The sequence below is a fragment of the Sardina pilchardus genome, chromosome 8 (genome assembly GCF_963854185.1).
Source record: "Sardina pilchardus chromosome 8, fSarPil1.1, whole genome shotgun sequence".
Classification (NCBI taxonomy): Eukaryota; Metazoa; Chordata; class Actinopteri; order Clupeiformes; family Clupeidae; genus Sardina; species Sardina pilchardus.
In genome coordinates, this window is record NC_085001.1 from 25,326,410 (window position 1) to 25,398,032 (window position 71,623).

The window sequence follows — 71,623 nt, forward strand, 5'->3', positions numbered from 1 at the left end:
GCATACTTGTGTACTTGTGAACATTTTGAATCTTGGAGACCTTGGACCGATTCATTTGGCGCATACTTGAGTGTCATTGTTACTTTTTGACCTACAGTAAACAAACCGCAAGGAGTCAACCACACTGCAGTTCAAAATCAGGGTGCTTGCTCTTTTGTCAACTAAAAATTCCAGACTTTTTCCAACCTTTTTCCAAACGTATAATTTTTTCTTCAAGACCTCGACATTTTGTAGTTTTGAGAGTCAGGCTGCCAACACGCAATCATTTTTACTCTCTAATAGTATAATGAGATGTAATGCAGATTGCAACCATACCGAGACCCCCATGGCAGGACCATCTCCCTCCCAAAGACCCTCTCAGATGCCCATGGCAGGATCGACCTACCCCACCCCTTGATTCAACACTAACTCTGGACTAGACTTGCTCGATTATGGTAACAATCATTATCACGATTATTTTGTTCAATATTGACATCACGATTATTAAACGTGATTACTCAGGGATTTTGGAACCATCACCCATATTCAAAATATTACATTTTTGAAAATTTTAAATTGTTTGTTAAATGTAATCCAACAGGAAAAAAAACATGGAAACTCAAGAAAAAAGGATCTTTTTACATCATGTTGTATATCATATTGGATATTGCCTCTGCAAAATCTATGGACATCCTGTAGCCTACTCTAGCTACTGATTTACTGCATGGCCCCAGGCAGTTGGGTCAGCCCCTTGAGTTGTGGCCCTCTCTCCATCTCTCTCTTCCCCTCTCTCTCTCTCTTTCTGTCTCTCTCTCCCCCTCTCTTTCCCTATCTCCATATCTCTTCCTCTCTCTCTCCCTCTGCTGTTCTGTGCTCTGTCTGCTGTTCTAATAGGCCTCCTCTCCTTTCCTTTCCCCTTGAGTTGTGGAACTGCTCAAGGTTTCTTCCTATTACTGAATTGAATTGAGTTGAATTAATGAAGACAATCTTTCTTGAATCTTGAACAGACTTGAGAGACTGATATCTAGAGATCATCTTAGATGAGGTTTAAAATGAAAAACATTGCAAAAATCCTTGTAATGTTTTAGAAAACACTGCCATGAAATTATGGATTTTGATTGCAAATGAAAAAAAAAAAAAGAAATCGCAAAATTCGCAAAATTGTGGAGGGTGTGTTCAGTCTGAGTACTTGCATCAGTTCTTCATGAGCTACACTTCAAGACTTTTCCAAGAATTTTCTACAAAATTCCAAACTTTTCAAGGTCTGGAAAAAGGCACTCTAAAATTCGATACTTTTTAAGACTTGAAAGACTTGAGCAAGCACCCTGCCATTTTGAAAGCCTTTTTCAGAAATGTGAAGTGGGTGGAGGTATGGGGTGCAGTTACACTTTAATAGGATAGAGGGCAGCCATCACCACATATTCATGGGTTTCATCAGGTCCCTTTCCACAGGTGTATAAAATCACACGGACAAGATTTGGGAAAGATTCTTGAAAGAAATACACAGCAATAAGCTAAATAGTAATACAGTATTACTCCATTCACTCACAGCAACGTTTTCGAACTTTCTACAACCTCAACCTCATTATTGCTTCAGAACGTTATAGTGTGACAAGGGCGAATAGCTTAATAGCAAGGAGATGGACCGTACAGAGCAAGGCTGCCAGCCCATTTGGAAAGCATGACTGATATGTGTGGCTGTGTCTGTTCATTTCCTTATATCTAAGGATTTTTTCAGTAGCCTACTTGCCTTTTATCAGAGAGGGTTAAAGCGGAGTAATGAAGGATCTTTGCTTTTATTCAAAACCAAAAATAATATTAAGCTCAACAAATCTATACAAAGACAAAGGCCTCAACTAATATTTACACAGTTGAATATTCAGAGCAGTTAAAAAAAACATAGAAAACGTATCACACATACAGTAAGATTTCACAGGTTGTAACCCTATTTAAAATGGTTGCCATTACGATCAGGAGCTGAAATATGTTGAGCGTTTGTCTTTCGCTTGCAAGCAGGGCCAAAAACAAAAATAATATTTAAGCTCAATAGATCTATAGCCTACAATATGCGAGCCAGTTTCCAGTTACCACTACAAAAAAGCAAATATATATTTTTACAATGCGAGAGTAGTGACAGACACTGGCTTAATACATACATAAGACATGGGCCTTAATTGACTAATATTTACACCACTGATTATCAGGGCATATTGTTAAATGTACCACATAATTTGCAAGTTCACAACAGCACCTTCATGGAACATGTTTTTAAAAATTATCATCTCATATGAAATCCTTTCCATGCTTTTTCTAAGAGCATCACTTCAAAACATAATAATCAAAACAGCCACAATGTGATCAACGGACCACGGTCCAGTCCAGAATTCTTACAAAAGGTTTTTGATATGAGCTCAACAGCTGATGAAGTCACACGCCTCAGAACTGACAACATGACCATGAGGAACAGTTTACTGAACTTGACAAAAGGTGTATTTATTGAGTCGCGGACGTCACCTTTGATTGCAAATTGCAAGTAGATATAACTACTCTACTTTCCTTCACGTTTTCCTGCAATGGTTAGCCGAACTGCAACGACTCTTGAGAGGTCATGTCAGTCCTGCTCACCAGCTAAGGCTACAAATGTACTGTAAGGTTGAAGTTCAGACTCAGGTGATTGACCCCTGACCCCTGTGCCGGTTTTCAAATGACACTGGGACTGCTGGCCTTTCTCTGATATGCCTTCAGTAACAGATATCCCAGCACGAGGAGGAGGAGGAAGACGAAGAGGACCAGCAGAGCAGCCCATACTTCAGGGCGCAAAGCCCTCCTCAGCCCCACACTCTCCCCGGGCAGCAAGCTGCTCAGGCTGAGCATATAGCCCAGTGCCCAGCCAACTGAAGTGCCCTCCACCTGCAATGAAATATCAACATGGGATCTCTTAAGAAAATGCAATTGTAAAGGAATTGAAAAGGAATGTAGTCATTAAATCACACTCAAATTACACATTTCTGTAATTAATATCAGTCTAATCAGGTGATAGTCATATGTGATCCATATTACAGTATGCCCTCAATATCTAATTACCACCTGTGTTTAGATGTGGATGTCACTGTGCATGTTCCTGGGAACTCACCGTTCTCTGAAATGTGATCGTTGAGAAGGACTTATCATCAAAGCCATAGGCTTGCAGCACGAGGACCTGAAGGAACACTGAAGCGGCGCAGTAATCCTGGAGACGTTTTTTTTGGTCAGGAGCTTTCACCAGCATCTGTGTGAGAGGAGACTTTTCTTTATATACAGGTGATTATTTACATCACCGTGGGCATATAGCTGGATTACTGCCATGGTGATATCCCTTTCCAACACCACTCTCCTTTGTGTCATGGTGTTTAAGTAACGGATGGAAGCTGTGACATAGTAATACATCCACCTTCCATCATCACTTGCAAAGAGGCTACCCAGCCACTGTACTGAAACACCTCATTGTCACCCTTTTGCTGATATCTGGATTAAAAATCACATTTCTCACACACAGACCTTTTTTAATCTGGAGAAAATTGAGGTGGAAATTGGGGGAAGTGGGAAATTGAGGTGTCACATTTTAGTAGTGTTTTCATACATTATCAGCGTCATCAGTGCAAAGTACAAAAGCAGACCAATGCACTTTACACCTACATTATCTATAAGGGAGGAGTTTGGTAATGATTTACACAAGTGACCTTTATTATCTATGACGATTCATTTCTTTCTATGCTGATCGGAGAGGGATCTGAAAATACAGCAGCGTACACACTAAGGAGAGCAGGCTAAATAGAGGAGGTTACAGGGGGCTCAGTACCTCATCCATGCTCATATTGCAAACAGCTTGGACTGCTTCCTTCAATAGGCTGGGAGAAGTTGCGGTAATGCCAGTGGTTCGTTGCAGGAAAGAGTAGACATAGTAAAAGGCAGAAAAGGCCTGTGGTCAAGAAAAAGAGAGAACTTCACGGTAAAATATTTGCATGGAGCCTCTATAATCACATTTTAGCAATAACTGCAAAAACAACAGTCATAAGTATTGCTCTACGAAATATGAATTACGACGTTCACACAGCTGATAATGACATTAGGAATAACATGTTGTAATATTGAATAAATATGTAATATTGTTGTTGGCCATTTTTGATGTGATTATAAGAACGATAAAAAGTTGACAGCCAATTAGGATCCATTGATTAGACATTAGACAAATTCATCAACATGCTGTATGTGTGGATGCCCAAATCTTTGGGTATGGTTGTCTTTATCGATCTAGCTCTTTAGATAGTACCGTATTTTCCGCACTATAAGGCGCACTGGATTATAAGGCGCACTGTCAATGAATGGTCTATTTTCAAACTTTTTTCATATATAAAGCGCACCGGACTATAAGGCGCATTAAGCGAAACAAAACCGATAAGTCAGTCAGTCAAACTCTATCAAACACTTTCACAATAACATTTTGACAGAGCGCCGTGTATGACACAAAATCAATTTGAGGTCCTGAATTATTCCATATATAAGGCGCACTGGATTATAAGGCGCACTGTCTTTTTTTGAGAAAATGAAAGGCTTTTAAGTGCGCCTTATAGTCCGGAAAATACGGTACCTTTATTCCTAATCCAACTAACCACTTGATATTTAAACACTCATCAACCACAATAAATAATGAGAAATAGACAACTTAGTCCTGCATTAGCATATCTCCACAAACAAGCCCCGCAGAGCCGATGCGGTCTCCATCAACACCTACTGTACGAGAACAGACCTAAGGCCCATTTTAATTAGTGCTGCTTCTTATTTCACCGATTTATAAACACACATAGGGGCAGACAGGGATTCTCACCATAAAGTTTCCAGTAACATTGGGCTGGAAAACACCATTGAAAGAGCACTTGGAAAAAGAACAGGTGTCAAAAGAGAAGATTCTGGACATGTTCTGAAGGCAGTGTTGATAATTCCCCGATCCAGTCACCGTTACAGTGTCCTGAGCATTGTACCCATTACTCTTTGTGCATGGAGAATCAAAGATTTTGTTCAGCTTCATAGAGACATTATATCCTAGTGGGTAGCAAGGGTGTGTTATACTACCAGACGATCCCTGAGCCTGGAAAAAAAGGAAGGAAACAAAAAAATCTAATAAGCTAATGGGCAAGAATTGGCTAATTAAGATGAACCACCAATAGAATATGATTGCCAATGAGTGTTTAAACCCGGAAATGAAATATGTTACAATTGCCATGCATGCTATTGACTGTGCTGCGTCATCATTGACATCTGGAGAAAGTCAATTACCTGGTGCAGATGAGCCAAGAGCTGTCTTAACATCTGGTCTCTGCCATAGCACAGAAAGCTGTGTGTGTACAGAGTATAATTTCGTCCATATAGTCTCAATGTCATTGCATTTTTAGGATCCTCCACGGTATCTGTCGTCTGAAATGTTATCTGGGTCGAGGCTCCTCCAAAGTCCAGAGCTCCTACGGTCTTCCTTGTTGGAATAAACCACTCACCGACAAAACCATACTGTGGAGACATTCATATACACATAAGGGCTGTCCAGTCATTCTGTCTCATCTTACTTCCCCTCCTATGATCTCCACTGTTAGTGCTGCTAGTCTTTCCACTTGCAGAAACCTTTTTACGTCTTCTTAATTTCATCACACTATCATCCACGATCTACTCTGCTATGGCACATTCATATTGTGTGGCAGCCTATTGACCTGCAAAATCTGATGAAGGCCTTTCAGACCTTGTCTATTAAAAAAAAAACCTCTCATCTAGAGCCAGAGTGAGTGTGTGCCACTTTTCCACCCCTTTAACTTTTTTACCAGTAGCCAGGACCGACCTCACAAAAGAACATTTGGTGTGCATAACACATACTTTCGCAGCCTATTGACCTGTAACATAAAGGAATGCCATTACTGACATTATTTTCTGCTTCATGTCTCTGTACAATCTTAGGAGCACACTGTATATCCATTAAGTCATTCTACAACCAATAATTGAATTGAATTTGAATTGAGCCAAAACTGCAAAGACAGATTTTTGTTTCTGAAAAGATGCACAGACATTATAAACAAAGCATAATATGAAGTATAACATTGAGCAGTTATACTTCAACAGTTAAATTTGAATGACCTACCTTGATGAAATTTTCCAACAGGTAATTCACTGTGACCCAGCCATAGGCCCCCTCCTCTTGACCACTCAAAATAGCGGCCCCAAGAAAGTTGAACGGATACGCTTTCAGTTTGGCACTGACTTCTTTCAGAATCCGATCTGACTCGATGGTATCGGACATGCTTGGGAACACAGACACAGGAGATTACACACATTACACACATACACACTGGAATTGGATAATTATAGCAAATCGGACTACAGTACATTTCTATACAGCCATATCAGTGTGTCATATGATCAGCAGTCCTTCTGATTCAGTGCCACTCACTTCAGAAGTCTCATGCCAGCTGTTGCCCCTAGGTACAAAGGACTCAGGTGGTGTCTGGATTTGGGAATGACCTTCTTTGCGTGGTCGAGGCATGCCACCAGACTCTGCCCTGCCTTCCCACGCATCCCGGCATAGCTGGATATTCCGTCTCCTGAGGATTGTCAAAAGGAACAAACTGAGTTTCACAGTGGGTGTTGGTACATCGGGTCATTTGGTCTTTGTCCGGAAATATTACTGGTCTGTCACTAAGGCATCCATAGAGACAAACTCAAAAGGATGACAAAACTTTGGTGAATGAGGAACAGCAACAGAGGGCATGAAGGGTACATCAGCAAAAAAAGGAAATGGGGCATTAGGAAGCTGTGTTTCGCAAAAGCTAAACTTTGAATTACCTCTCTATGAACTTTAAACAACGAACCTACACAGATAGCAGCACTTTTTACTTCCCTACCACTATTACCATCTGAACCACCATTTAGTGTTCCCTAAAACAACATTACAAAACATCAAATATTTCTTAATTTCCCTATTCTAAATGCATGTTACACACACAATATCTTGTATTTTAACCATCTTGTAAAATATCCATGACAGTGGAAAAAACAGGACAGAGGTGATGTCTGACCTGTGACATGACAATCCTCATACTGGGTCACAATACCGGTCCCATTCTGCTTATTGGCCGGCCATTTGTAGATATACATGGTTGTATGGGAGGAGCCTGCATCCAGGACAACACCATACTAAACAACAACAACAACAACAACATGTTACATTTATATAGCACTTTTATCAACACTCAAAGCACTTCACCGTGAGGAGGGAACCATAACCACTACCAACAGGACAAGAGAAACTGGTTGAGCCTTCTGGACAACGACATAATCAAATCACTTAAAGCTCAAGTGAAATTGTACGCATTTGCAAATGTTGGTGCACGTGTGCAACAGCATCTCATGTCAGAGTGCACCTGTGTGCTGCCCAGTACAAAAGGTCTGTACACTGTGGCTAAATGTATTCAAGGTTGCTCATGAAATAATAAGAATGCAACAAATGTCTGTGAGATCAAAGAATAACACAGCATACAATGCATTCAAAGGGTGAGAGATAGTGGGAGAGTAGCAATGTTTTGAATTTGTATTGCCATCTTTCATCTGTCCTCTTGGTTCTTTTTTTTCTGTGTTTGACTTTGGGGCAAGTACGGAAAAGAAGCGCTTGTGGCTGCCCACAAATGATGTTAATAAAGGTTCGCGTGTTTGAGCAGTTGTCACTGTTATGACTTTCCAGCACAAAATGTCAAGACAAAATGCCATCATAGTACAACCTCAAAGCACTATAAATCTCTTCATGTAAAGGCGGGTCTCATCTGTTGATATTTGTATTGTGGCACATTTACTTCCAGTCGGTACTGCCCATTCAGACTCTCCCTTTTCTGTGCACTTAGTTACTGTAGATGTTTCAGATTCTTAAGTATACTGTACCCATGATGTTGTGTGTCTTTTGCTGGTGATAGCATGTAAATATATGCCAGATTCATTCCTATTACACCTTATTTCGAAGTATGTTTCATCATGTGATATAGGGAGAGGCCAAGCTTTGCATGGCCATTTGCATAGAGATTTGGCTTAAACTCACCTCGTTCTAGAATCAAGACCACATAGTCTACACGGAGTAAAACAAAATAAATACAGGGAACTGAAGCATGGGGATGCATGAGGATGCTTGACATAGAGATACCACTTCTCTCACTTAATGCTACCTCCAGTGGCAATTGGCTTGTGTCTAGATTGAGGTGTTTATCCACTTATTCCCCATGTTTGAGTTCCAGTAGTACCATGGTCAGGAGCATAGTAATCGTAATCATCATGATTTACCATAGTAAAACCATGGTTATATATATAAAAAAACATATTACCATACTTGCTAAGTCATTGGACCAATCATTTCATTGCATTTGTATTTAACCAAAACTTTAAAGACACAATTTTATTTCTCAACAGATACCCAGACATTGTCAGAGCAATTCATGATCACTTAGAAGAAGAGTCGGTGCAAAATTCAGTCCTACACATTTTCATTAAGTTTAAGATTAATTTTGTCCATGCAAATTATGACTGTTTTAGGTGAATGAAAAAAAAAAACACTTTTGTCAACATATTGTCATCAATAGGCCTATAACTAAGATGACCTACAGTAAGCTGATATAACTAAGATGATAAAAAGAGACAGCTGATGGTATCAAAAATGTGTGAAAACATGTTTCTATATCGCAGAGGATGATGTTTAGCACAGGATTACGCGCCAAGGTAGGCTAGTGCCATAACGCCATCACCCATAACCACATCATTACTTATTACGGGCAGAAAATCGCCTAAACATGCTCACTGTCTGACATAGGCTACTGTCAAATCTCTTCATTTTTTAAAATATCGTTCAGAAAATTGTTGTTCAACACGTAGCTTACAGGCTATAATCTAGTTTACTTTCATTTTTGAGATAGCACTGCAATGCACAAGTTAGGCTGTAAATAAATAAATACAAACAGAACTTACCATATATTCCGATGGTTCTTGTACTTCGTCCGTTGAGAGGGCAAGCAGCAGAATACCTAGAAGGGCAAATACCAGAACGACAATCGGGGCAATAATGTGGCACCGCTCGTTAGTCATGTTGCGCTCTGGTGTGGCTCAAAAGTGTCATGTGGAGGGAGGCGAGTGGAAGCGTGGAAGATAAGGATACAGCTAAGGGAGGGCAGATCATAAAGTGGGCTTGGCCGTATCTGGAAGAGTGTGGGCTACTTCATCGTTGCCCTTCGTTTTCTTCTTCTTCTTCTTCTTCCAGCTGCTCTGCTTGATGACGTTTGCACATGTTAGTCATTGCCGTTTACACATCAGTAGTCATCTGTAAAATGTAGAAATTAAAATCGAAGGTTCACTAGTTGGCCCATTGGATTGCTTTAGACTTAGTGCCTATTGCAAGTTTGGCTCAGTAGCTGGCCATGGTCCTGGGATGACAATAGTAGAGATCGTAAGCAAGTGATGTCGACTGACACACCCATATGGATGAAGGGATAAGAGTTTAGAGATAACAGTGAAATGGAGCAGGAGGCGGGGGCTTTGCAGCTCCGGCATGATAGGCAGTAAGGATCTCCTACAAAATGATGAGTGATGGCTGTCAATCAACCCTATATGGGCTCCTCTTGAACTCTGTTTAGAAAACACCCTTAAGTGAGAAGCTTACAAGTGTCAAGGGAAGACCTTTACATTGATTAGATTAAGGGCCCCAGATACTCCCAGTAAATCCATCCACCAGTGCAATGAATTCGCCTTATTCACATGCCAAAACGAGGCTAAGTAACCAAAACCCATAGGATTGTTGTGTTCTATACATTTGCCAGTAGGTGGCAACAATGCAATAGTCAGAGTAACCAGCCTTGTTTTGTTTACACAATGGCTGCCATGGGAATGAAGCAAAGTACACTCTGATTAGTTAGGTGTCTGTCATTTACATAAAGAGCAGAAACCAAGTTGTGATTGACCTTGGCTAGTGTCCAAAACCCATCTCAAGGGAATAAAACCTGGACCCTGGTTGGATATTCTATACTGCAGAGGACATCCACTTATTTACATTGCCTACTGGTTGTGATTAGCTAAGGCCTATAGCCAGAGCTGCACACTGAGGATTGTGAATAAAGCCTGATCAACGTAGGCGATTTGGATTTCGCCCTACAGCTCAGGCTGGAAACCTGCACATCTATCTCCTCTGCTTCCTGTCCACGTTTGCTGGGACCAGTCACAAACTAACTGGCTTATCCACCAGGCACACCCGGATCGTTGGTCTGATTGGTTGACGGACTATCCAAGCGCACAGTCATTTGAGCTGTGCCCATTGATCACGCCTCTTGTGCAGTAGAAATAAATAGACTCCCCAGGCCCAGACAAATGTTCAATCTTAAAAGATTGAGTTTGGTATGGTGATAGCCAGACTATTATTAACTTTAATTCTAACGTCTTACCATTATTTATTGTTACTATTGTTTAAAGAGACCCTATGCAACTTTTTCATAGTCATAAAATCGCTCAGAAATCGTTGATTTGCTTGACTGACCAGTTTCATCGAAAACAGTAATATTTCCTCCCGCCCCCAGTGTCCCTATCCGCTATTGCAACCTTGCAGTTTCTGCAGGAGACGTATCGTCTCCTGTTTACATCTGGAAGTCTGAGACGCGTAAAGAACAAGAAGAACCACGCTTGCAATTTATATATTTATATATAGCCTATATATGTATAAATATACGCGCTAAAGCTGTCGGGGAAGCTCTGCAGAGAAATATGCAAGCATAAAACGAGCGAAAACGAAAAACGAAACCGAAACCAGAGATGAAATCGCCAATCCTGCATAGTTCCTCTTTAAGACTAAACAGGGTATTCCCGATGGGCTTACATACAATGAAAGTAAAATAGAACTGAAAAATGAATTATAAGAAAGCTGTTATTACTCCAGACTCCCGAAAACAGTTGACCTCAGGGGTCATGGATAAGAGAATCACTCCAGACTCCCAACGGAGGTTGACCTTGGAGGTCACATAAGAGAAAGTCAAATAACAGATCATCCTTGTAATGTCTACATTTCATTTCAAGTGTAGCCAATTGGATAACAACAACCCGAGAAGACATTTAAGAGCAACAATGTTGTCTAGTTACTGGACATTTCCCCATGGTAGCCTCTAGCCTGCATGCCATTTTTCTTCAATATCTCCCCCTCATCTCCACTCCACTTTAGTCAGCACTACTACCATTATAGACTACGCACAGGAACTTCAACATGACATATATTCCAAATCCATACGTGTTAATGTGGAATCTGCCCCCCTTTTGCAGCTTCCAGTCCAGAGTTTAGGAGTCTTTGGGAATTTATGTCCAGATGGCCTGGCTCACAGTCACAACGTCAGTCACAAATCAAATTTTGCCATTTTTAGCTCCATTGCAGGATGGAGTCAAGCCTGTTGCAAAGCATCGTGGCTTGGTTCGATGGCAATCTAATGGCACATTTTTAAACACCATATTTCAAAGCTTGTGCAATCTTGTGGTTTACTAAAAAGAAAGGTTTGACAACTCGCTTGGTTTTTCTGCTCGCCGCCATCTTGTCAGTCAAGGAGTGAGTTGTCTAAAACCTTCTTTTTAGTAAACTGTTTGTACACAATGCTCTCAATGCTCGAGTGCATGTGTAGAGACACTGATGATACTTCAAAGTTTCATGTTGTGTTGAGCCTTTTTATTCTTTTAAACTAGCGATTTTGATGCAATCTTGTATCAAAATAGTAGGCCAAGTGCACGCGTACGATTCCCATTCCATTCATAGGACAAGTAGACTTTAACGCACAGACATGGTAACGGTCTTCATTATGTATAATTGATATTATGAATAAATTGACGTTTACTTTTATTCATAACAGCTTACAGCAATAGAATAAAATTTAAGATGCAGTGTAGAGGAAACCTAGATTGGAATTGCCACTGTGTTTGTCAATACTAATCAGCACTTTGGTCAACTGTTGTTATATTTTAAATGTGCTATACAAATACTGTAAATTGATATTGACATTGTCATTTGCATTGCCATAGGATTCATATTTTCATATCTTGGGTAGACAGATGATTCCTCTGGTTGGCCAAGGCTTATCTCTGGTGCAGCTCGCAGGGCAGAGGGAGCTGATTGGTTGATTCATGAAGAGAATCAGGAGTTAGGAAATGCGGATTGTGAAGCGGAATGAAACTTTTTTTATCTTTCCTTCTTATTTTTAAAATCTGCTATTTACGCGCCATATAATTCTAAAGGTAAGTTTGTTAGAAAGTAAGTTACTCAGTTAATTTATTCATCTGTTAACAAACCCAAGGCTTATAACTCTGTGAGAGAAAAACAACCGCTGGAGTTTCAAGTTAGTGTTGCTGAAAAGCCTATGATCACTTTTAACTCAGATTCAGCACACATATTTTAGATGTTTTTTATTTATTTTATTGATCAGGATTGCTAAAACACACATCAAGGGAGAAACCTGACATATTTAGACTTAAAGAGGAACTATGCAGGATTGGCGATTTCATCTCTGGTTTCGGTTTCGTTGTTCGTTTTCGCTCGTTTTATGCTTACATTTTCTCTGCAGAGCTTCCCCGACAGCTTTAGCGTGTATATTTATACATGTATAGGCTATATTTAAATATATAAATTGCAAGCGTAGGTCTTCTTCTCAGACTTCCAGATACAAACAAAGAGCGATCGTCTCCTGCAGAAAGTTGCATAGGGTCTCTTTAAAGCTCGAGTTAACATTAGTTTTTTCATGTCAAATCTTGCCAATCAAAATAGCATTATTAATATCGTTCTTGTTGTTGTTGTTTCACTATCTCATAAAGACAATCAATAATGCCTGGTTAAACTAGTGTTCTGGTAGTTCAGCTGTAACACAGCTGTAATAGGCTACAAAATGCTATTAGTTAGTTAGCTTGTAAGCACTGAATATTCTAGCACATCATTACTGTGAGGATAAATAATTATGCAGATACATATTGATGATTGATGCCTCATGTACAGTGGCAAACCTATTCTTATTTTAGGATCAATGAAAACGTAGGGACAAGCACACAATGTGGCTACAGCCCAACTATATATACACACACACACACACACACACATACATATGACTGTAAGATTGTCAAGGCGCAGCTTAAATAACCGTAAAAAAAGGGTGTTAAATATTCCACAACCACTAGAAAGCAGCATGACACAGCATATAAAGTGCGGTGCCAAATGAAGGACGGCGTACTTCAATAATCAGACACTTCTCCTGCACTTTGGGCCTAATAGCGGATGTATTGTATGACCACCAGATGACGCCATTTCACCGCACCTCGGCCCTCATAGCTGCAGTAATCATAGACATATCTATGGCAGTAATACTGCAGGTGCCGAGCAGCCGAAGCTGAGAGAGAGAGTGGTTGTGCACCACAGAGGTCTGGTTGCTGTATGTGCCATGTGTGCTGGATTATGACTGCTCAGCTGTACATCACTCATGGTGTTGTTTCTCATCCCAGAGAGACTCTCAGAAGTAAAGATGTGGCGATGTTCATCACTCTGTGTGTAAACTTGTCTGGGCAAATGATGGAACGACATGAGAATAATGTTTTTTTATCATGAAATGTGTGAAAGTTTTGAAGAATTGAGTCCAGGTGCTAAAATGGCTTGTCTGCATCATGGAATGAAAAACATCATTAAGAAGTCCCCAGGCTGTTGACCAGCTGAAATCCTATATCGGGAAAGAATGGGACCACATTTCACTCTCAAAACTCTAGCCACTGGTCTCCTCAGTTAAACATTTACAGAGTACAAAAACAAAGAAATTACTGAGTGCTCTTGTCCGTTGTTGGTAAACTCCAGTTGTGTAAGGTGCTCTTGAAGTAAAAAAAAAAAAAAAAAAAAAAAAACAGTGTTTAGTAAAAAAATGTGGTGGCCACACCAAAAATGGCTCAGTGTAAGAGTTGCCTGGTGCCCAGTGGCCACCACATTTTTTATTTGCAGAAAGCTGTTAAATTAAGAGATGACGTGACACAGTGGTAAAAATGACATGTTGCTGTCATTACATTCAATCAGCTTATATTTGATTACACATATTTTACCACATTAATGTTGTATATTTGTACTATTCTCAATTTAAATGCACACTGACTTATCTGATGCTCAACCTAACTCACAGACTCACACGTAAGATCACACATGACACTGAAGCAAGAATCTCAATCAGCTTAACTCTAAAAAAGATTTCGAGAAACCGTTAGAATGCAAGAGAATAGAGATCAACATTGCCCAGCTTGGATGTACAGTAGACGAGTTGGCATTGAGTGGAATGGTAGTTAGCTGGTACATAATTGTGTAATACTTAAAAAAGCTTTACATTGATGATAATATGATATTGATATTGATATTGATATTATATGATATTAATATTGATGATCAGCTTTATAATTGATGCTACTACATGTTTTAAGCACACTGTGTACTTTGAAACCTTCTGTAAATTGAACCTCATTGTTGTCAAGCTCTGAAACACATCTGAACACCCATCTCAACATGCTGTTTGTGTTTATGTCCATTTTGATCCAATTTGACTACAGATAAGACACTGAGGGAGAACATTAGGGAATGAATGACCATAACCTTTGACATGAGGATTTATGTAAGGGATAACATCAACCAAGGTGTCTTGATCTCCAGAAATGATGGAGGACACAGAGGCAAAAATCTCCCAGAAGTGAAAGAGTGGAGTTTTCACCACCCAGTTAAATAATTCTGTAGGGCCTATTGAGACACTTTACAGTATGTTACTTTGTTTGTCCCCCATGGCACACAAATGGAAATGCTGTTCAATTTAAAAAGGCTAACCTGTTCAATTTGTCATACTACTTTCATTGAATACGGAAAATGATGGTGGGTAGTTTGCTTTGTCACAGTTGATTCCACTGTTGCAAAGCCTGCTTGTTGTCAGTTCAATCATCGTTTACATTATGGGATGCTGAAATTCTTTTACTAGATCTGCTTCATAGGAGCCCCAAAGTAAAGAATTTTTAACCCTCTGCCAGCCAATCAGAAACTAGTATTTATTGTAGTTTATTTAAAAAGTTGGTATATCACTGTAAAAAATGACACGTAAAATTAACACTAAAAAGTTGTAAAATCACAACATAAAAAAAACTGTAAATGAAAATACAATGCAAAGTTGTTTATTTGAAAAGATTTTTGTGTTGACAGTAAAATCAAATTTAGCTGTAGTTTTTTTAGTAAGAGTATGTTAACAAAACCAGATTTGTATGTAGAAATTATGTAGGCCTATGTAACCCTATGTTACATAGTTTATGGCAAGATGCCAGACTACGCCACCTAAGGCCTTGCACCTTAGGATGTATGAACTACGGTTAACTCAAGGTTCCCCAATACAGGTGAATAGCATATAAAGATGAAGCAGAGACGTGCATTCCAATTGAATGGGCAATGTTTATTAAATCAACTGGCATCAAAGACAGAGCAATAATTTGTATGCCTTTATTACAAAAATATACGATATTCTAGTTAAAAGCATCTAAAACAAGCATAAGACAGGTTGTAAATAGCAAGACCGAGGTACTGGCTGTCACAATTGTATGACACTAAATTTCACTAATGGAAAACTGGACCAGTGACTAGTTACCTGGAGAAGTGGGGGAGGGGAGGTCAACACAGCAAATCACTCCCAGTGCTCCAATATCTAGAATCACATCGCATACACGCAGGCACACACACAGCAATTCATAATAAATGTGAAGGTGCTCATTAGGTCTACTTCTAATTCACCTCAAGCAGTGCAGAAGAGTAACCCCCGTCAAATAACCCCACAACACTGGTACCACGTTCACCGGCTCCTGTTGATAGAAGGGAGGAATGTAAGCCACAATCAGTTGCACAAGCTACTTGACCAGCCAGTACCCGGAAGCAGAGCTCAGTAGGAAAGCACATAGGCCTAATACAGTCTGAATCCTCTCATTACCCACTCAAACCTCGATAGGCAACACACCACCTTGCATACAGCTGCAAGATGCTAAAGAAACAAAAAGAAACGAAACAAAACTAATAAGCAGGCAAAACAGCAATGGCAAACTCCTGTGAATATACACACACAACGTTAGCATCACCCCATAGCAACAACATACACGCATACTTAGTTCGCTGGTCTTATAATGTGTGCAAGTTGGTGACATATGCATCGTACCTGTATCTTAGCACATAATTAAGCACGCACAAACAAACTCGTAGCCCTCGGACGCAGCAGCAATCTAAAAAGAGCAATTTAAACATTGAAATCACGGCAAGTCACTGAACACAGCATGAAAACAATAAAATATCTTAAAATACCGTTGTCCTGTTAGCGATGCATGCCCACGCCACAGCCAAACACAGACAAGGGGAAAACCGGCAACTGTTAAGAAATAGAATTGAAATATGAAGACCTGCATCAGCGTGTTAGACAAACAGATAGTTCAACCAACATACCTCACACCAGGATCCCGGTCTTATTCCCCACCGATAGACACCCAAATGAGACGAAAGCGAGCCTACCCTTGACTGTCACTTCCGGGTTTTATACTGACACACATAAGTAAGAGTGGCTACAGGTGTGTGAATCGTAGGTTGAAGTGAATGCAGCAACTAAAACGTAAACAGAACTTACCCGGAAGTAACCAGCCAGGGCAGTCATGTCACTCAATGGTTACATTATACCCCCCTCCTCTGAATCGACGTCCCGTCGATAAATCTGACAGCTTACAGCGAGAGGATAGCGGGAATACTAACATGTGTCCTCCCTAGAGCTGGGTAGCCGGGAGGCCGCAGTCCCCTTGCCAAAACTCGCCATTGAGACTGGGAGGCGATGGGGGTTGTTATGGTGACCTGCTGTTGGTCGGACGCTCCGACGGGAGGCTCCGGTGTAACTGAGAGGTGTGGCCTGGCAATCCATCGGTAAGCCAATGGCTGCATCCAGTCTGGTGCCACTGGGTGAGAAATCGGCCTCCGGTATAGTGGGTGATGGGGGACGATGCGGTGGAGTGAGTATTTGTGGGTCTGGGACGGACTCAGCCGGCATGGCCACCAGTACCCCAGGCACAGAGTCTTCATCCAGATGTGGGGCATCTGCTTGGTCGGAGTCTCCTGGCAGCTCCATGAGCCACTCTGCTTGTTGAGTGGAGGGGTTGTTAGATTGAGTGCACTTCACCATAGTCCGATGCACCTGTCTTACTTGTCCCAGATTGTGTGTTGGCGCCACAGTGTACACCACACCCCCAGGGCTAGGGGCTCGCAGCACCTGATGCACAATAGGGGACCAAGCATCTTGGATCTTATTACGGCCACGTATGGATAGGTCCCGTAAATACACTAACTGACCCACCTCCAATTCTTCACACTGTGCCTTCTGGTCATGCCTCGCTTTCCGGCGCTCAGCTGCCTGCTTCAACCTCTCCTTGACACTGCTGAAGGCCACCTCCAGGCGCCTCTGATGTTCCTGGACCCAGTTGCACACAGTGCCAGTTTGAGGTTCAGGGATTCGACCTAGGAGAAAATCAACAGGCAAGTGAGGCTCTTGGCCAAACATCAAGAAATGTGGGCACTCACCAGTAGTTTGATGTGTAGTCGTGTTATAGCTAAAAACTAACTGTGGGAGGTACTGTGGCCAGTAGCTCTTTTGTTCGACTGAGAGTGTGCGCAGTAAGTTGTGCATTGTGCGGTTAAACCGCTCACACTGGCCATTTCCTTGGGGGTGGTATGGGGTGGTGCGCGTCTTTTGGATCCCATACAAGCCGCACAGCTGGTGGACAATGGCACTCTCAAAACACCTACCCTGGTCTGAGTGGAGCCTGGCCGGGACCCCAAACCGGTAGAACCACTCTTTCAGTAGGACGCTCGCCACAGTGGGCGCCCGCTGGTCCCGGGTCGGTATGGCCTGAGTAAACTTGGTAAATACATCAGTTAATACCAATACTTGTTCTACCCCATCCCTGGAAGGTTCTAGGTACGAGAAGTCTATGGCTAACACTTCATTAGGCCTAGTTGCCAGCAGGTGGCCCATGGGTGCCCTACTCTGTGGCTGAGATATTTTCGCTAGGGTGCACCGTGTACACTGTTGGCAATACTGCTTAATGTCTTTTGCCATACCTGGCCAGAAGCACCTCTGTCGGACAAGTTCCACCGTCCGTTCATTCCCTTGATGTCCCTGCGCATCATGGAGCTGGTGCAAGACTTCATCCCTCAGGCACTCAGGAAGCAGTAGTTGCAAACACTCCTCTCCCCCATCAGTTCTTAAAATCTTACGATACAGGAGGTTGTCTACCACCGTTATCCGACCCCACTCCCGTAACAGCCCTTGTACATCTGCGGAAAGCCCCTCCCGTTCCATCCGGCTTGGCACCCGGCTCATGTGCCAGAAGGGGAGGAAGGCACCAATGGTCGGGTCAGTCTCCTGAAGCTTCTTCAGGTCGGTGGGGGAATGACTTGGAAGGACTGTTATGGCTGCCTGAGTCACCGGCTGCACACTTTCTCCGATGGCCTCCTGTAGAGGTGCTGGCAGGACGATTCCTGGAAAGACAGCTGCTGTCGCGTCTGTAAAGGTCTCCAGGCGTTGTCGGGACAGGGAGTCAGCGTTCTGGTTAGTTCTGCCAGGTCTGTAACGAACAGAAAAGTTAAACGCTGCTAGTTCTGCAACCCACCTCTGTTCTGTAGCCCCTAGTTTAGCAGAGTTGAGGTGGCTTAATGGGTTATTATCAGTCCATACCACACACTGTTGTCCCCACAAATACTCACGAAACTTGTCGGTCAGTGCCCACTTCAACCCTAGAAATTCAAGCTTCATAGAGCTGTACTTCCGCTCCGCCGGGTTAAGGCTCCGACTGGCATATGCCACCGGACGCACCCTCCCGCCTTGCTCCTGCGAGAGTACAGCTCCCAGACCATGGTGACTAGCATCTACCTCTACAATGAATGGGAGGGAAAAGTTAGCAAAAGCTAAGGTTGGGGAGTGGACTAGTTTTACCTTCATCTCCTGGAAGCTCTGTTCACACTCTTCAGACCAGACCGTTTCTAAGCTTGCCCGATGTCCTTTCCGACCCTTTCCTCCTCCTTGTTCAGCCACTATACGATGTAAAGGTGCTGCCAACTCTGCAAATCCTTTGACAAAGCGGCGATAATAGCTGGTAAAACCGAGGAAAGATCGCAACTCTTGGGTGTTTCGTGGCCGGGGCCAGTTGGCTACTGCAGCCACCTTCTCTGGATCTGTCGAGACACCTTTTTCAGATATTAAGTGACCCAGATAGCGGACCCGCTTTTGAAGAAAACAGCACTTCTCCAATTTCGCCTTGATGCCCTCTTTTTGTAAACGGCTCAGCACCAGTTCCAGGCGCTTAAGATGTTCGTCAGCATCGGAAGAAAATATTATGATGTCATCCAGGTACAGCCATAATGACTGCCCGTTCTGATCTCCAAATATCCGCTCCATAAGCCGCTGGAACGTGCCGGGTGCGTTACACAACCCAAAGGGCATTCTGTTGAATTCAAATAACCCAAAGGGTGTGCAAAAAGCTGTTTTAGGGCGGTCTCTTTCAGTGACTGGGATTTGGTGGTATCCACTGGACAAGTCGATGGTTGTAAACCACTGGGCTCCGGACAGGGAATCAAGAGTCTCTTCAATTCGGGGCAGGGGGAAGGCATCTCTGCGGGTTCGACTGTTTAGCTGCCGGTAGTCGACACACATTCGAAGGCTGCCGTCCTTCTTCTTGACCAGAACAATGGGAGAGGCAAAGGGACTACAGCTCTCCTGGATAATGTGGTTGTCTAACAGCTGTCGTATATGGGCCTTTACGGACTCGTAGTCTGAGGGGGGGATGCGTCTAAACCTTTGCCGTATGGGCCTGTCATCAATCAAGGGAATGTCATGCGATAGGAGATTAGTGCAACCTAGATCACCCTCAGATGTGGAAAACACAGACGAGTATCGGCAGAGTAACCCTCTAACCTTCTCCTGCTCTGATTGCGACAGTGTACTTAAGTCTAGCCCATTAATTTGTTCCAGAATCGTAGGACAATGGCCAGTTTGCGTATAAACAGGAACTATTAGTCTACCAAGAGTATCCCCCCTCCCCGTGACAGGATTTAATGGTTCCACCCTCTCTGTGACCCCTGGGGGCAGACCAACTATCTGGGCCAGTGACAGTATACCCACTGGGCAGCGTGGACGGAGAACAGCCCTAAAGCTGGTAACATTTAAGAGGGGAACATAAGCAGTACCGTCGTGTACTTTAAGCAATGCAGGGAGGGGTACCAATCCCCTGGGCAGCTGCTGGGGGGTACTAAGGGGCTCAAGCAACACCACTCCTTGGGTCTTGCCCAACTGCTGGGCACATGTTGTTGCAACAAACTTAACTGAACCTGCGGGTATATAGACGGCCTTCCGGCCTCCTACCTTGGCCAACCCAGTGTGGCAAGGGGGCTTAGTCTGGGCCTGATGACATAACTGAAAGGCATCCCTCCATAGTCTAGTGTCCTGGGAGGCTGTTGGGCTGTCAAAAAGAGCAGGGCCATGCTGAGTGAACAGTTCAAAATAACACTCCCTTATTACGTTCATTCCCAGTATCCCTGGTGTACTAATGGGGCCGGATGACCCGGGGGGATCCTTAACCACAAGCCACCCTCTCTTTGGTATAGATTTTCCCAAAACTTCAACTGCCAGTTCAACATACCCCACATACGGTATTGCAAGACCATTGGCTGCTTGTAAATGCAGCCAATTGCAATCTTTAAGTTGGCCCTGCAAATACTGTCGAAAGAAGCTTTCCTGTATAGTTGATACCATGGACCCTGTATCCAATAAGCAATCCACACCAATCCCCCCCAATTTGATGGTTACTGTGGGACACTGACCCAATAAAGAGGAAATGGACTGGCTTACCAGGGTAGGTAGACTGGAACCAGGACTGGCCCCCTCCAGTGTGTGGCTCTGTACATTTGGTGGGGCTAATTTCCCGGTGGCTGGGAGGTAGTGTTGGCCTTGGGAATGAGGATGTGATAAGTCAAAACGGTCATTGGTGCATTCCCGTGCATAATGACCCGGTTGCTGACACCTGCGGCAGATAACAGTGTTTGGGCGGCTGGCTCTCATGGGGCGCTGTGGATCTGATAGGGAGGCAATACTCTGGGTAAGGTGATTAATCTGCTGTTGCTGTTTCAATAGCATCTCCTTAAGTTCGGCCAATTCTACACTAGGTTGACCAGATGAGGCCACCTTAACGTTATGTGAGGGCCTTGAATAGTGCAACGCACACAGTGAAGGGACAGAGTAGCTTCTCCCCCTCCCACCCTCACTGGGCCTACCCTCCCGTTCCCACTGAATGGCTTCAGCCCGAACTTCAAGCATGGATAAGCGGGGGGACTGGCGGACCAGGCGCTTTAGCTCTCTACGAAGCGCAGGTTCGTACACATATTCAATAAATTGGTCGCGTAACAGTGCGTCAGAATTTGGTACAGCAGTAGGAGCACATCGCACTACCTTATCCATTAAAGAACAGAGGGCATGTGAATATTCTTGTAAAGATTCTCCCTCCAGCTGTTTACGCGAAAAGAAACTCTCCTGAAGCTCAACATATGACTTAGCACAACCATACAATTCCCTCAAAATCAAAATTATTTCACCCGGGTCCTCCTTTTCAGTTTTGCCTCTATATCGAATTTCATCTTTAGCCTCCCCCTCTAGGTGGTCATACATAAAATATGCTTCATCTACCCCACTCAAATGTCTAGCCCTAATGCTAGCTTTTACCTCCTCCAACCATTCTTCAATCCCAATCCCAGAATTCCCCCGAAATATTGGACACTTCCTTTCTCTAGGTATATACAACATCCGTTCAGTAACAGGGTTAGACAAAAGTCCATCAGTCCTTTGGCCACTAGTGCCAGGTTGGTTAGGGGTCCGGCTCTGCCTAAGGCGTTCATTTTCAGCTTGCAGCTGTTGAACCATGTCCTGTAGTTCCTGTACCTCCTCAGACATGACTCCGGTCACTCAAAGGGAACGAAGAGGTTAATCCACTGCACAGCCTGGAAGGTGAATCTGCAAACTGGTGCCCTGGAGAGTCCCCCGATGTGCCACTGCTGTTTTGCCTGCTGATAAAACTAATCCAATAACACAAAACAATAACACAAAAAAATATACAACAAGAGGCACAATCTGGAATGCTCGTCTCTGTTAACAATACAATCCTGCCGACTACGCCAGTTTGTAACCCTATGTTACATAGTTTATGGCAAGATGCCAGACTACGCCACCTAAGGCCTTGCACCTTAGGATGTATGAACTACGGTTAACTCAAGGTTCCCCAATACAGGTGAATAGCATATAAAGATGAAGCAGAGACGTGCATTCCAATTGAATGGGCAATGTTTATTAAATCAACTGGCATCAAAGACAGAGCAATAATTTGTATGCCTTTATTACAAAAATATACGATATTCTAGTTAAAAGCATCTAAAACAAGCATAAGACAGGTTGTAAATAGCAAGACCGAGGTACTGGCTGTCACAATTGTATGACACTAAATTTCACTAATGGAAAACTGGACCAGTGACTAGTTACCTGGAGAAGTGGGGGAGGGGAGGTCAACACAGCAAATCACTCCCAGTGCTCCAATATCTAGAATCACATCGCATACACGCAGGCACACACACAGCAATTCATAATAAATGTGAAGGTGCTCATTAGGTCTACTTCTAATTCACCTCAAGCAGTGCAGAAGAGTAACCCCCGTCAAATAACCCCACAACACTGGTACCACGTTCACCGGCTCCTGTTGATAGAAGGGAGGAATGTAAGCCACAATCAGTTGCACAAGCTACTTGACCAGCCAGTACCCGGAAGCAGAGCTCAGTAGGAAAGCACATAGGCCTAATACAGTCTGAATCCTCTCATTACCCACTCAAACCTCGATAGGCAACACACCACCTTGCATACAGCTGCAAGATGCTAAAGAAACAAAAAGAAACGAAACAAAACTAATAAGCAGGCAAAACAGCAATGGCAAACTCCTGTGAATATACACACACAACGTTAGCATCACCCCATAGCAACAACATACACGCATACTTAGTTCGCTGGTCTTATAATGTGTGCAAGTTGGTGACATATGCATCGTACCTGTATCTTAGCACATAATTAAGCACGCACAAACAAACTCGTAGCCCTCGGACGCAGCAGCAATCTAAAAAGAGCAATTTAAACATTGAAATCACGGCAAGTCACTGAACACAGCATGAAAACAATAAAATATCTTAAAATACCGTTGTCCTGTTAGCGATGCATGCCCACGCCACAGCCAAACACAGACAAGGGGAAAACCGGCAACTGTTAAGAAATAGAATTGAAATATGAAGACCTGCATCAGCGTGTTAGACAAACAGATAGTTCAACCAACATACCTCACACCAGGATCCCGGTCTTATTCCCCACCGATAGACACCCAAATGAGACGAAAGCGAGCCTACCCTTGACTGTCACTTCCGGGTTTTATACTGACACACATAAGTAAGAGTGGCTACAGGTGTGTGAATCGTAGGTTGAAGTGAATGCAGCAACTAAAACGTAAACAGAACTTACCCGGAAGTAACCAGCCAGGGCAGTCATGTCACTCAATGGTTACACCTATTTCTATTGTTTTGAGAAAATAAAACCGTAACTTGAAAAACAATGTTGTGCTGTTAAAATGGCAAGACCAGAATGTTGAAATAACAACCTATTCTTATATAGGCTAAATTTGCTAGGTGATTGAAGTTGCTATCATTCATCTCATTTAGGTTATGCTACCTTCAACTATTGCAACATGATAAATCGTAGCTGCTCCTTTTTTCTTTTTCTCTCTCCATAAGTTTGCTGATCTCTCATTCACTGAGCAGCTCCAGCGCCGCACACCACAGGCAGCAGTGCACTAATTTACCCATGTAGAATTAGCTGCCTTGCATTAGTTCCGCTTTTGACGTTTGCGTGTAAAATTGCAATAAATTCATAATTGTTTTATTTGGACAGTATGGGGTGGGCAGGGATAGCTACAGACACGGGCCTCCCTAGGCCACCGTGTAGCACAGCCACGTTGGTGGACCATTAATTAAATGTACACATAAATACATACATACATTTATTATTATTGTAAAAGTCTCCTGGGGCTACATGGCCATCAAGTTTCATGTGCCCCGGTGTTACGGTTTCCCGGGAATCGTTGACCAAAAATTCTGGGAGTAGATGACAGGAAAAAAGAAAAACAAAACAATGCAAAAAAACCTTTGACAATAACTATATGACCGCTACGCTAGCTATGCTAGCGGCGGTCATAATAATGACTGTGGGCCAGATGTACTAACGTTTTGCGCCCATTTCAGGCGTAACGTGCGCGTATAAACATGGGGATGGTAGCCTATGTACAAACACGCCGCAATGAGAGAAACGCGCAGACTGCCTGCCGTGGGAGCTGAGAATGGCTATTTGCGCTTTTCCATGTCATGCATAATTCCTGGGCGGATCAGCTGAAAATGGATGTAACGCGCAAGTACAGGGGAGGAGAGGTGCTAATAGCGATTGACAGCGCACGTCTACTTTGCGTTGAAAAACTTCCGCCTTCTGAAAGCAGGTGTAGACTAATCCAAATTGCGGTTAAATGCGTCTATTAGAAAAACGTTTGGAGTCAGCTGAATCAATATTCAGAGCATCAGTTTTCTTCATTATACTATGTCAAAAGCAACCTTAACTTTTGTTTGCCTCTCTAAAATCATAATTTCTCTTTCACGACATAGCCTACACTTCCCAATCTGTTAGACAGGCATTAGCCTACTGTAAGTCATATCCGTATCTACCTGCAGTAATAGTTCACAAGTATTTTTTTAAGTGGATTAGTAGAACTTCTAGGCCTACTCTGTCTGTCGCTGCTCATTGACATCTCTTTGTATCATGTATGATCGCTAAACTTGGATTCTTTTTAATATTGCAATAGGCCTATTCAACTGCGCTTGTGGTTCAGCAGCTCTGCACACGCAACTAGCGTTGTAGAAGGGGCGGGAACGGGCGGGGATGACCGCAGTTAACGTAATGAAGTGACAGCTTAGTAAATTCCACGCAATATAGCCAAGCACAGTGTTCGCATTCTGCGTTTACAAAAACTCGCTGTTAGCGCTGTGTTAGTACATCTGGCCCTGTGTGTCTTATGTAACCATGTGGTGACTGGAATAAACCCACTCTGTCAGGTTTTGGGTGAATTTTACCTTTGGTGAACTTCTATATACCTTCACTGCACACAAAACATAGCCGCTACACTCTCTTAAGGGTTTTTTCAGAGACCGTCTGTAACTAATGAGTTGATGCAAGAGTCAAAAATGTAAATAATGACTCTGTGTGTGTTATGTAACCATGTGGTGACTGGAACCCCTCTGTCAGGTTTTGGGTTGAATTTGACCTTTGGTGAACTTCTATGTAGCCTACTTAGAAGTTCATGTCTGGAAGGCTATGTACCTAGAACATCATGTCTGGAAGGCTATGATGTAAAATTATACAGCTTGTGTAGAATGGATTACCAAGTAATAAGGTGTTTTTTTATTTTAATCTGCATCTTCTGTTGAAACACCACTAAACTGCCTTCAATGACCGAGCCTACATGGGCGGTTGTAAGATGGTGGCTTATAAGGAACTGGGCTGTAGCCAGAAATGTTGAGCACTCAAAGTAAGTCACTTTGAATTAATGTGTCAGACAAATTAAAAAGTCAGAACATAGTTATTTTTGCATTCCCTGCTGTCTTGAAAGTCTCAATAAATCTTCATACTATACAATTGCCATTGTGACATTATGCAAATGCAAGGAATGAAAATAAACATTTAGTTTCTGAATGAGAATATGTGCTCTGTACTACTTTGTAATACAGTAATCCAGGTTATATACCGTAGTTAGCTATCTCACCACACTGCTTTTATTTACAGAAACACACTAACATTTTTGGAGATTAGCTGATTGTGGTAAAGGTCAAATCATCATTTGTCTAAATATTGGCTTTATGCACAGCTGCACTAGGCCTACTTCCTGAACGTCAGGCAGCTCCTTTGTTTCCTTATGAGACAAGTTTGGACAAACTGATTAATCCAGATGTGTCTGATTATTCTTGTTTTGATGGTGCAAAAGTATCCGTCTGGAAAACAACAGCTGAAAAGGAGATTCGAGCACTCGTATCAATTGACTCGTAGTCGTGCAAGAAAATGCTCAATGATCACAGCGATCTATAGAATTTTATTAATGAGAACATATTTCACAGATGCACTCTGTTGCATTAGTTCACATTTGGGTTTACAAATGCACAAATGTTGTGCATGTTCTCAGATTATGAAACACGGATGTGCGAATGTGTTTTGCCCCAATCGTTGCAGTGTAAATGGGGCAAAAGTCTCGAGGGCGTGGTGCACAGTTTAGGATTCGTGTATCTGTAAAACGGCTGTGTGAACCTGTAAAACGGATTTGTGAACCCGTAGCCCTATTTTGTGTTATCAATGTATGAAAAAAAAAATTGTACAACTTCAAATTTATGGTTACACATTTGTGACTTTAGTGAACGAATGCGAAATCTGCAGGTAAATGTGCTCGTGACTTTTACACCAAATACACCTTCATAGAAAAACGCCTACAATATGCTGGGGGGCGAGGCTCCAAAAGCTAGACCTTGCACACTGCACTGGATTAAAGGTTCACTAACACTGGCCTTTTGCAACCCAGGCACTTGTGTTTTCAACACCAGCCCACCACACAGGCAGTCGTCCAAATGACACTCATCCTTCAACTTTACTGAAGATTCAGACTGGAGACTTACAGTAACAGGTAGCCTAAGCTTGAATTGTTGAGCTCTTATGACTTTCTGTTTTGATAATAGCCATAGTTAAGGGCTAGGCTAAATTATGTTTCAACATCATGATTATTGAGCCTTGGTCTCATTGCCATCTTTGTATCATCAAAGTGAAGTCTATGATAATGATATGCACTCTTTGAAAATCATTTAGGAAAAGATGCTAAGCAAACTCATGTGTGTCTTGGAAACTTTATCTAATTCATGAAAACCGACCGCAGACTATGAATTGAAACGTTTTCTATGATATGGGTCAAGTCATCTGTTCTCAGGGTTGAAACAAATGATCTGTTAAAGGGACACTTCACCGATTAGCATTAAGCTTTGTATCTTTAGAAAACCGTTCATGTTTTTGAATGGTCGTGCATCATTCCCTCAGTTTGCCTTGAGATATACGTATTTCAATGTTGGACTTCCTGCTTTCAATGATGTAAAAATCATCCTTTTACATCATTGAAAGCAGGAAGTCTTATTCATGGGTTTCATTAAAATCCGTATTTCTCCCATCTCAAGGCAAACTGAGGGAATGATGCACGACCATTCAAAAACATGACTGGTTTTCTAAAGACACAAAGCTTTAAGCTAATCTGTGAAGTGTCCCTTTAAGGTGATGCCAGAATGGCATACTGTGTATATCTCATCTAATCTGTGTCACACTATACTCACGTTCTTAGTGAGTGGAGATGGTAATGTTATGTTGCTGTCCAAAACACAAAGCATAGGCTATGTGTGGGGTCCCTTCTGGGCTTGATATCCCCTCTGTGCTTTTTTATTTTTTTTATTTTTTAAATCATTGGAGGACAAGTGTTCCAACGTGAGAATGTGAGAACAGTCTAGTAAATGATAAATGGTAAACGGACATCAGAAACACACCTTCACTGTCAGCTACAGATGCCAATCTTGTTTGTGCAAGAGAGAGAATGCATGCGCACAGCGGTCACAAAACACAAAAAAAAGGCTATTTTGTCAACAACAAATGTTAGCCAATTCACTAACATCAAGACATCAAGGCCATTACAGGCTATTATATAAAGTATATATAGACAATATACATGCAGACATCAAGGTTACAAGCTAGCTAGACAGTTGACATCTGAACTGTGAGACCTTATTTTACCTAAGAATAAATCTAAACAGGATTTATTGCACATCTCTTATCTTCAAAGGGAGCTCTGAGCCTTCATAATTACTATGATTGTCTTGCTTTAGATATGAATCTGTCTACGTTCCTGTCAGTGACTGGGCTTTGCCTGTTGCTCAGCTGGTGTGATGGCTCAGGTGAGTTACTGGATCAAGAAATATTTTAAAAAGACATCAGCACTTGTACTACTGTCTGTTTGTCTGTTAGCAAGATAACTCTGATGCTCTGATTTTGGATTTTGAGTTATCTTGCTAACAGACAAACAAACAAACAAACAAACATACAAACAAACAAACCCCGATGAAAACAAAACCTCCTTGGCGGAGGTAACTAGCTGACTAGCAAAGGGAGCTTGTCAAATGCTTAAATGGCAGAAAATGCATGAAATAAAATAAAAAATACAGTTATTTATCTTACATTACATCCTGAACGGTAGGATAAAGGTGGATAAACACAATATCTGAAATTCAGGAGGTGCATAAACAGAACTGACAAGCGTTTAGCCTCCATTACAACCCTGAACATAACACCATAACATTTGTGTTTATTCTCAGAAAGCCCTGGTCGACCTTTCATCCTAGAAGCTGTTGAGGAGGCAAAAAAGGTTGTGAATGAGGCCTACAAGTATTCACGTGAAGAGTGAGCAAATTAAATGTTTTCCATCTGTTGCTGTTATTCAAGTTGACACTCACAAATGCTTAAGGGGTGAATCAGTATAAAAATGAAAGTATGGTCATGAACGTGTGATCATGATCTGCCATGTCCCACCATGTAGGAGTCTGAGCAGAGTGCGCAGAGAGGAAGTCAGCACCTCGGATATTTTGCGACTGATGAAGCAGCCAGCACGGGATACCCGCAACGCAGTGCGGGCCGCCGACACCATGGACATCGCCCTCGAGCTCATCCACCAGAAGGCCCGTCACATCCACAAGAGATCGATCAATGACACAGGTCAGATGTTAGGAAAGAAAGCCCACTGAGGTCATTAAAGATACTCTAAGTGATGTTACGTGATTTCTAAGCTAAAGCGTTTTTTTGAGCATCCGCTAGCTGCCTGTGGCCTGAATACACTGTAAAAAAACCACAGTCTCTGTGGACAGCCCAGGCTCTAAAAACTGCAACAAAAACAACCTGGTCCAGCCTGGACCATGAAAACATAACAAACTGTTCCAGCCAATCACAGACGAGATGTGCATTTAGGAGAGTTTCAGTTGCACAGGAGGGAGGGGTAGGGAGTAGCGAGCTAGCTCTCTGTTTTGTTTGAACGTCAACAGAAGTGACGTTACCCAACATTGATTAGAGCACACTTAAAATATCCCATCACACTTATCTCCCAACGTGTAGGGGTACCCCGGTACCCTGGCAAATTTCCCAACCTGGTTTGGCTCATTCGATCTGGCCCCCTAATCATCCCCCAGTGTAATTATTACTTACGCCAAGGAGGTTATGTTTTCATAGGGGTTCGTTTGAATGTTTGTCTGTCTGTTTGTCTGTTTGTTATTAAGATAACTCAAAAAGCAATGGACGGATTTCGATTAAATTTTCAGGGAACATGTGAAATGACCCAAGAAAGAAACGATTACATTTTGGGAGTGATCAATCACCGTCTGGATTCAGGAGGTGGTTATGTTTTTTGCTTGGCGGTGTAATGACATGGTATGACCACGTGATGGCGATCTTAATAGTTTAGGTTCAAATGTATGACAACCATGGAAGAACAATAGAGGTCTGCGCTCTCTGAGTGCTTTTCTACTTGCCTCATTAGTGTGCTTGCAAAAGCACACTATTGTTCTTCCTATTATTAGTGTGCTTGCTGAAAGCAGCACACTATTGTTCTTCCTATTATTATTATCATATATCTTAACGCCAACTTTTGTCTCCCTGTCTTGTCCTAGGGATTTGGAGCTAGAGACGCCGTTCCACCTCTCACGCGTGCGTCCTGATGGGAGGATGGTGGCTTGTATACAGCTTTTTGATACGCCTTGTCGTTCTCCCGTTATTCCAGTTTTTCCGGTCGATTTTTTCCCATAGGAATGAATGGAAAAGCGACTTTTGAGCGCTGATGCCCACACATTTTTCCACCTGTAGCCCAAACCGTAAAACATAAAGTCATGAAATTTGGTACGCTGATAGAAGAGACTACCCTGATTGACACCACCAGGTTTCATGCTCGCCGCTCTCACGCCCTAGCGCCACCAACTGGTCAAAGCTGGAAAACACGTTAATGCCCGTAACGTTTGATCCGTATGGCCGATTTTGATAAAACTTATACCGTTGGAATCCTCTGACTCGGCCGATTCCAACGCACTATGTGACGTCATTTTCCGCCATGATGGATTTTCCACCATTTTGAATTTTGTCCAAAGTCAAAGTAAACCAACTCTGGCCACATAGTTTATCCGATCGTCATGAAACTTGGCACGCGTGATCTACAGACCAAGGCGGATCAACCGCCTCGATTTCGCCTTCATACGTCCAAGCGTTCGCCTGTGACAACCAATTAAATTCAGCGAGCGAAGCCGCCAAACAGGAAGTGGGCCTATCTTGGAAAAGCTGTGACGTATGAAAGCCATATTTGGTGGGATGACTTGAGACCCCATCCAAAGCATCCTCAATAAATTTGGTGTTATTTGGTCTGTCGATGGCTCTATAATTAGCAAAAACGTGTGTGTTGGTGAATGTATACTATTATTCGGAATAGCTCATCTTAAATTGCTTAGGTCATGCAGAAATGACATTTCAGAGTGATTTAAGATACAATGTTGATATTTAAAAAAAAAAATCAAATCAAGGCCATTCTTGTAAAAAATGTTGATGTAATTATCACAGTACTATGGAGTACTGACATGTTTTTTCATACTTTCATTGTGGTATGACGGACACCTACTGTTCAGTCTCTCATTGGATGATATTGAGTTTTCCGCAACGGTACAATGTGGGTATGGTTCTAGGATGATCCGCATCGGGTTGTCTCATCCTGAGACTGGTTATATCTGAGCAATGCCGTGACCCCGAGGGGCAAGTACGGACTTATAAGCTGTTAGATACGCTGTGTGTTCATTTGGTATATATACTAGACAATCACACGATGTTTCATACTGACGGTGTGTTTTGGATGATTTGTATTGACCTGAGCATTCTGGGTAACCTTCACAGTCGGCGAAATACCGGAAGTAGAGCGTTCGCCCTGTCTGCAGTGTGCGTGAGGCAACGAGGATTTTAAGTTTCGTTTTCTGTTGTGATGATGAGCAGACGGCTGTGCACAAAAAAAAAAATAGATAATTAATTTACCCTTAGACAATTCCTGCAGTTATCCTGAGTAATCCAGCCCTTGACATTCAGAGATGCGATCATTGACAAAAAGTAAGTTTGATGTTTACATCGTTAATTCACACTGGTATGCAAGAGGTTTGCTAATACACTTAAACTTGCTCTTGACATGATTTCCATGAAGTAATATACTGTAAGTGTTCTCTGAAATTATAATACTTCATGTGTTTAGCTTAAGAATCTACTGTTTAGCGTTTCTACTGTAAGGACGCAGACTAGTCTTGCATCTCTGTACTCTTCTTTTGTTGAGGTGCTGTTGCCTAGTTACGCCCTCTCGTGCAGCCTCATGTTAGTTCATTAGAGACGTTAGATCTAGTAGTATTACACCACAGTGTTGGTGAAGTTCATGACGTTAGTTTTGAGTGAGTTTACTGCCAATTACCTTAAGTTGAAGTTGTGTGCGTGTATGACAACAAAAGTAAGTGAACGTAACCTTCGGTCATGTGTATTGGGAGTGGGATGCATCTTTCATGTTGATATGCAAGGACTTAGCATGCTAAGCGGAGCATTAGCATTGAATGAAGGAAGCCTGTTACTTGTGTGAGAAGTTGTGCTCATAGAATGAGAGATAGCGATACAGTTTATTTAGTGACCATATTAATGACAGTTTATTTGGTTCTTTACAGACCACTATACATTATAAGTTTATTCATGCTGTTGTATGGTGGAAGAAAACTCAATAAAGAAACTAAGGAGAAACTACTGCTTCACAACCAGTGCTCTAACCAAAGATTCTAGCGCTCTATGATCTTTGGTTCTAACTGACGCCACCCAAGCAACACAATCAATCAATCCATACAGTCCTTTAGCCCCATAGACAGTAAAAGATAGCCCTCATTAACAATCTCCGACTGGAGGAAGTTTGTACCTGTGCGAGTTAACCCTATTACACAGTACTGTTTACGCCGCTAGATGGCGTAATTGACCACATAATAACTGTAGTCACGAACAAAAAGGTTTCTTTTCTTTCTTGAAGGGGTTAGCGTTGCCGTTGCTGTATGTGTGTTCTGGCTTACAATTCAGTTTAATGAGCTTAGTATTCAATGCATTTCTGTATGCTGCAGATATATTATCTATATAAATAGCCATCTACCTATATTTCTCTGTATGTATGGAATCCTGAATGTCTCTGCTGGAACAATACAAAGTTAAACCCCATCTTTTCTCCGTCCTATATTCTAACCGATATACCATCCAGTATAGTGCCACTACCCTACCCGAATCAGTGCAAACCTATAACCTCCCCAATAATAATAGTAATAATAATTAGGTAAAAATAATAGTTTCTGCTTTAGGGAGAAATCTCAGAATTCCCCTCCAGCTAAGGAAAGTGGGAGCTATGTTTTTAGACTCAGTAGGCAAGCTTATGTGTGGAGACTTAAACTGTGAAGTTTGGCCCACTTATTGTATAGCAGTTAACAATTCTAGGTTCAATTAATTACATCCAACACAAAGTGTTATAGAAAGTATTACTGTGTGTTTCATTTAACTATTGTTCATGGTAAACATTTAATTAATTTAGGCTATGGGTGGTATAGGTGAAGTATTACCACACAGTTACTATTTAAAACTACGTAATCCTTAATTGAGATTTCATTGAAAGTGATAGGTTGAACTTTTAAAAAGGGGTTTTAAAAACTGTTTTTGTACTTTCATTTTATTATGTCATACTGAACTGAATTCTAAGAGTTAAAAACAAAGGATACAATAAATGTTTTGTGATGCTTGCATTGCATAGTATTTCATTTAGGATAAGCTATATCAAAGCAGGTAGAAGTAACTGTAGTCACTTGACATTTCTGAGGATTTGCATATTTCCACCAGGGCAGTGGTAAAGACATTCTTCAGTGGAGGCACCACACTAGTTAATCACGCTATCAACATCTTCTTACCTTTTCTTCTGTTATTACTATTCTTTAACTTTATGGTAGACAGTGAGTCCAGCAAATTGAGAACCTAGGATCCTGTTTATGTTTATGAATGTGACTATGTGTATAGTATATGTTGAGACATAAGGGTGGAAAAATAGGTTACATTTATATAATGCAAATGATTAAGTTCACAATGTCATTGAATATGTTGTAAACAAGAAGAGCGAAATGGTAAACTTTTAAGAAATCATCATCCACATCATAGTTTGACGCTGTGTGGGGTTATGGACTTAACAGTTTTGCATGGAATTGCTCATACAGTATATACATATGTGTGTGTGTGTGTGTGTATGTGTGTGTCTGTGTGTGTGTGTGTGTGTGTGTGTGTGTGTGTGTGTGTGTGTGTGTGTGTGTGTGTGTGCCTTGTTGCCGGTGTACAGTATTTCTGAATATGAATGCTGTCTGGACAGGAAATGGCATAGCTTTTATCACATGCAACCAATCCAAAATCGATTTCATATTAGGGATGTTAACCGGTGACTGTTTGACCGATGGTTGACCGTATCCACGTTAACCGACCAAAGTTGTCGCTAGTCGGTTAACAAAAAAAAAAAAGAGGCATCTTTAAATTAGCCTAAAGACAGTGGACTAAACGTTACTACAGCTAGCCATCTCATTCCAAGAAGATCTTTTTTTCGTGAAGTTAACAAATTATCCCTCACACTCAATTTTTCATAACTCGCCTGCTTGTAGGCTAGGCTACGTAATAAACCAATAAAAACATTTGGTACGAGGTCACAGCGGTGGCCGGTGCGTCTTTTGCAATCTGGAAGTGAGCTGTTTTATCCATTGGTTTTATCGTGTTGCAGTCTAGGCAACTTTCCGCATAAGATGGGCTTAGATTTGGAAAGACATTACATCTACATTTCAGGAAGGGTCATCAATGGTAACAGATAAGGTAATGATCATCTTTCGTTATTATTGTTAGCACTTCCTCAAACTAAGCTGCGTCTCTTCTGAGCTGTCATTTTCATAAGTGAGCCGCGGCCATTTCAGCTTCAAAGGAGCTTCCAACGCTAGACAAACGCCTTTATTTGCAACGCGATCACCTTGTACCCAAACCATTTTCGGAGCGAAGGAACCATTTGTCCTCCACTTACAAGCTCCTTGGTTTGCAGGACTCATGTTTGGCGCTGTAGGGGATTTAAAAAAGTGACGTGAGTGAAAGGGCGGCGCCGGGGCTGTGTGTAGCCTATGAGCGGGGGAAAGAGAGATGAGAGTTGGGAAATTGCGTGGCTGTTATTTCAAATAGCATAATTTATTTTAAACGAATCGGTTAACCGGTTTCAACCGGCTAATGAGCCTCGGTGGTCGGTCAAGAAAATTTGTAGTTTTCGCCATCCCTATTTCATATTCAGACACGTTAACCAGTAACAGCGAGGGGCCTATTGCACAAAACTAGGATAAGGGATTAACCCGGGATATCTTGGTTATCCTGGCTCAATTTATCCGTGATCCAGTTGCACAAAAGCGGGATAGGGGGCAGCAGGATATGTTATGGTATAAGTTACCATGGCGATTTATTCTGTGGAGCTAGCCTGCTCCTGACCAGGCTCACAGCCAAGATAAGTTGATTCTAATGGTAATTACATAATCTGATTGGTTCAGCTAGCTGTCATTCAAATGAGACCTCCACGTGATTTTTTTTTAATGAGCTGTAGATTCCATTTAAATATTATTTGCAACATGCATTTACTCGCAAAACACAGCAGAATGTCTGCCTAATACCACATGGATGTCATTTAAATTATGGTGGCCTTATGATTAATAACATAGCCTACTCGTTGTTTACTTCTTTTTTGACAGATGTTTGATGAATAGGCTGCTGTAGTAGTTGATTGGAAGTGGAGGGGACATTTTTCGAAGGTGTTTTGAACTAATTCGGCTTTTAAGACAAATTAAGATACTTTGTGCATCTTTGCGGTGGCAAAGCGCTTCCTAATGACGTTGCGTGCCGAGACAAGGAAGCTCTCACACACGTGGGTGCATACGTAAATTTGCATTCAGTTTATCTGCCACACCTACTCCCGCTATGTAACAGAAATAATCATGATCCCCCATCCAAAAAAGTACAACTTTACCTCGTTGTTAGTCTATATCAAAAGCGGTTATTCACTTCGTGTGCAAGACGCTATTTTTCGCGTCTTTTTTATTCCAACCGTGAGTTATTTGGGGGAGAAACGAGAACGCGCACACATACCGGATAACTTACACCTGGCTTGATGAATCCGTGTCTGCTTATCCTGGATTGGTCTCTGTGCAACCAATTAAGCCGGTATGCTCATGTTTTGGATTCAGTGATCGCAGCTCAGTAACTTATCCCGGATATCTTAATTCTGCTTTTGTGCAACGGGCCCCTGGTTGCTTTGACATATCAACACCAAATTTGATCTTATTACACCATTTGAACAGGTGAGTCGTCCTATTTATTCTACCATCAATTTGAGGCTATAACACATTGCAACTTACTCAACAGTGAGTAAACAGCAGATGTTCCCGCAATACTCCTAACATTACTCGTATTTGTTCTAGAAACATGCCTAGTTCCTTAGGCTCCTTCCTTCTTTCACTGGTTACGTGTTTCATGCTGGCTACACGTGAACAACTCATACATAATTCAACACAAGGTCTACAGACCTTAGAGGTGTACATTTCATTTCCATACATCAAAGCATTCGCCCATGGCAGCCAATCAAATTCGATGGCGAAGCCTCCAAACAGGAAGTGAGGTCAAATCTCGGAAACGCTTTGAGGTGTCAAGACCATATTTGGTGGGATGATTTTGGACACAATCCAAAGTAGCCTTAGTAAATTTGGTGTAATTTGGCCACTATGGGGCGTCGCAATTAGCAAAAATGCATTTTATCGCATATCTCTTTACATCTTTGGGATGACATCCACATTTTTACATTGGGAGGTGCTCTGAGACATACCACTGATGAACCTAGGCAACCCGTCACGTCAGTGTAAGAATTCGGCAATCGAGGGTAACGCCGCCAAACTCGAAGCAGCTTTGCGTCTTGGCCAAACTTTAGCGTTTTGACCTGAGGGCGAGCGGTCGCGTCTCCTGCCGGAGCGCTTTCGCGGCGCGTCGGAGCAAGCACACTTCGCACTTTCCCACCGGGAAATGCATTCTAGTTATTATTATCAAATTTATTTATCTTGCAGAACATTTTTGTCTCCCTATCTTGTCCTAGGGATTTGGAGCTAGAGACGCCGTTCCACCTCTCACGCGTGCGTCCTGATGCGAGGATGGTGGCTTGTATAAAGCTTTTCGATACACCTTGTCGTTCTCCCGTTATTCCAGTTTTTCCGGTCGATTTTTCCCCATAGGAATGAATGGAAAAGCGACTTTTGAGCGCTGATGCCCACACATTTTTCCACCTGTAGCCCAAACCGTAAGACATGAAGTCATGAAATTTGGTACGCTGATAGAGGAGACTACCTTGATTGACACCACCAGGTTTCATGCTCGCCACTCTCACGCCCTAGCGCCACCAACTGGTCAAAGTTGGAAAACACGTTCATGCCCGTAACTTTTGATCCGTATGGCCTATTTTGATAAAACTTATACCGTTGGAATCCTCTGACTCAGCTGATTCCAACGCACTATGTGACGTCATTTTCCGCCATGATGGATTTTCCACCATTTTGAATTTTGTCCAAAGTCAAAGTAAAGCAACTCTGGCCGCATAGTTCCTCCGATCGTCATGAAACTTGGCACGCGTGATCTACAGACCAAGGCGGATCAACCGCCTTGATTTCGCCTTCATACGTCCAAGCGTTCGCCTGTGACAACCAATTAAATTCAGCGAGCGAAGCCGCCAAACAGGAAGTGTGCCTATCTTGGAAATACTGTGACGTATGAAAGCCATATTTGGTGGGATGACTTGAGACCCCATCCAAAGCACCCTCAATAAATTAGGTGTTATTCAGTCTGTCGATGGCTCTATAATTAGCAAAAACGTGTGTGTTGGCGAATGTATACTATTAAGCAGAATAGCTCATCTTAAATTGCTTAGGTCATGCAGAAATGACATTTCAGAGTGATTTAAGATACAATGTTGATATTTTAAAAAAAAAAATCAAATCGAGGCCATTCTTGTAAAACATATTGGTGTAATTCTCACAGCACTATGGAGTCATTCCATGTATTTTCATACCTTCATTATGGAATGGTAGTTGACTTACACTGTTCAATTGGTCATTGGATGACATGGATTGTCCGCAACGGCACAATGTGGGTGTGATTCTAGGAAGGTCCGCATCGGGGTGTCTCATCCTGAGACTGGTAGATCTAAGCAATGCCATGGCCCCAAGGGCAAGTACGGACTTACGCGCTGTTAAGTGTTGCTTGTGTTCATTTGGTATATATACTCGACAATCACACGATGTTTCATACTGACGGTGTGTTTTGGATGATTTGTATTGACCTGAGCATTCTGGGCAAATTCGGCGAAATACCGGAAGTAGAGCGGTCGCCCTGTCTGAGGATTTTAAGTTTCGTTTTCTGTTGTGATGATGAGCAGACGGCTGTGCACAAAAAACATAGATAATTAATTTACCCTTAGACAATTCCTGCAGTTATCCTGAGTAATCCAGCCCTTTACATTCAGAGATGCGATCATTGACAAAAAGTAAGTTTGATACATACATCGTTAATTCACACTGGTATGCAAGAGGTTTGCTAATACACTTAAACTTGCTCTTGACATGATTTCCATGAAGTAATATACTGTAAGTGTTCTCTGAAATTATAATACTTCATGTGTTTAGCTTAAGAATCTACTGTTTAGCGTTTCTACTGTATGGACGTAGTCTTGCATCTCTGTACTCTTCTTCTGTTGAGGTGTTGTTGCCTAGTGACGCCCTCTCGTGCAGCCTCATGCTAGTTCATTAGAGACGTTATCTAGTAGTACACCACAGTGTTGGTGAAGTTCATGACGTTAGTTTTGAGTGAGTTTACTGCCAATTACCTTAAATTGAAGTTGTGTGCGTGTATGACAACAAAAGTAAGTGACCGTAACCTTCGGTCATGTGTATTGGGAGTGGGATGTATCTTTCACGTTGATATGCAAGGATTTAGCATGCTAAACGGAGCATTAGCATTAAGGGTTTGAAATGAAGGAAGCCTGTGTTACTTGTGTGAGAAGTTGAGCTTATAGAATGAGAGATAGCGATACAGTTTATTTAGTGACCATATTAATGACAGTTTATTTGGTTCTTTACAGACCACTATACATTATAAGTTTATTCATGCTGTTGTATGGTGGAAGAAAACTCAATAAAGAAACTAAGGAGAAACTACTGCTTCACAACCAGTATTCTAACCAAAGATTCTAGCGCTGTATGATCTTTGGTTCTAACTGACGCCACCCAAGCAACACAATCAATCAATCCATACAGTCCTTTAGCCCCATAGACAGTAAAAGATAGCCCTCATTAACAATCTCCGACTGGAGGAAGTTTGTACCTGTGCTGTGCGAGTTAACGCTATTACACAGTACCGTTTACGCCGCTAGATGGCGTTATTGACCACATAATAACTGTAGTCACGAACAAAAAGGTTTCTTTTCTTTCTTGAAGGGGTTAGCGTTGCCGTTGCTGTATGTGTGTCCTGGCTTACAATTCAGTTTAATGAGCTTAGTATTCAATGCATATCTGTATGCTGCAGATATATTATCTATAAATAGCCATCTACCTATATTTCTCTGTATGTATGGAATCCTGAATGTCTCTGCTGGAACAATACAAAGTTAAACCCCATCTCTTCTCCGTCCTATATTCTAACCGATATACCATCCAGTATAGTGCCACTACCCTACCTGAATCAGTGCAAACCTATAACCTTCCCAATAATAATAGTAATAATAATTAGGTAAAAATAATAGTTTCTGCTTTAGGGAGAAATCTCAGAATTCCCCTCCAGCTAAGGAAAGTGGGAGCCATGTTTTTAGACTCAGTAGGCAAGCTTATGTGTGGAGACTTAAACTGTGAAGTTTGGCCCACTTATTGTATAGCAGTTAACAATTCTAGGTTCAATGAATTACATCCAACACAAAGTGTTATAGAAAGTATTACTGTGTGTTTCATTTAACTATTGTTCATAGTAAATATTTAATTAATTTAGGCTATGGGTGGTATTGGTGAATTATTACCACACAGTTACTATCTAAAACTACGTAATCCTTAATTGAGATTTCATTGAAAGTGATAGGTTGAACTTTTAAAAAGGGGTTTTAAAAACTGTTTTTGTACTTTCATTTTATTATGTCATAGCCTACTGAACTGAATTCTAAGAGTTAAAAACAAAGGATAAAATAAATGTTTTGTGATGCTTGCATTGCATAGTATTTCATTTAGGATAAGCTATATTAAAGCAGTTAGAAGTAACAGTAGTCACTTGACATTTCTGAGGATTTGCATATTTCCACCAGGGCAGTGGTAAAGACATTCTTCAGTGGAGGCACCACACAGTTAATCACGCTATCAACATCTTCTTACCTTTTCTTCTGTTATTACTATTCTTTAACTTTATGGTAGACAGTGAGTCCAGCAAATTGAGAACCTAGGATCCTGTTTATGTTTATGAATGTGACTATGTGTATAGTAGCCTATATGTTGAGACATAAGGGTGGAAAAATAGCTTACATTTATATAATGCAAATGATTAAGTTAACAATGTCATTGGATATGTTGTACAAACAAGAAGAGCGAAATGGTAAACTTTTAAGAAATCATCATCCACATCATAGTTTGACGCTGTGTGGGGTTATGGACTTGACAGTTTTGCATGGAATTGCTCATACAGTATATACATATATATATATGTATATGTGTGTGTGTGTGTGTGTGTGTGTGTGTGTGTGTCTGTGTGTGTGTGTGTGTGTGTGTGTGTGTGTGTGTGCCTTGTTGCCGGTGTACAGTATTTCTGAATCTGAATATGGACAGGAAATGGCATAGCTTTTATCACATGCAACCAATCCAAAATCGATTTCATATTAGGGATGTTAACCGGTGACTGTTTGACCGATGGTTGACCGTATCCACGTTAACCGACCAAAGTTGTCGCTAGTCGGTTAACAAAAAAAAAAGAGAGGCATCTTTAAATTAGCCTAAAGACAGTGGACTAAACGTTACTACAGCTAGCCATCTCATTCCAAGAAGATCTTTTTTTCGTGAAGTTAACAAATTATCCCTCACACTCAATTTTTCATAACTCGCCTGCTTGTAGGCTAGGCTACGTAATAAACCAATAAAAACATTTGGCACGAGGTCACAGCGGTGGCCGGTGCGTCTTTTGCAATCTGGAAGTGCGCTGTTTTATCCATTGGTTTTATCGTGTTGCAGTCTAGGCAACTTTCCGCATAAGATGGGCTTAGATTTGGAAAGACATTACATCTACATTTCAGGAAGGGTCATCAATGGTAACAGATAAGGTAATGATCATCTTTCGTTATTATTGTTAGCACTTCCTCAAACTAAACTGGCGCTGTAGGGGATTTAAAAAAGTGACGTGAGTGAAAGGGCGGCGCCGGGGCTGTGTGTAGCCTATGAGCGGGGGAAAGAGAGATGAGAGTTGGGAAATTGCGTGGCTGTTATTTCAAATAGCATAATTTATTTTAAACGAACCGGTTAACCGGTTTCAACCGGCTAATGAGCCTCGGTGGTCGGTCAAGAAAATTTGTAGTTTTCGCCATCCCTATTTCATATTCAGACACGTTAACCAGTAACAGCCTGGTTGCTTTGACATATCAACACCAAATTTGATCCTATTACACCATTTGAACAGGTGAGTCGTCCTATTTATTCTACCATCAATTTGAGGCTATAACACATTGCAACTTACTCAACAGTGAGTAAACAGCAGATGTTCCCGCAATACTCCTAACATTACTCGTATTTGTTCTAGAAACATGCCTAGTTCCTTAGGCTCCTTCCTTCTTTCACTGGTTACGTGTTTCATGCTGGCTACACGTGAACAACTCATACATAATTCAACACAAGGTCTACAGACCTTAGAGGTGTACATTTCATTTCCATACATCAAAGCATTCGCCCGTGGCAGCCAATCAAATTCGATGGCGAAGCCTCCAAACAGGAAGTGAGGTCAAATCTCGGAAACGCTTTGAGGTGTCAAGACCATATTTGGTGGGACGATTTTGGACACAATCCAAAGTAGCCTTAGTAAATTTGGTGTAATTTGGCCACTAGGGGGCGTCGCAATTAGCAAAAATGCATTTTGTCTCATATCTCTTTACATCTTTGGGATGACATCCACATTTTTACATTGGAGGTGCTCTGGGACATACCACTGATGAACCTAGGCAACCCGTCACGTCAGTGTAAGAATTTGGCAATCGAGGGTAACGCCGCCAAACTCGAAGCAGCTTTGCGTCTTGGCCAAACTTTAGCGTTTTGACCTGAGGGCGAGCGGTCGCGTCTCCTGCCGGAGCGCTTTCGCGGAGCGTCGGAGCAAGCACACTTCGCACTTTCCCACCGGGAAATGCATTCTAGTTCAATCTGCCCCCCAATCATCTCTCAGTGGAACTGGCTCATTCATTCAATCCCTCACTCTCCACCTCACCTCAAGCGTTTTAGCACACAATGGCTCTCTGACCCCCATCCATATGGACACAAAATGTCCTTGGCATTGTGTTATGGTGATCAGAGGACTCACTGTGTCTCCCTCTTACAGACCTGATCACAGCGGACGAACGGCAGCTCATTGAGCGTCTCACAGGCTGTGCTAGCCGTGTCCTACCCCCATCCTGCAGAACAACACCGTTAATCAACAAGTACCGCACCGCCACCAATGTCTGCAACAACAAGTGAGTGCTTGTCACTGGATTTCCTTTAATGCTACCAATACTTTTAACAAACAGTGGGGAGCACATGTATTTGATACCATGCTAAAACAGGAATATAAAACCATCATTTGACAATTGATCTTAATGCTTTAATTAAAAAAATGAGTAAAAATCAAACTGCCAAGTAGACCAATTTTCTTTGTGATTGAAACATTTATCGTAAATAAAATCATTGTTTTCCTTAAATGCTAAGGGGGGGAAGTATTTGACCCCCTATGTAACCCTATGGGAATTTAACACATAGGATTAACATAGGGGCAGGCAGATTTTTATTTTTAAAGGCCAGATATTTCATGGATCCAGGATATTATGCATCCTGATAAAGTTCCCTTGGCCTTTGGAATTAAAATAGCCCCACATCATCACATACCCTTCACCATAGCCAGAGATTGGCATGGTGTTTTTTTCCAGTAGGCCTATTAGCCTGTTTGATTTGCATTGAGCTCAATGAGCATCTGTGAGAGCTCTGTGTCTGACTAGCGGCAGCAATAACACCCAAGCATGCCTAATTTGGTTAAATTTAGTGAATTAGTAAATTTATGTCAACCACAACAGACAATGTGCGGCGTTATAGTCCCTAAGCCACACCAAGGCCAGAGCTCTGTCTCTGACTAGCGGCAGCTATTGCACAAAAGTCCACCAAATTTGGTTCATTTTCGTGAATGTATGCGTCAACCACAACAGACCAGTGATGTATAAAGTACTAGAGATCCAGACTTGAGTAGAAGTACAAGTGCTCTATCAAAAAAGTGACTTGAGTAGAAGTAGAAGTGCTCTTTAAAAAACGTACTTAAGTGGAAGTACTAAAGTATTAAACATGTTTTGTACTTAAGTATTGCAAGTAGTTTATTTCTTAAAATACTACTCAAGTACTGAAAGTAAAAGTAGAAGTATTGTGTAATTAGCTGATTTGCGAACGAGATGGGTGCAAAAGGTATCAGCACAATCATTCAGTGCAGGCCCCTTGGCAGACATACGGGGGCCATAGCCTAGGCCCTAGACTAGGCTATAAACATGTGGTAGTAGTTAATCAAGGTGAATAAATATAACTGTATGGGTTTCCCAATGTCATTTGTAGGGGTGCTATGACCGATACAACTCACTTTTGATACAATAATAGGTATACACAGAATCATTGATCGTCTGTAGTCATCTATCTATCTATCTATCTATCTAATGCATCAGTCAGTAGCCATAGCATGAAAAATACATGATAAGATTATAGTGTCACTATTGTTTTAACATAAGTTAAGAATTTTGATACTGATTTGATATGGGAGCCCCACCACACCAGTGGAGACCAGCCATTACAAGGCATACTTCCCCACACTCAGTGTAAAGGTGGCTTCATATCATATGTTTGTATTTCAAACATTTTGAAATTCATATGAAGTTTACATTAGGCATATTTATGATCTGCACAATTAGTTAAAATACATAGTATGTTGAGTATTTGGTATTGATTTTTTACTTTGACTCCCATTTTACACGATTGTCATATTGACTTAAATTTATCTTTAATGTCAACTGTCTAATTGAGTGCCTGTCACTTTAAAAGAACGTGAGAGTAATTAGGCCTCAGTCGTGGTAGGTTATCAGGCTAGTCTAGAATAGGTATAATGCATCGGAATATGCGGAGGTGATGCTTATGTTTTCTATGTAATTTATGTAGTTTAAATAAATGTTCAAAACCAAATAAGTGGAAGAACACAATATTCAAGTAGTAGGCTAGTTATTGTGGGGTGCTACACAGACTGAAGTCTGAGACCAAGAAGAAATGTTGCAAAACGGGATTACTCTAGAATGACTTATTGTACAAATGAATGCTTCTCATGTAGCCTAACTTCACCTTGATTTTCTCGCGAACCCTTAATTACAGCAACTATTTAATACCATTGGAAAGCTAAGATCGTGCTGTCAACAAGTGACACGCATCAGTGTGACTAGGACTTCGTGAGCAATCCGGAACGGATTTGTTCGTGACCGACACACCAGTAACGAGTAACTATGGAGCACATCAAAAATGTATCGGAGTAAAAGTACTATACTCATCGAAAATATGTAGTGAAGTAAAAGTAGAAGTAGGAGAAAAAAATAATACTCCAGTAAAGTACAGATACTGCATTTCAGTACTTAAGTAGAGTACTTAAGTAGTTCTACTTCGTTACTATACATCTCTGCAACAGACAACACGCTAGGTGGCGCTATAGAGTCCCTAGGCCACACCCTAAGCCAGTGCTCTGTCTCTGAGTAGTGGTAGCAATTCCATATATAGCTGCCAAATAACAAGAGTTTTAGAGCATGCCAAGTTGGTGAAGCCAACTTCAGCTGCTTCAACGGCCGCACCTCGGTGCTCGGGCCCTAATAAAATAATCCTGTAAGGCTTCGCCCCCTTGTCCCATCCTGTTTGGTGCTGGAAAGAGCTAACTTTTTATTTTGATCACTATTACCCTGAGTAAAAGTGTACAAGGGGTACGCACAGAGGTTAAAAGTACCGGTAGGTACTGGACCCAAAAAGACTTAAATGAGCATGAATAAATAAGTCTTTATACTAGCGCTCCAATGGAATCAAAGTTTTTATCACCACAGGTGTCAAACATGTCCTTCCTCAGACGTTGCGGGCCGACTTGCCCTTGTCTGAGGGAGGGCAAGTTGGCCCGAAACGTTACACCTGTGGCGATAAAAGCTTTAGATCGATAGATAGATAGATAGATACTTTATTGATCCCCAAGGGGAAATTCAAGAAAGCTTTGATTCCATTGGCGCGCTAGTGTACTGACTTTTTTTAAAATTCATGCCCACTATAAGCCTGAGCCTAAAGTATTATCGCAGGCTAAAACACTTGCGATAATATTCAACACATTTGATATCGTTGTATCGTAAAGACAAGGAAAAGATTGACTTGGACTGACAATAACAGGCTGGTGAGTAATGTTTTTCATGTACCACTGTCAGTCAAAAAATTATCAGTATGTGGTCCTCTTTCTATTCCTAGGAAAAACCCAAGACTTGGAGCTTCAAACACACCTTTTGCCAGATGGCTGCCGGCCGAGTATGAAGATGGCATTTCTCAACCAAAAGGCTGGGGCCGGAATAGGAAGTACAACAATTTCCTGCTCCCTCTGGTAAAATGATGACGACAAAGTTGATTTATGATGATGAGGAGGACGAAGATGATAATGATGATGAAGATGATGATGATGGGCTCTTTTCATCTGTGACTCATGTTCTTCCCTCGTGTTTTCTTTCTGATCCCCACAATCAGGTGAGAGAGGTGTCCAACCGTATTTTTAGCACCACTGACAATAGTGTTGTGAGTGACCTGGAGTTATCCTACCTGGTGATGGTCTTCGGTCAGGGTATCGACCACGACCTGACATTCACGCCGACCTCCCCCAGCATACGCTCCTTCAGCAGTGGCCTGAACTGTGCCGCCAGCTGCGAGCAGTCCAATCCCTGTTTCCCCATACCGGTCAGTGACACACACTTTCCCCTGCTCTTCCCGTTCTCCTCTCCTCTTTTTCTTCTTCATCTTTGTGTCTTTCTCACCTATCTGTTTGTTTTTGCTCGTACCTTCCACAGGCCCCTAAAGGAGATTCCCGGCTGCCCCAAGACGCCTGCATCCCAGTGTTCCGCTCAGCTCCAGCATGCGGCTCCGGGAACAGCGCCTTCATGTTTGGTGGGAAGGCCGACGTACGTGAACAGATCAACTCCATAACAGCCTTCATAGACATGGGCCACGTGTACGGCTCGGAGGACAGTCAGGCACGTGACCTGCGCGACCTCACCAACGACGGAGGCCTACTGCGCGTCAACCAGAGGTTCCGTGACCCCTCGGGCAACCGGGAGCTGCTGCCATTCTCGAGTGCGGCAAACAGTTGTGCCACGCGCCGGACTATCACCAATGACACCACTGCAGAGGAAGTGCCTTGTTTTGTGGCAGGTAATCACTCCTCCATTGCTCTCCCTCTCCCCCACGGTAAGTTTCATGTTCATACGCTTCCTGACACCAAGCTCCCATGTGCCCTCCCATCTGCTGGTTGTGTGCAGGTGATGTTCGTGTCAATGAGAACATTGGCCTGACGTCTCTCCAAACTCTGTTCTTGCGGGAGCACAACCGGCTGGCTCGGGCCCTGCGGCAGCTCAACCCCCACTGGAGCAGCGAGACCCTCTACCAGGAGGCCCGCAAGATCCTGGGTGGTTACCATCAGCTGGGGCAACTGAGGACACACACATCCTCTCCTTCCACATAGTTAACTAATACTGCTTTGGCCATTTTGATACTTTGATGGTGAAGAGCTTCACACAGCTTGTTCATCTTTTACCTCTCATTCCAACTCATTTACACCTGTGCTATATCAGGTCATTGTGTACCGTGACTACCTGTTGCGCATCATTGGCCCAGAGGTGCACAAAAAATACCTGGGCACTTACTCGGGCTACAACGACAGTGTGGACCCCAGTATCTCCAACGTGTTTGCCACTGCTGCCTACCGCTTTGCCCACAACACCGTCCAGCCGCTGATGTTTCGTCTGGATGAGAACTACAATGATCACCCCCAGTTTCCCAGCGTACCCCTCGCCAAAGCTTTCTCTACCCCATGGAGGCTGGTCTTTGAAGGTTAGTGTGAGCGTCCAAAAATGAATATGGTAAAAGTTCTTCAACTCCAGCCATGTACGGTAGGAATGAGCTTCAAAATCCCATTAACTTCCTGCTCCCCCCACTTCAGGTGGCATTGACCCTCTGATCCGGGGCCTGGTGGGGCGACCGTCTAAGCTGAACGCCCAGGACCACATGATGGTGGACGCCCTTCGGGAGAAGCTCTTCAAGTTTACAAATCGCCTGGCGTTGGACCTTGCTGCCATTAACCTCCAGCGAGGCAGAGATCATGCTTTACCTGGTACTGCGCTAAACATGACTTACTTACTGTGACTTTTACCGTCCAAAGACATTACATGTATTTATAACGAGTTATAGGATTTCTGAAAATATTAGTAAAGTTCAAATTTGTTCTCTGCACAGTGCTTGTATTCTCAGTCGTCATCAGATGAACATGGATTTGATGTCTGTCATCTCAGTAACTGTAACTCATTGTCCCTATCTTTTGCTCTCTCCAGGGTATAACGCATGGCGCCGGTTCTGTGGTCTCTCTATGCCCAAGACACTGCCACAACTGGCTCAGGTCTTAGGGAACGAGATCCTGGCCCGTGAGCTCCTGAAGCTGTACGGATCCCCTGACAACATTGACGTTTGGCTTGGCGGTGTGGCGGAGCCTTTTGTCCCTGGTGGTCGCGTGGGACCCCTTTTTGCCTGTCTCATCGCCACCCAGTTCCAGAAGATCCGTGATGGGGACAGGTGAGATGGAGGGGAAACTCTTGGGGGTCCTTGAGGGAGTGCCCATATGGCTTGGCTCTGTAAAGCGCCATGAGACATGTGTAATGTTTTGGCGCTCTATAAGTGAAATTAAATTGTGTTAGCATGCGCTGTAGGTGCCACATTACCTAAGGGGGCCCCTTCACTGTCTTAAGTATGTTTCTTGTTTGTCTGTTTTGTTTGTTTTACAGCACTTTGGTCAACTGTTGTTGTTTTTTAAAGTGGTATACAAATAAATTGACATCGACATTGACATTGGCACTGTGTTTGCAGGCTGTGGTGGGAGAATCATGGGGTGTTCACAAGGGCACAGAAGACGTCGTTGGCCTCGGTCTCTATGGCCCGCATCATCTGTGACAACACTGGCATCAGAGACGTTCCCTTCAATCCCTTCCTCTTCACAGCCCGCGGCTCTGGTTACAATAGATGTGATGACCTCCCTCCATTCGATCTCCGTCCATGGCTAGAGAAAGGTGCGTGGACTTTAGAAATGAACCGCACATTTGTGTGTGTGTGTGTGTGCGTGTGTGTGTGTGTGTGTGTGTGTGTGTGTGTGTGTGTGTGTGTGTGTAGTCCCTGTGTTTCTTCTGTGTCTTCATTGACTTGTAAAGACATGACTCTGGTAAATGGCCAATTGGTGGTTGACATAAAGCTGTTTTGAACTTCCAGGCAATGTTCAGAATCAAATTGTCAACGATGGAAATGAGGTTAGAGGGGATTTACTTCTACATGTTGTACTGTATCTGCACAGATTTTCCAAAAAGAGACCAATAATATCAAAACAGGCCACTTTCTTGTGTACACATAAGTCATATTTTGCATTGATTCTCTGATCTCACACAAGGTAGTCCAGATAATAAATTACTGATGTAGTATCTTTATTGCCTTGGCATCTTGGTTTTCCATATTTGTATAGTTTGTTATGAGAATTTTTTTTGTTTTTTTCTTAAATCCTTATCTCATCTCATCAATCAGTAAGATTATTCTCTGAAATATTGATTTGTTGTAACAGATTAGAGACAGGAAAATATTTAAAAATGTTCATAATTTCTGCAGATCCGGACACCAAGCCTATCCCAGGACCTGCTGAGAAACGAGGTAATCTATCTCACACAGCCATTCTGATGTTTCATTCCGATGTTTAAAACAACAAGTTGTCCGATAACTGATACTTATTTGTATTGTATTATTTTTACATATTGCTTTGTCTTTGTTTACAGTACTTCATTTTTTGTTGTTAATCAAAGCATTTAGTGGCAAGTAAGCAAAAATATTAATTATAAAATAACTGCAGCACATGACAAAACATGTACTAGTGTAGACCTGATGCAACATAACATCAGCCACAGCCATTTAGCCATGATATTTACTAATTTAGTAAATATCATAAGATTTGCATATTTCAGACCTGATGATAATAAATTATGATAAAATTGTAATTTATTGACTCCCATCCCCCATATTATTGATCCTCTCTAACTACTGATTCATACATTCAACTTAAATGTAAAAATATATATCTAACAATCATTTATTATATCTAACAATCATAAATTAACTGTTATAAAATCGTCTCAATGTTCTTTTCAACTCTGTTATCTCTGTAATAAAATTGCAAAAAATCCGCAATGATTTTCAATGAAGCACATTGATTTTAAGGAAGCATATTTAGGCAGATTGGCAGTGAGGAATTCTCTCATTAATTTGCACAAAATGTTGAGAATGCACCAACAGTAGATTAATTATTTGTCAACTCTGTTATTGTGATATTGGAGTGAATCTCTCACTCATTTAAAAAGAAAAAACGTAATATTATTAAACTCCATGAAATTCTGGTTTCATACATGCCATGTGGTAGCCAATTTGAGGCTAGCATGTGGAGATAAGCCAAAACGATGGGAAATGTCAACTCTGTTATTGTCAGTGTTGCCATTGGATATGATTACATAGCTAAATGATAACAGAGCTGAGCTGTTTTCCACACTTGTATCCATATATTCTTTCCTGTCACATTCCTTGCTTTGCATAATATGACCATGTTTATATTATAACCATACTGAATGTTGGCTGTGAAACTGACCGTACCTCTGTGTGTAACCCTGCAGGTCCCGCTGGGCCCCAGGGACTAAGGGGTCCCCCCCGGAGACCCCCGGAGACCCCCTGGTCCCCCCACACCCCCTAGCGGCAGCAGCCAACAACCTCGCTCAGTTTTCTCCGTCAGCCTTGGGAGACCTATCCCCTTCACCAGCAGAGTCCTCCGCTTAAAGCCTACCTTACACTGACAAGCCAGCCGAGGGGGGTCTGGACTTAACCCCGAGAGTTTCTTTACTGGACACATCCTCTTCACAGTCTAAGGGCAAGAGAGGACAGCACTTACTTTCACTGTTATATTCTGCATAGGCACGTAAATACAGAAACATCTCTGGCGCATTCCATAAAACTGTATCAAACAATCTTATTACAGTTTTTCAAACTTGATATTCTGAGATGGCACTGATCTTGCATTCACACTTTATATACTGCAGCAAACATGGCTGGTCATTCGTCAAATTTCAATTTCAATTTAATTTCACTTATAGTGTGCAAATGCATTGATATATTTATGTGAATAAATGATGCTTGCAAACAAGAAGCTGATACATGACAGAATAATATGAATTTATTTTAGTTGGTTTGAGACTTCACAATCAATTCTACTAAATTACAAGTGCAGAATGAAGATGTTTATATATTGTTTAGTATGTGCTGTATATATGTAGATGTTAACTGAAATATTTGTAGGATACTGTAGACATTTTGTACCATTCCAGGCATTATTAGTGGAGTAATGAGATACACCATTGGTTCCATTTGCACCTTTACTATTACTAAAAATAGACTTAGAGCAGTGATTTACTGCAGAGCTAGTTTTTGAGGAGGATGCATCTGGTAGGTCGCTGCCCCTCCTGCCCATATGGACCGCACGTGCCTGACCAAAGCCCTGAAGGCTGATCGCACTCGGTGCCCATAAGTTCAGTCTGCTCTGGCACTGTCCTTCAAGAGGTTAAGCACAGGGAACACCGATCTGTCCTCCCGGTCCTGGCAGATGTGAGTGACCAACAGACACTGATAGTTCCAGAGCAGCTGGAGGATCATGACGGTCAGGCCAAGGAGGATAAAAATGGAAACAGTGTCTGTCCATTTGGAAGTGATGTGTCAACATACGTGGAGATTGTATTTCCAGAGAAATCTCTTCATGCGATGATCTGACGCTGACGGCTGATGTGGAAAATAGACCTCTGCCTACAAAATTCAAAATTCTCATTATTTTCCCATAGAAAAAAAATCGCAAGATACCGGATCTCCTTATTTGGGCAAAGATGGTGGCTTTTTTGTAGGCTAACCTCAGAGGTCTATTGTTTGGTGAGAGATCCATTCTAAGCCTAATTCCAAACTGAATGAAATGAAAACTTTTATTTAATGCTTAATGAGAGGATACGGAGGGTGAGTATTGACATGAAGTTTGAAGGCTCTAGTTTTCAACATCATTTTGGAAGCAGATCTGTATTATAAAATGCAATCTTAAGCATCCCATTCCACAGTACTGTACAACAGAGAGACTTGCCGTCAAGTCTGATTATGCACTGATTGGTTATTTGAAGAGGTATGAAATACAGAGAATGTTGACAAATAGAAGTGGGAGTTCTGACTGATTCAGTACATCCTCCTGAGAGATATGATGCATGGGTGTGATCTCTCTTCAGGGGAAAAATGTTGACAAATACTGTGATGGCATATTTAAGTGTATTATTCTGGGAACATTGCTGCACACACCTCCCCCCAGCCTGCCTTCTCTCTGCACATAACAGACAAACTCACACACACACACACACACACACACAAGCACTCTTGTCCATTAATTCTTCCTCTCTGGCTTCTGATTCCGGGATATTGTATCTAATTTGTGGGAGTTGCTATGTCATGTCTGGAGACTCCCAGACCTTGAATGTTAATAATACATTTTATTTGAGAGGCACCTTTCTTGGCACTCAAGGACATTTTTTTTAAAACAGCATGAATATAAAAATATAAAAAGCAACAGGAAAAAAAGAGCAATAACATCAGGTGGAATAACATCAGTTTTAAACAGATGTGTTTTGAGTTGTGATTTGATATGGGGGAATGAATCAATATTTCTGAGTTGGGGTGGTATAGTGAATTCCAGAAACGGGAAGCAGAGTGACTGAATGCTCTGCTCCCCATTGTGGTGAAACTGGCGGTGGGGACAGACAGGTGTATGAAGGAAGAGAGAGCTACGTACTTTCTTTTTATGATCCCCCCTGGAAAAAGTCAACTGAGGGATCCAAAATGGTCAAGCTGGTACATATCTTTAAAATCATTGTTTCAAATTGACCAAAAACTTTACATTGATGATAAGACCACACTGCTACAAGCTTTAACCACACGCTGTACCAACCTCAATTCAACCTCATTGTTGTCAAGCTCTGAAACACAGGCCTGAACACCCATCTGTTTATGTCCATTTTGATCCAATTGGACTGCTTTGCTCTGTTGCCCTCCCAAAATGTCCTCCACCTAATTGTAGCAAGCTAGAACTAGCCTTGATTTTATGTCACCCTGTAGACAACTTAAAAGTATTACTGTAGGTCTGTCTTTTCTGTTTCATCATCCCCCAAGATCAAGTCTGAAAGAAGAAAAAAAAAAGTAACTAACTTCAGGAGCTGAATTGTCAGGTGTGTCAAGTGCTAAGACAAAATCACTAATGATCATTTTTGTTAAATCTGACTGACTATTTTGATTGAAGATATTAGGCCAGGATACAATCTGATCCGAGCTTTGCGTATTTACAGTATTTTGAGCTATCTGAAATGGACCACTATCCTGTAACAAAACTCTAATAACACTGGTGTGATTCTCAAAGCAAAGTTAATTCCCTCTGGAAAAGAAGCACTTCCCCCCCATGCTCTTCCTTTTGAGCAGTCTGGACCGTATGCCGCATTCCAGACAACTGGGAGGTCCGATGTATTCCAGGTGAACAACATCGGAGATAAACAAAGAACATGGCTGACTGTGAGAAGTTGACATTTGAAAAGGCAATTTGACTTTCAGCAGTCCAGCCTCCTTGCTTAGATAAACCAATCAGAGACGGAAAAAGACAAATGAGGTAGCAGAGTAGACCCCACAATACTTTGAATACATTCTTTATAATATATTCTTTTTCCATTTCAATAGCCTCTTTGTAAATGCTGTCATTGTTGTGTGATGTCAGATTACTGCATCTCAACAAAGTCGGAGTACAGCGTTTTGCCTGGACACGGTGAGTACCTCCCACTTATACTGGTGTTCCAATGCGATTCTCCTTGTAGGTTGAATTTCGGACCTCCCAGTAATGGAATGCGGCAAAACCCACTTAGCCCACTCTATCCTGTTGGAGTCACTGTAACAGGACCCCGTTAATTTTCTTGTAGTTTCTTTCAATTGAATTTCTGGGCTCATAATGAGCTTTCCTTTATTCATTTGGGTCAGAAGGCTGCTGTTTCCTTTCTGAGCACAGACCACTTCGGCTTCTGATTCAGATAATTCCATATTCCAGTACCTCTGGGTATCCGGTTACATAATGTAATCATTGATGTCATTTTTAGAAGGAATACAAAAAAACATCACAGTACAGTGCAGAGAGCAGTGGTGTGATGATCCATCAATGATACAAAATATCTTTACTGATTAGGTTTACAATAAAGGCCCTTGTCTCATTCTCATTTCTCTAAATCTGGAGAAATATCTGTGATTAAATTAATTTGAGATGTCGTCTACAACAAGGTCCATGTCTTTGTATCATGGTTGGGCATGGTCAATGAACAACCTTTTCTGATCACGTTGTATTGGTGCATGTCTGGTCATGTCACTTTGCACTTTACAACATAAGAAAAAATCAGGCCTTAACTCAATATCCTGATACAGGTCATGGTTATCTTGTGACTCAACAGTAACGCCCACCCAGGCTGCATGTGAAACGTTGATCCAGAATGTGGCGGCTGGTCTTCAAAGAACCAAAGGCACATGAAGGTTACATTAAATTAAAATGATTAATGCTTGCACACAAAGTACTCTAGAGTTCTGCACCAACTTACTTGAATGCCCTCATACAGGCATATGTTACCAGACCAGACCACTGCACTCCTCCAAAGAACACTGCCTGGGTCTGCCTTATCCAAACTTTTCTCATCTGTATTTATTGGTGGAATGCACCAGGACAATTCACTGAATTTTTTTGTCACATCCTATAAAATGTGATGGTATTGTATGATGTGAATGATTGAAATATGATCATTTCCTGTTATTACCTGAAGCATCTACAGTATATAGAAGAATGCACAAAAAAAATAATGTTATCATTCACTTTATACAAATACCAAGGCACTTCATTGGCATTATGGACATGACAAAAAGTCAGTTTTCCATGAAACCACCGGTTCAGAGTAGGGACGTCCTTCTCTGTCTTCAAAAATCTCCCCACACCCAATTTTTTGAGAATACCACCAAGATAAATTACCTTAACAGCCTCTTTAACTCGTTTAACTTTGCTTGAGCTGTTATTCTATATTGCTGCACTAACGTATAGCCTAGGCCTACCTTCAGTGTGACCTTTTTTTGTGGCGATAAAAGCGCCAGCTAAATGACTAAAATTTATATTTTAAAGTTTAATTAAAGTTTACTTTGCATAGGCCTATTGTAGCCTATCACAGGTGCCAGATGTTGTAGACTATAGCCTACTTTTTTTTTATTTATTTTTTTTTATCATTGAATCATTGTTTTAAATTTTAAGTTCTACAGTAGATTCTAAATCTGATCAGACTCCAGTGAGTTTTTCTACCAAATCTGATGCAGTGCATACCTATCTGATTAACTGCCCGCCCACCATAGACTGATTATTTTGAGTCAGTGGAACAGACCATGACCTCAACAGTATGGCGCTCGTATTTGTCCTATGACGTACTCAGACGTAGGAGTTCAAAGTTGAAGCATTTCGCGGGAGATATCAATATTTCAGAAACATTGCACCCGTGTGTTGGGAGTGCATTTTATGTTGAAACACATATTCCAACTTCTGTAACAGTCAATCAGAATAGCAAAGGTAAGGGTCCACATCCTCTTAACGTGGGTAACTAGCGCTTTAGCTGGCCAATAGGGCAGAAAAACGATGCACGGGTATATTGAATGTGTAACGTTAGCTAATGTTAGCTAACAAAGTTAGCTACGACGCTAACAACATGGTTAAATTATCCCAGTCTGGAAGTGTAGAGGATGCTATACTGACTTATCTAGCCTTATTGCATATCGTTTATATGGTGGATATGTATACGTATTGGGTCATAAGTCATAAGATTTCAGTCGCCGGCTAAGCCGGACGGTGCATGTTTTAAACTTTTGGAAATTGCTTGGTGCACTGTGGCTAATACGATGCCTTCATGCACTTTATCAATGTTCACATTCTGATGCAACTTATACACAGGTATTACCATGTTCTCCGACACTATTGATCAGAAGGAGTCTACATTGCTCCAGCCGCCCGGTTCGGAACAGCCTGTATTTCAGCGGGAGCAGCTGTCATACATCGGCTGCTCGGAGCGCTTCCGACTGGGTGAAAGAAGCTTCAGTCGACAATACGCGCACATATACGCCACTCGTCTAATGCAGATGAGAGACATCCTTGTCAAAAGAGCCAAGCAAAAGTGGGGTAAGATTTGTGAACTTCTGTAACATTAAGTGTCAACTATATTCCTTGTTATCGATATGTAGGCTACATCCTTACAGTGCCGTCACTGGCATTGCCACTGTCATTCTGGGCATCTTTTTGGACAGGTGGAAATGTGGTGTTGATAGTGCCTCTCAGCGGAGTAGTCATGTAGCATTCACTGAACCCAGGACTGCAGTTGTTTGAAGAAGTATCCTCTCTTTGTACATAGTTAAAGGCTAACCGGTGACTGTGTGTTTTCCTGCAATGAGATAATTCCTCTGTACTTAATCCATAATATCCCATAGATGTTTTTCTAAAATGAAAACAATGGGAGATAGAGAAAAACACCTTCCAGGGGAATATTTGTTGCACAGAATATGTTCTTGTCACAGTGGATCTTTACAGGCTATAGAAGATGCAGACTTCATCAAGGTATATGGCATTCAATCTGAGTTGTGTACGTGCAGGAGAGTCGGTGCCCATACGGAAGTTATGTGACCTGCCGATGGGGGAGCACTGTATAATTGTGGGTACCATCTTCAAACACATGGAACTTCAGCCATCAATCCTGAAGGAAATCAGTGAGGAGGTGAAATTTCTGCACTCATATCAGCTTTCCCCCATCTTAATGTGATGTCCACATCAGTAATGATGTCCACACTCACCACACAAACCCTTTAACCCACGAAGCTCTGACCTAGGTGCTTTAAGTTTTTCTGCCTTACTGCTTGCCACACTGAGTAGAGATGGATGAAAGGTTTTCAGTGCGCGCGTGTGTGTGTGTGTGGTGTGTGCGTGTGTAAAACAATTTGACAAATTAGTTTGACAAAAAATGTCAACACAGTCTCATGGAAGGGCTTCTGATGTGCAATCCCCTCTTTGTCCCATCAGCACAACCTGCTGCCCCAGCCACCCCGCACCAAATACATCAGCCAGTCAGACGAACTCATCCTGGAGGATGAGCTGCAGCGAATCAAGCTAGAGGGAAACATTGACGTTGCCAAGTTTGTCACAGGTATGGCTGCCATGTATGTAACTCATTTTCAGAAAGCCACTCAGTTTATAGGCCACATCCTTTCTTATTGCTGTTGTCCTTTGTTTTGTTTTGTAAAAGGCAGTGTGATTGCCATCTTGGGTGCGGAGAAGAATGACGGGAAGTTCACTGTTGAGGGCTTCTGTACAGCAGATTTGCCAGCTCAGACTCTCAGAAAGGTCCCAGAGGCCGATCGGTGGGTGCCTTTTCAAATCAATAAACTTGCAGTGATCGATGCGGATGTGTGGATGCGTAAATGTGTTTTGAAAAAAAGGTTGTACTGTATATAAACAATGTTGTACTGTATATAAAGTGTCAATATCATAGGAGTGTGGACATATCCTGATCTCTCTCTCTCTCTCTCTCTCTCTCTCTCTCTCTCTCTCTCTCTCTCTCTCTCTCTCTCTCTCTCTCCTCTGCTCTCTTGGCCCTGACAGGTTTGTTTTGCTTGCTTCCGGTCTTGGACTGGGTGGCACCGGTGCCGACAGCATGCTGGGGCTGCAGCTTCTGGTCGACATGGTGACGGGACACTTGGGCGACGAGGGAGAGCAGAGCGGAGCGGCGTCCATCTCCCACGTTCTCTTGGCTGGGAACCTGCTGAGCCAGAGTACCCAGGACAAAGACTCCAGCACCAAGGTGAGGCAGGTGGAGTGGTGGTGGTGTGGGTGGAGTTTGCGTAGTAGTTTAGCAGAGCCATAGAAAGAGAGAGTTGCGACACTCTTTTTAATGTCGCAGCCACACGCTCAAAATTAAAAAAAAAACCTGCACTGAATGGCTGAATCGCAGGAGGGTGGGATGCACTTCTGGATGCTGGAGGGTGTAATCAATTTACGCAATGACTACTGACTAAGAGATTGGCTGTTTATAGTTCCCAAACTCCCATAATAAGTAGCCTGGAGGGAAGTAGCCTGGGAAAAACGCTGCCATTTTTTCCTATGGAGATCTATGGGAGTGTCGCCACTCTGTTTTATCTACCGCTCTGTAGTTAAGGAGCTGGGTTACTGTAGCCTGGCAGAGTAGCCTGTGAAGTTGTGGGTTCGATTCCTGGCTTCCACAATTGTGCTCTTGAACGAGGCACTTAACCCTGGGCCAGTGACCCTTGTAATAAGGGTCTGTTAAATGAATACATGTAAATATGTCAATGATAATCGCTGCACTGGGTATGTATTGTGGTCACAGAAAGCAGTCCTGGCATTGTCTAGATATAGACTAGATTAGTCTCTTAATGCATTCATAACATGAAATTCATGGGTTTCATCAGGTCCCTTTCCACAGATGGGTTAATCAAGCACCATACAGTCTGTATTCTTGATCCAGACGCTTGATTTTATACACCTGTGGAAAGGGACCCGATGAAAGCCATGATTAGTGTCCTTTTTGGTACAGCTGTACCAATTTGTGATAGAAGAAGAGAGTTTGTCCAAAAGGCAGTGTGTCGTTTTTCAGGTGTTTCTCAAACTTTTCTCTTTTTCGGCCTTTGTAGGCCAAGTACCTGACTAAGAAAACACAAGCAGGCAGTGTGGAGGCCATTCGACTGCTTGATGAGCTGTTGGTTCAGCTAGTGGTAAGAAACTGAATCTGCCCTGCAAGAATATGTCTTATTGCACATCATGGAGAAAGAAAGTCATATTTGCTTTGGATAGAAACACTCGCTGAAAAACGTCATTGTAACCAACCACATTGAAATTTGAAACGGTGGAATATCTTTCAAAGGAGCATCGAAACACAAAGTCCTTTATGAATATGGAGTGTATATGATCTATTTTCACATAGCCCTTTTTATGACATTGAACAGTTTTTTTAGTGATTTGAATTTATGTATATTTCTGTCCTCTGCAGGCCTCCGTACCTGTGGATGTGATGCCAGGCCAGTATGACCCCACCAACTATACGTTGCCACAGCAGCCTCTGCACCGCTGCATGTTCCCTCTATCCACTCCCTACCCAACTCTGCAGCTGGTCAGCAACCCCTTTCAGGCCTGTGTGGACGGTGTGCGGTGAGTCCCTCTCTGCTGGAGACCGCCCACACACTCTGCTCTCATTCAAGGAAACCTCCACTCTGGGGAATGTAGATGTGATAAGTCAGTGATCGTGCGAGTGTTGATTTGGAATTTAGCAGATTGAACATCAGAAAAACACTCATTGAATCATTGAAATCAGAATCATGGTTTAGATATGCGTTTCACTATCTCATCAAGCATAGATAGAAGTTGTGCACCACTCCATTGCCAGGGTGAAACAAACAAGCATTGGGATTGTGATGTAACTTCCCCTCTTGCTGCCGGCTACTCAGGTTCTTGGGCACATCAGGTCAGAACGTGAGTGACATCATTAAGTACAGCAGTATGGAAGACCACCTGGAGGTTCTGGAGACCACGCTCCGTCTGCGACACCTGGCCCCCACTGCTCCGGATACACTTGGTTAGAACACACACACACACACACACACATGCATCCACTTGTGCTGCTGCGGTCAGTTTTCATAAAGCCTTGTGTTTCAGTTACTCATTGACATCTGGATTGTATAGGATTGTATTATGCAAAGGAGTTTGGATGCCCGCCACTGATAATCATATAAGTTGTAGAACTGTTGGCATACTTTTTATATTTAACCGTACCAATGCAAGCACTTACTCTTTTCTCCCCCTTTCTTAGGTTGTTATCCCTTCTATCAGAACGATCCCTTCATCCTGGAAGAGTGTCCGCATGTTTACTTCAGCGGAAGTGCTCCCAGATACCAATCCAAGCGCATTACAGGTCAGAGCAGGTCACCTACTGCACGCTGTATGTCGTATTTTGGACATACTGTAGATGCACAATCTTTCACCTGAGGGGCTCACTGAGCTTCTGTTAAATGTACCCTGTGTTCAGTTTGATGTTTCTGGCTTTATGAATCATGAATACCCAGGTCAATTGAGTGTTCAATTGCGTGTATTTTTTTATGTTTTAGAATTTAGATATAGTTTTGTTATTCATTGAAGATGTTGTTTTTTTTTTTTTTTAATGGTCCAAATCACTGCTTTGTCTTGTGTTTCTGTAGGTCCTGAGGGGCAAGACGTCCTCCTTTTGTCCATCCCAGAATTCAGCAGCACGCAGACCGCCTGCCTAGTCAACCTGCGCACTCTAGAATGCGAGCCAATCAGCTTTTCTTCCTTCTCTGATGAAGATGAAGAATCTGAAATGAATATTAGCCACTGAAGCCCTGCAGTTGGTATGATTTTCATGATGTGTTATGATATTTTTGACTGGTAAAAAAAGATTTTAGTGTATGCTTTCCATTGCCAAAGTATAAAGTGTCTCATCATTACACCATGATCTACGAATTTGTAAAAGCAGGTTGAACACTCTTGGGATGACTAATTCTTTGGCTCGGTTTGTGTGAATTTGGATCAGTGGACAACTAGTCACAAGCAACTCATTGTAACAATACTGGCTATGTATGAAGTTTCCCAGCCATGTTGTTATTAATGTTTTTATTGTTTTTCATGAGAGCAATAATTTCTGTATTGGAATCTGTCCATATGAAGTGTTTTAATACTTCACTTTTTGTGGATTATAATTCTGTTACACAGGTAAGCTTCCACCTGTTAAACATAACAAGCAAGGACAAAGTCATTGATAAGAGATCATTTCAGGCATTTAAGAAGCTGTAGATCTTTGTGTGTTTGGATGGACCCCCTCCCCCTTGCATTTTGTCAGTCAGTGTCATGGCAGAAGACAACAGCACTATGTAAACAAGCCTTTATTAGCTGGAAAATAGTCATTGACCTCAGCTACTGTACACATTGAGAATTGTTCTGGATTGTTCAGTGCACCCCCTTAGTGGAAGCTGGAGCAGTTGCCTTTGAGGGTGAGGAATGTATAATGTAAATAAAAACTCTTTTGTATCGAAATGACTTCAGGTCTCTAGCATCTCTTTGTGCTCCTTGCATTTCCTCTTCTATTGCTCATGGTCTCACTTTGACATTACATTTTTTTGTCAACCCACTTTTTGAGAAGCCTAATATTGTAAAGATCTCCATCACTGTGTTCCTTGGGTTGGAACTACTCTAAATGGTTTCAGACCATAAAACACATCTACAAATTTCAACCAAAAAGTCAATTTAGTCAACAAAAATAGGACCGATCCAGGTAGCCTTCGAGGACTGAGATAACTCAATCTTCGATCTAAGTACCATCAGTCTATTACAACATGTGCCTTGTGAGATGCAGATTGTAAGGGAGGTGTGGCAGTGGAGTGCTGCTGTGTTGAGTGTCAAAAAAAGCCTCTCTCTCCATGTCTACATATGAAGCAAGAGTGGACAAAGACTGAAGACAAACTCATAGGTGATACAGGACCCAAGACCACGTCTCTCCTCTTAACATGAACAGAAAGAATAGTTGTAATGAGAGCTTAACAGATGTTACTTTGAAGTGCACCTAAAAGCTAACCTAGGATTACGATGGTGCCAGTTATCCCCCATTGATAATAACTGGGTTACTTATTTAGGAAGTGTGACCCTTGTCCTAAATTTGTAGTTTGGCAACTTAATTCCATGTCCACTTAATTCCACTTAATTCCAGTCATCTGATTCTGAATCGTAATTGTAGTCCAGCTCCACATTATAATCTGTGGGTTGAGTGTCTTCGTACATGGGGAAGACCCAGGTAGTGGTGGGGGGCCCTGTGGTTGTGGTAGTTGTGGTGGTGGTGGTGGTGGTGGTTGGGGCCATTGTTGGGGCCATGGTTGACCTAAGGGCCAGAAGCCTCTGCTGACGAAGGAAGCGCAGCCGTTTTAACCGGCGTAAACGGTTGCTTCTGATGTTGCCCGACACGCCATTGTTCTCTGAGCCCGTCGCTCTCGTGCCGTACCTTTGTGTGTTGCCGCCATATCCCTGTTGGTTTCTGTTGAGGACACGAATGGGCTTGTTGCCATGTAGGGCCATGATCTGCTTAATGCGGTCCCAGTTGGACTTGCTGAGTTCAAAGTTACACAGGGTGGCGCCGGGCTCAAAGCCCACCACGCACATCTTGACAAGGGGTGCATAGCCCTCTGCACGCACAGTGACGCGGTATTCTCCAGGATTCAACAGGCGCCAGAAATCCCCAGACTCCCCTGAAATGAGAAATGAGAGTCAGCGTGCCGGAGAGACCAGGCCAGTCCAGGGACAGGAGGTGGGAGGGGAAAGGGAAGAGAAAAACAGAAGAAGTGAGAGTAATCATTTGTGGAACCATCTGCTCAGTTGCACGTTTCTCAGTTGCACAAGTCATAGTGAGGTTGAATTGGTTTCAACAAGTGGTACAAGATTGGTGCTACATACAACTCGTAGCCAGATAAGAGAGACTCACCTGTCCTCATGTCGTGGTTTACCCCCTCTACAGATACAGTGGCGTTATCGATGGCGTTCCCTTCCTTGTCCCTTACCACACCCCTGATTCCTCGGTGCACCTGCAAGAGATCAATTAATTAGGGACACTGCAGACTCAAAAGCACAAAACTTCTGCCACATACTTAATGTCCCCATAATATCTTTGTTTCTTTTCATATAGTGTATGATCGGCCTTGACTGCATTTACAATGCATTTTAATCAACATTTCTATCTGTGCTTAGGCTACAAATTCCTGAAAATTCATTTAATTAAGAATTAATTAATTAAGAATACCTGTAGGCCGTCATTTCATTAAGAATAGGGCATCATTTCATTAAGGATAGGTCTTTTGTGGACTCACTTGTTCCATGAAGGTGAGGAGGGCCTCTTTGTTGTTCTCCCACTCCCGACGCAGTTCACTCTGATGGGGGAATTTGTCACAACCCAGGAAGATGGACAGCTCAAAGCAGTTGGTGTGAAGGTAGCTGAAGTCATTCATACCTAAAGAAGGGGAAAAAATGTATGATGATTTGCTTTAAAAAGCATCAGCATTTAAAAATCATTGGCAGTTATTGCTCTCATTAGAAAAGAGGAATGGCCACAAGAGGGCAGCCTCTATCCAGTTTAACATGTAAGGGGTAGTAGAAAAGTGCCCAATTAAAAAGGTCAGTGGTTTAAGGAAAAGGGTCAAATCTGCAAGCAATTATAATTTTAACGTGACTCATACAGCCCAGTTGCCCTGTTGGTGTACCACTCACTTCCTGTGACAGGCCTCCATTTGGCGCCATTCACAATGCCCATCCCTCCCGTGGGGTCATCACCATGGCAACCCCCTTGATAGGTCTGCGTCATGCTGCGGTGGGTTGAGGCGAACGAGACTGCCAGCCAGCGGAAGAGCGACTGGTCTGCAATGGTGCGGATCTCATCCTCGGCCTCCCCTCCGTACCCCTCGGCTTCCCGTCCGTACCCCTCAGCCTCCCCTCCGTAACCCCTTTCTCTCTCCCCTTCATGGCCTCTCTCGTGGTGGTAACTGTCTGGGTAGCCCTCGGGCTCACTCTCCTGATGGTACCCATAGCCCTCGTGGTGGTGTCCGTAGCTCTCAGGGTAGTATCCCTGGTTCTCCTCGTGGTAGCCTCTCTCCTGGTGATGGTATCCGTAGGATTCCTGGCGGTAGGAGTCGGGCGCCTCGTGGTAGCCAATGTGCTCCCAGCGCCTGTCCGATTCCTCCTCTTCCTCATACTGCCTCTTATGGCGGACCAATCGCCGGGTCCTCTTGTTGCGGTCCTCTCCCTCTTTGGTCAGGCGGTGCATGTCGAAGGGGTATGTCACCAGCCTCTCGCCCCCCTGAAAGTTAGCCCCGAGCACAAACGGGTTGGTCTCCATCCAGGAAATGATGGCTCTGGTTTCTGAACCAATCTGAAAGAGAAGGTAGGAAATGTGATTATGTGGGACTAAGCATGTGAAGAACCATGAAGAAGTAAGTGTTAGGGCAAACTGAAACTGGTACACATGGCAGGCATGGCAGTATTCATGAATTCTACTCCTACTGGATGTTTGTAACATCATTCACAGAGGTCCCTGTTACATCCCATTTCAAATCAAACCAAAAGCAGAGGTGGGTACTCTTAGTCAAATAGACTTGAAATCCTGTTATAGTGTTAACTTCACTTATACAACCATAACTTAAAACCATAATTCTTTCTTCTTTTATCCACAGTTTTCTCTAACCATTCCATCGTCCAGGAAGCCCTCGGGGATGGGCACATGATGATTGGGCACCACTTTGGGCACCCGCCCCTTGTCCTCTGCATCCCACAGGACAGTGTTGAGGTCGGGGAAGCTCTGGAAGATGTCATAGCCCTCCTCAGTCCAGTGACCCAGCTGCCAGCTGCCAAGCTCAGACCCCTGTGACAAGAGAAGCACAGTGTTAGAGGAATAGACGAACACAAGCACAAACTGTAAGTTGGAGGAACGTAAAAATTATAGCATTGTTTTAAAAATAAAGGTTTCCTGGAAATATTGAATGTTTGTACATGTGAAAGTGCTCTACACAAAACAGTAGCTCAAATACTGGTTAAAGCTAATGGATTTGTCCCATGTTAATGCATGAAGGTGATAGATAAAGCATTGCACCATTTCAAAGCACTATTGTGGACTTAAAGGATGGTTTAGAGCGTGCTAACCTTTTCAAAGGCCTTCACGTGGCCATCTGGGTTGAGCGAGGGCACGAGGTGAATTCGGATCCCCTCCACCAGGCGGCGCACTTTAGGATTTCCGTCCTTGTACTCCTTACAGAGGTACTGCATCAGCATGAGAAGCAGCTCTCGCCCCAGTGCCTCGTTACCATGGAGACCTGCTGTGTAGCGGAACTCCGGCTCACCTGTGGTGTGTAAGTAAGTCACAGAGCTCAGATCATGAAAACACAATGGATCACAGATGCTGTCTGCAATACATGAAATCAGTGGAAAGGGTTCAAATGTATGATACATCTAATTTAATTTGTATGAATTGTATGTTCTGGTGAAAGGCGATGTTCTAAAATACTTTTGTGTCTCCTTTAAAACTTAAGATTTAAACTTTTAAACGTTTTTAAGTTTTAAACTTTTTTTTCTAAACTTAACTTTTCCACTGCAATTTGTCACTATAGTCTATGGGGTTTCACAACTTTGAGACTGTTATATGGAAACACATGAAGAGTTTCGTTCCAAAACGCTGTATCTCCATTAAAAAAAAACATGATTATTAAATAATGTTTTTTAATTGTATTTCAGGTAACGTGCAGATAGATAAAAATATCAATAACACAGACACAGTTGCACTGAAATTACCTGGAAAACAAAATGTAAAAAAATGATTCATGACAATGAATTGAAATGGATAGAATCTTGGAACCAATCTCTTCACATAAACAGCACATGAATATTTTGCTTGTTTTGGATATTCTTGTAGAAGCAGTTGAGCTCACTAATACCAATGCTACTAAATCTACAAGCTACCCACCTGTCTCATGAATGCCAGGGTTGTCTGACATTTCCATGGCATAGATCTCCAGACCTTTAGAACTCTTGCCTAAGCTGTAGAAATTGGTGATGTTGGGACACTCATCCGCGATCGATTTCATCAGCTGAAAAATTACAGAGAAATCATGAGCTGAGTCAGTGAAACATGAAAGCCTTCAATCATATACTGTACAAAGTCTACTGAAGTTCCACCAAGAACAGGACTTGTCAGGTGATATAGTTCCAAAGTAGAATTCACTGAAAATGACCTATGTGAGCCACTATCATAATTATGTTCCCCATCCACCATATGCACAACACACCTTCTCCATGTCGGTGTAGCTATGATGGGTGAAATCAAGGTCGTCTCTGGGGGTCACTTCATTCTGACTGTAGTGGACGCTGACAGGATCTGTGCATTTAGATAGAGAAAATCATGGCTCATGGAAAATTGGGCTTTAAACGGCAAATTGTCCTGACAGTACTATGAAAGAGACCAAACATCATCGCAGGTTTGACCACTTGTAAATCATTTAGTCAACCTCTGGTACAATGTCTGCCAAAAGGTCAAAGGTCAGCACTATCACCTGGCACTGGGCAGCCCATGACCTCCATCCTCATGCAGAGGCTTCCATTCCAGCTCTGAGGCATGACCCTGATGTAGCGAGCAACCATTGGCTCCACAAACTGGGCCAGCACTGGAGTCTGCTTATCTGAGTTGGCAAAGAAAAGCTGAGAGGAAAAAAGACAAAATCATTGCAAATAATCTGAACCTAAATCTAATTTTTTTATATTTTATTTCATTTTTGAAAATAGGTAAAAAAAACAGGTTTTGTTTTACTTTTACCTGTAAAATGTGGACAAACGAAAACTTAACCTACCCATTCAGAGTAGCCATCATTCAGTATAACCCATTCACGACTGTCATTACTGAAGGCAACATAGTATGAGGTCACAAAGTCGTTCCTGTAACAGAAAGACAACAAAGGTTAACAGGTTATCAAAGGTGCCATTAAGGTTATCAGTCAAGCAGAGAATATTAGTCTCAAGGCTAAAAGTAGCTCCTAACTGGTGAATTTTGAAACTCATGACCGTGTCAGTCTTAACTTTAGGAAGCCTAGTTTTTTTTTTACTGAGATTGATTCACAAAGCATTTTAGAGCTAAAAGTTGTACCAAAGCCTATGAGTGCGAGAGGACTTCTACATCATTAAGATCCTTTGAGAATACGGGTCCTGATATCTGGCAAATGTCTTTGTAAACCCATGTACTGTACGTCAGCAGACGCTATGGACTACAATGTGAATATACATGACAGATATAGTAAATGGTTCCCCAAATGTGCATAGACTGATTTGTTTGTGTGTGTGTGTGTGAGAGAGAGAGAGAGTGTGTGTGTGTGTGTGTGTGTGTGTGTGTGTGTGTGTGTGTGTGTGTGTAGGTGTGTGTGTGCGCACGTGTGTGCGTGCGTGTGTGTGCGTGTATGTGTGTAGCAGAGACAACTGAGTTATGAGGTGATGGCATGAGATAGAGCTGGAGCTGAAGATATCTCACTCTACGGGGTCGTCGCGGCCCTGGGTGATAACCCCGGTGAACTCGGTCATGGTGCGCGCATCCATCTCAATCCAGTGCTGTTTCTCCTCAGGGTTAGCGCACCATGCTCCACCATTCAGGTCGTCATCATTGGAAGAGGCCTGGACACACAGCGACACATAGCCACATGCATACACATCAGTCTCAGATCAGAGGATGATGGAATGCTGCACAGTGTTGTGACCGGTGGTGTGTTTTTGTATAATTGCAATATCTGCCAAAAAATATACTGTTTCAGTGTATGTGATGGAGGCATGTGTGCAATTACCTGCATGTTGAGTCGTGACCTGTGCACTCCGTAGCGATACTGGGACATAGATGACGCCACCAGCTGGTCAGTAGCGACACGGTGAGACTCCATACCAAGTGGGGGGCAGTCTGACAAAAAACACACATAATACAAATGTTCCTGACACTGGACTGGTAACTTTACAGTAAAGAATCCATACTGATGACAGTTTTATATTTAGATACTTTAGAATACTGTACATGACAGCAGAATTAAAGTAAAGTACATGTATAATTTTGACATTTCCAAAACGAAGACAAGGGAGACAACTAAGGGTATAGGAATACTATTTCTGTTCTATTTCTGTCCAATATTACTTGTTGTGGTTCTGTAAACAGGAAGACTCAAATAGTAGTATTCTGCAGGTCTGGGAGTCATTGTGTTAATATATTGCCAAGCCATTATGAGCATTTTATTCATGACTGGTTTCAACTTACTTGAAAAGATGACTAATTCTAAGCATCTGTTTGAAGCAAACAAGATGACTCCTCTCTGTTGTTTGGAAATTTCCATTGAGAGGGAGCAGCTGTGTAACGGGGACAAGGCTTTGGCAAAGATATCCCTCTCCAACCAATACAAAACAGCTTACTAAACTGCTCTCTTAGATGCTTGAGGCACACAAACTCTAGCAGAGAGGCACAATAAGTCTCTAACACAAGTCTTTGTAATAATAATGATAATGATAATAATAATACGTTTTATTTATAGTGCCTTTCTCAAACCCAAGGTCGCTTTACAGAGTCAAAGAAAAACAAAACAAGTGTGGAGGAAAGAAAAACAAAAGGCCAAAAATGTGCTGAAAAGGGCCAGCACAGGACAGGAGTTTGGACAAACGGGCAACATTTTTGTCTCCTTTAAGTACACAGTAAGACAAAGCACAACTGATCGTTACACTCACTTTTGGGATCTTTGTAAATGCGCGGTGTCTTCAGTCTCCGCTCTCTCTCCTCTTCCAGCTTCCTCTGTCTCTCTGCCAACAAGATGTTAAGAGATAAGTGAGGACCACCCCAAAAGAGAATGCTGTGAATGTCAATGTGCTTCCCCCGTGGAGCATGAAACACACTGAGGTCCCTGACCAGTACCGCATGTGTCCTCACAGGCTATACGGCCGTGTCAGAGTTCACATCTGTGTGTGCACAAAAGCAACCATGAGCATACGTGTAAAAATGACACGTCCAATGTGTGAATGTAAACAGCGTAGTGACTATTCAGAAACATACCAGCATTTCTTATTCAAATGGAAAGCATCACAGCATGTTGTTTTTCAGGTCAATTGACTGCTCCTCAGACTGTTTTCTCAGACTGTATTTTATAACAATTGATTGATAGTGTGTTTGCGGAGACGGTTTTTGTTCCTGTTTGTTGCTTCAAAGCCAGGGCTGAGGGCTTATGTAAAAATGTGGTGCGGACGCCAAATCAAACAATCTTTTCAAAGGGGCCCCCAAGCATCCCTTGAGCTGGGCCCGGCTCAAATAGTGAACGGCTCCAGATGATTCTGCTAAATTCCGGAATAGCATGACCTAATGTTGATCTATGCTTAGCAAAATGCGAGGCGGACCACAGTCAACTAAATACTCCCAGTGGTGCAGATAGTTCTCAATAGCCAGGAGGATTTTTATCATACACGTCGTCCACACCGGGGCAATTACTGACCAGGCACAAGAGTAAAAAACAGAGTCTGATAAAAACTGATTTATGACTCATGTTCACAGTTTTGGGTCAAGAAGGATACACAAACACACACACACACACACACACACACACACACACACACACACACACACACACACACACACACACACACTCTAGTGATTCAGCACCCACAAGGATATAGGATTCCAGATAAACGAACATTCCAGCCACCCCATGTAAATCTCCCTTCATTTTCACTCCCATAGTCCTCCACTCCAGTTTTTTCTTTTTTTTTCTTTTTTTTTTTTTATCTCTGTGTGCCTTTTCCATGTGTTCTTACACCTCTTAGCCTTATCAGATCCAGGGTCATGTGAAAGTCAGTCTAGTCTCTACTCCCATTCATCATCAAAGGTAGCTGCTGGGAAACGTCTAATACCAATTTTCAAGGAATTTGAGACACAACTTGTTACAGGTACCGTATTTCCAGTCTCCCACAAACTCCCTTTAACTCACTGACACCAACCAAAACACATAAATGTACGCTGGTAGCTCAGAAGAAGTGCAAAATGTTCCTTGGATTCAAAGCTGCATTTAGTTATTCTCAGTACACCATGCTGATTCCAAACACATTCAGTCACTAACATGCAATATGGGCTGAGACATGTCAGATGAAGCCAACACTGAGCAAACTTCCACGTCAGCTGAGTTTCATTTGAGACCGGACTTTACGGGCCTGGGTGGACGGTTCTAGAGGGAAGTCAAAGGTTCCCAATTCACACTTGAGTGTAGGCTTTAAAAAATTACAACTAAACCATCTTCTCTTTAAAACTTCTCTTATGAAGATCGTTCCACCCATTGTGAACTAGTAAAATATACTGTTTCTTTGTTGATTTTAAGACCTGCCAAGCTGTTTATACAGCAACCCACAGGAACCTCTCGGAAGGTGGTATTGCACATTTGAAGACTGATTTGACTGAAAACATTTTTGCAGAGGACAGACTGAGGTTGTCCAGCTTTTATCCTGCTACAGCAACCAACCAATCACAAAATACCTCTACAGCAGAGGAGTTGTTTTGACGTTTCTAAACAATGGGATGAATTACTGATCAGCGCCCAGCAGAGATGGAAAACACTGCATACTTTACCTGTCTCCTCCTTGTCCTTTCTTTCTTTCTCTGTTCTCTCAGCCAGCTTCCTGTCTGTAGAAAACCAAACAACCACAAGGATAGCTTCAGAAACAAGGTCAACACTTTCAAACGGTGTGAGAGTCAACTCTGGGTGGCTAGAGTATAGCATTCAGGGGCCAAAACAACGCTGGAAAGATTGATGGTCACACTGGATAGTGCCCATAACCTCTTATGGTCCTTCACAGTTACACTGCTGGGCTTCTGTTTATCTTGAACACAGTATTCAGTACTTTCTTTGCCAAGGAATATTTCCCCATATTTTAAACCTGGAATGTCAATTTACATTAAATCCTAAAATACGTTATGGACATTTTTTTTTTTTTAATCACTTCACATCTGCTCAGTGTTGGTTATAAACCATATGTGTTGGGTACGTACATGCCTGGACAGTTGACTAAAGTCTGTAACAAACCCCAAACAAATTCCACTGACTCCCTTGCATTAATCACACTGTGTGTCTGTGCTTGTTCGGTTGGCTGCTATCTCTCTTAAGTTTGCAACCTGGCCCGATTTCAGGAGGCCATTTTGTTTCCATCTTTAAAAGTAACTTTTCACAGAACTTTCAGAGGGTCAGGTCATCTGTGCTGTGTTTGCTTGTGTGCATGTTGCCAAACCAAAAAGTTTTAAGAAAGACAGCAACTGGAATTGTATGTCATGCCCAGGGTGGGAATTATACCAAGGCCATGAGGCCATGGCCGCCGTTGCCCTACACTTTGGCCTTGATGCCCTGTGAAAAAAAACCCATCATAAGGCCACAGTGGCCTTTATGCCCCTGACTTAGGGTTGCCAACCATTCAGTATAATACGGAATCGTCCCGTATTTGACACGTAAAAGTCTTGTTCCGTATTGAACTGATACGGAACGCTCTTTGCTCTTTGAGTGAAATTAGGTCCGGTGCTTCACCTGATAATTTGCTGCGCAAATGATCACGCAATCGCGAACCGACGGAAAAAGAAAGCAAACGCAACCAAAGTCTGCCATGATTGGGCCTCAACTTAAAGAAGTTTGAGGCTGTGTTAGTGTTTCTCAAAGCCTACAGCGGCTAGCGGGTCTATGTATTTGTGTCGAGATAACCCTGACATGTAAAACCATCGAATTTTACTCAGTGGCCTTTGTGCCCCATCATGTGGCCTTGGTGCCCCTAAAAAAAGAAAGAAGGTGAAGGCCAAATGGCCTTGCCCCTAACATGACGAAATTCCCACCCTGGTCATGCCTACAACTGAGCAGGGAAATCTTCTTTGAGTCAGAGGCCACATGATCTGTGTCTGGAAGGTCTGATCGGCCCTCATGGTGTTCTGTCTTGCTCTGATTTTGTTTTTAATCTTTCTTTCTAAGAAACGTTGTCTTCCTGCTGGTTCAAGGTTCATCTTCTTGTTTTCCTCCTTTCGTCTTTGCTCTGTTAGATTTTCTCTTATTCCCTGACTATGTCTTATACTCAGTTTGGAACAAGGGATACCCCTACTCTTACCAGTCCCCCCATTCACACACAACAGTCTCAGTCAAAATCATACATTCAATATACAGTATAAATTCATCACAACACCGACAGTGTCAGTGGTACATACCATAGTCATAGTTATACCATGGTGTTTCGTCAGGTGATGAGGTAGGTTCCTCTACAAGAGAGCAGACAAAGACCGACATCAACTCAGCTGGCAGACTTTCAAGATTAACACAGGATCAACACAGCTGCTCCCCCTTAGACAGTCGCTACACAGAGGCTGTAATTCACAACGTTTGCAGATGTGGGGTTTCTGCATTTACAGTAGCCTACAGGGACTAACTACTTCTGTCTGTGTGCCCTCAAGAGAAGCCACAACTGAGGCTGCGACATATTTTTTTCTCTCTTTTTGTTTGGGGAGACGTGTGCTAATGGGCAATGTAACCACCCTTTTATTTGGCTAGTTAAGACTTTAATGTTCATTTACAAGAATTGAAAACTCCCACATTGACGAAATGTTGTTGCAGACGCTGAAAACAGACTCGTGAAAAGTTGGCCCTTTATTTGGACTAGTTTGAACTGGTTGAATAAGTAAAATGTGTGTGTGTGTGTGTGTGTGTGTGTGTGTGTGTGTGTGTGTGTGTGTGTGTGTGCCCACAATCACTTCTGCTGTGTCCAGATCTGCATGTACAGTATGCCCTAAAAGCTAGTCAGCAGCTGATTTGTGACCCACATATGTAACCCACCTATGTTGTAGTTCCAGTCAGCGGTAGGGCTCACCTCCTTAC

At 42.3% G+C, this 71,623-nt stretch overlaps 4 protein-coding genes across 4 annotated transcripts in view; 2 read left to right on the forward strand and 2 right to left on the reverse strand.

The window, feature by feature from the left end:
• Window positions 1-1,773: 1,773 nt before the first annotated feature.
• On the reverse strand, window positions 1,774-9,183 carry LOC134089070 (ectonucleoside triphosphate diphosphohydrolase 2-like). Its single transcript, XM_062543368.1, has 9 exons — window positions 9,001-9,183; window positions 7,074-7,191; window positions 6,449-6,599; window positions 6,140-6,299; window positions 5,293-5,520; window positions 4,844-5,104; window positions 3,818-3,937; window positions 3,113-3,247; window positions 1,774-2,889 (listed from the first exon to the last, which is right to left on the reverse strand). Exons 1-9 carry the CDS (start codon window positions 9,115-9,117, stop codon window positions 2,680-2,682), a joined length of 1,500 nt encoding a protein of 499 aa, XP_062399352.1. The 5' UTR covers window positions 9,118-9,183; the 3' UTR covers window positions 1,774-2,679.
• Window positions 9,184-28,140: 18,957 nt separating this feature from the next.
• Window positions 28,141-50,111, forward strand: LOC134089712 (myeloperoxidase-like). Its single transcript, XM_062544157.1, has 15 exons — window positions 28,141-28,207; window positions 28,625-28,709; window positions 28,846-29,021; window positions 42,030-42,162; window positions 45,197-45,326; window positions 45,467-45,673; window positions 45,784-46,144; window positions 46,252-46,406; window positions 46,558-46,822; window positions 46,932-47,102; window positions 47,320-47,557; window positions 47,849-48,048; window positions 48,245-48,282; window positions 48,632-48,673; window positions 49,681-50,111. Exons 1-15 carry the CDS (start codon window positions 28,141-28,143, stop codon window positions 49,702-49,704), a joined length of 2,292 nt encoding a protein of 763 aa, XP_062400141.1. The 3' UTR covers window positions 49,705-50,111.
• A 4,469-nt stretch (window positions 50,112-54,580) lies between these two features.
• On the forward strand, window positions 54,581-60,242 carry pold2 (polymerase (DNA directed), delta 2, regulatory subunit). The gene is made up of 11 exons (XM_062543371.1): window positions 54,581-54,710; window positions 55,089-55,313; window positions 55,781-55,902; window positions 56,205-56,328; window positions 56,428-56,542; window positions 56,784-56,982; window positions 57,830-57,910; window positions 58,186-58,343; window positions 58,640-58,767; window positions 59,002-59,103; window positions 59,387-60,242. Exons 2-11 carry the CDS (start codon window positions 55,097-55,099, stop codon window positions 59,542-59,544), a joined length of 1,404 nt encoding a protein of 467 aa, XP_062399355.1. The 5' UTR covers window positions 54,581-54,710; window positions 55,089-55,096; the 3' UTR covers window positions 59,545-60,242.
• The window catches only part of aebp1b (AE binding protein 1b), an 18,809-nt gene continuing 7,259 nt past the window's right edge, over window positions 60,074-71,623 (reverse strand). The window contains exons 5-20 of the mRNA XM_062543370.1: window positions 71,582-71,623; window positions 70,960-71,010; window positions 69,352-69,405; window positions 67,473-67,544; window positions 66,554-66,663; window positions 66,247-66,386; window positions 65,576-65,660; window positions 65,282-65,426; window positions 65,018-65,106; window positions 64,696-64,819; window positions 63,879-64,075; window positions 63,424-63,600; window positions 62,454-63,111; window positions 62,057-62,196; window positions 61,675-61,774; window positions 60,074-61,441 (exon numbers count right to left, since the gene is read on the reverse strand). The exon at window positions 71,582-71,623 is cut by the window's right edge and continues 33 nt beyond it. Coding sequence (XP_062399354.1) covers window positions 60,900-61,441; window positions 61,675-61,774; window positions 62,057-62,196; window positions 62,454-63,111; window positions 63,424-63,600; window positions 63,879-64,075; window positions 64,696-64,819; window positions 65,018-65,106; window positions 65,282-65,426; window positions 65,576-65,660; window positions 66,247-66,386; window positions 66,554-66,663; window positions 67,473-67,544; window positions 69,352-69,405; window positions 70,960-71,010; window positions 71,582-71,623 — 2,726 coding nt within the window. The 3' untranslated portion in view covers window positions 60,074-60,899. The remainder of the gene's footprint in view (window positions 61,442-61,674; window positions 61,775-62,056; window positions 62,197-62,453; window positions 63,112-63,423; window positions 63,601-63,878; window positions 64,076-64,695; window positions 64,820-65,017; window positions 65,107-65,281; window positions 65,427-65,575; window positions 65,661-66,246; window positions 66,387-66,553; window positions 66,664-67,472; window positions 67,545-69,351; window positions 69,406-70,959; window positions 71,011-71,581) is intronic.

Coding starts and splice junctions, on each gene's coding strand:
- LOC134089070 (XM_062543368.1), bottom strand. CDS start 9,117: ATGACTAACGAGCGGTGCCACATTATTGCCCCGATTGTCGTTCTGGTA. Junction 6,600..7,073: donor TGAGGATTGTCATGTCACAG/GTCAGACATCAC, acceptor GACAATCCTCAG/GAGACGGAATATCCAGCTAT. Junction 3,248..3,817: donor GCAATATGAGCATGGATGAG/GTACTGAGCCCC, acceptor CCTCTCACACAG/ATGCTGGTGAAAGCTCCTGA.
- LOC134089712 (XM_062544157.1), top strand. CDS start 28,141: ATGAATCTGTCTACGTTCCTGTCAGTGACTGGGCTTTGCCTGTTGCTC. Junction 46,145..46,251: donor AGTGCCTTGTTTTGTGGCAG/GTAATCACTCCT, acceptor GGTTGTGTGCAG/GTGATGTTCGTGTCAATGAG. Junction 48,674..49,680: donor AGGACCTGCTGAGAAACGAG/GTAATCTATCTC, acceptor GTAACCCTGCAG/GTCCCGCTGGGCCCCAGGGA.
- pold2 (XM_062543371.1), top strand. CDS start 55,097: ATGTTCTCCGACACTATTGATCAGAAGGAGTCTACATTGCTCCAGCCG. Junction 56,543..56,783: donor AAGGTCCCAGAGGCCGATCG/GTGGGTGCCTTT, acceptor TGGCCCTGACAG/GTTTGTTTTGCTTGCTTCCG. Junction 58,344..58,639: donor GCCTGTGTGGACGGTGTGCG/GTGAGTCCCTCT, acceptor CCGGCTACTCAG/GTTCTTGGGCACATCAGGTC.